Raw genomic sequence first — 69,360 nt, 5'->3', positions numbered from 1 at the left:
TGAAGAGGCCCCAATAAATGTCCATCAGTTATATTAAATATTAATTGTAGGACGTTCGGGGGTGCTACCAGAGACAAGTAATGTTATGCAGGAAAGGAGAAGAGAAAAGAATGTCTCTTTTGCTGGCGCACAAATGATGATTTAAAAATTAACTTTTAATAAATTTGTTAAAATTGTCTAAACACGAAATAAAGTACAATAAGTTTGTATAATGTAATTATCATATATAATAAATGGAAATACATTTATTAATATCAAGGTTCGCTACCTGTGTTGTGTCTTTATTATTGATCCAAATTGACTATATCAATTAGTCTGATACTGAATTACTGGACACTATGTAATATTAGTTGAATGTATATTAGTAATTCACTTGACAAATGTCAGAACTTGGCAATAGTTCTACATATCATACACTTACAGCACTCTTTCCACAATATTTTCCCTTTATTCCAGATCAAATGGTATAATCCCCCACAGTAATTATTCCTGTTATAGTATAGTACAGTATGGTTGCTGGGGACGTCTTTAATGAAAAGAGAGGGAACATCTAATGTGTCTCCTTATGGGTAAAATACTTGCAAGCTAAGTGCTATGAATAGCATCAGCATGTAGATAAATGCTGAGTGTTAGGTGAGTAATGCAGATAAATAGGGATATCTAATAATTCTATAGAATAGTGGGTGAATTATTAGATATCCCTATTTATCTGCACCTCTAAGCACACTATTTGACTGTCCACACCCTGCTGTGCCTATTACCCATCTCCTCCACCACCCTCAACACTGACCCACACATCATTCACCCACAAAGATACAATAAAGGTAGTTTGGATAAATTAGCTAAATGAAATGGATTTAACCAATTTATCTAAATGACCATTTTTGGATGTTTTCCAGTGTTTGGGAGCAAATGGTCAATTGTCATTTGCTGCCACATATTAGCATAATTTTGTTTCAACTAGAAAAAATAAATGGACAGATAATCTAAGTGTGGATCCAGTTTAATGCTGATTTCAGAGCCAACTATAGACTTGATTGAGGTACTGTGTCCTCGGTACCAAATACCAATTAAAATAATATTGTGAGGTGTGAGGTGTTCAAAAAAGACTGAAAATGAGTGGAAATTATGGTTATTGAGGTTAATAATACTATGGGATCAAAATGACCCCCAAATTCTATGATTTAAGCTGTTTTTTAGGGTTTTTTGAAAAAAACACCCGAATCCAAAACACACCCGAATCCGACAAAAAAATTTCGGTGAGGTTTTGCCAAAACGCGTCCGAACCCAAAACACGGCCGCGGAACCGAACCCAAAACCAAAACACAAAACCCGAAAAATTTCCGGTGCACATCACTACTTAATTAGAACTTCGGTCAATGTGAATTAACCATTGGACTCAACCATGGTTATCCTTAAAACCCAGGGGTCTATTTAAGATCGATCTTAATCGATGTTGGGCTTCCAGGTTGAAAAAAACACACATTTACTAACATTTTAAAATTTATATAAAAAATCATCTGTTCGTAAATGCAGTGCACATGGTTTTGCCCAACTGCTAACAAAAATCCTGCTGCGATCAACTCAGAATTACCCCCCATGTGCACTGCAGGGAAGGCAGATTTAACATGTGCAGAGAGAGGCCCTCATTCCGAGTTGATCGCTCGCAAGCTGCTTTTAGCATCATTGCACACGCTAAGCCGCCGCCTACTGGGAGTGAATCTTAGCATCTTAAAATTGCGAAAGAAAGATTCGCAATATTGCGAAAAGACATCTCTGTGCTGTTTCTGAATAGCTCGAGACTTACTCTGCCAGTGCGATCAGTTCAGTGCTTGTCGTTCCTGGTTTGACGTCACAAACACACCCAGCGTTCGCCCAGACACTCCTCCGTTTCTCCAGCCACTCCCGCGTTTTTCCCAGAAACGGTAGCGTTTTTTCCCACATGCCCATAAAATGACCAGTTTCCGCCCAGAAACACCCACTTCCTGTCAATCACACTCCGATCACCAGAACGAAGAAAAAACCTCGTAATGCCGTGAGTAAAATTCCTAACTGTATAGCAAATTTACTTGGCGCAGTCACAGTGCGAACATTGCGCATGCGCAATAATCGGAAAATCGCTGCGATGCGAAGAAAATTACCGAGCGAACAACTCGGAATGACCACCAGAGTTAGATTTGGGTGTGGTGTGTTCAATCTGCAATCTGATTTGCAGTGTAAAAATAAAGCAGTCAGTATTTACCATGCACAGAAACAAATTAACTCACCCAAATCTAACTCTTTCAGCACATGTTATATCTGCCTCCCCTGCAGTACACATGGTTTTGCCCAACTGCTAACAAAATTCCTGCTGCGATCAACTTGGAATTACCCCCATCGATTGATGTTTTCACACTGCTCGTTCCAACCGCAAAAACTATGAAGAGGATGGGGGCATATACGCAGGGTCCATCCTGTGCATGTGCCTACATTTTCTACGGGTGCCCCGCAGAAAATGCGAATGCCTCTGCCTGTCAATCAGTAGAGGGCGTACCTTCGCAGGTATATCGCGATCATGAGCCATGTCTCCCATTTTTGTCATTATAGGTGCTCTGTGAGCTGCTGACCATGCCCCAGCCCCTCTGTCTCCCGTGAATAGACATTGTGGCTTATTCAGACCAGATCGCTTCAATTTATTTTCACCCAGCGGGCAATCAGGTCTGCACTGCACATGCGTATGCGCCACAATGCGTAGGTGCGACGGTCCGGAGATCACAAGAAGATTGAGAAGAAGAGGGTGTTTGTGTGGGTGGCAACTGAATGTTTCTAGGGAGTGTCCGGAAAAACACTGGAGGGACCCGGCGTTTTGTGGGAGGATTTGTGACGTCACCTCAATGGCTGAGTAAGTGCTGAGCTGTGCAGCTCTTGTGCACATGTGATCACACACCTGCACAGCAAATTTTCCCTTCCGCTGTAGGCGTCAACTACCTGAGCACAGGGATGCAAAAAACACACCCTAGCGATCAGGTCTGAATTACCCACAATGTGCATATTTGCAGAGCAACAAGCTACAGGGAGCCTTCCACCCCCCCCTTCCCCATGACTATGGGACACTGGGGGGGGGGGGGTTGTTTGGGTTAGCTGGACATTCCCAAAAAAGTGACTGTCCTGCAAAAATTGGGTTAGTTGGGAGGTATGTGCAAATACATTTATTGTTTTGCATGCAGGGTAAATACTGGCTTCTTTGACATTTAGCCACAAATGCTGCACAGTTGAATTACAGTATTACACTGCAATTAACAGTTATGCTAGGACATTCCTTCTCCCAAAATCTACCTCTCTCTGCATGTTACATCTGTCCCACAGTGGCGTGCGGTGAGGTCAGTGGCTAGTGAGGCACTACAGCCATAATGTCCGCTGAATTCTGCCGATGACCCTTAGCCAATGCCCGCTACTGCCTCTGAGCCGATACCCACTGCCACCGCCAATGGCTTACAAACTCTCCCACAATCAACTGACCCAGCCCTCCACCACTAATTTCTATCTCAGTCCGATGCCGCCAATGCCCTGCTCATTGTTCTTGTGATATATTATAAATTTTTAAAGAAAAAAAAAATGAGTGTTTGGGACTGGGAAGGGTGAGGGAGGAGGACATGAATGCACTTTTGTTGTCCAGGGCTTCCATTAACTTAAAGGAGAAGGGTCTGAATGGGTTAAAAAAAAATGTGTGAGGTCCCCCCTCCTTAGTATAACCAGCCTCTTTGAGCCGGTCCTGGTTATTTAAATACTGGGGGGAAAAATGGACAGAGGTTCCCCGTATTTAGACAACCAGCACCGGGCTCTTAGACGGGTCCTGGTTCCAAAAATACGTGGGACAAAAGATGTAGGGGTCCCCCATATTTTTAAAACCAGCACCGGGCTCCACTAGCCAGAGAGATAATGCCACAGACGGGGGACACTTTTATGTAGGTCCCTGCGGCCCTGGCATTACCCCTCCAACTAGTCACCCCTGGCCGGGGTTCCCTGGAGGAGTGGGGACCCCTTAAATCAAGAGGTTCCTCCCCTCGAGGCACCCAAGGGCCAGGGGTGAAGCCCGAGGCTGTCCCCAGCACCCCTGGGTGGTGGGTGCCGGGCTGATAGCCATAAGTGTAAAAAAAGAACATTGTTTTTTTGTTGTGGAAGTACAAGGCCCAGCAAGCCTCCCCCACTTGCTGGTACTTGGAGAACCTCAAGTACCAGCAGGCGGGGAAATAACGGGCTCGCTGGTACCTGTAGTTCTACAACAACAAAAAAATACCCAAATAAAAACACAAACACACACACCGTGACAGTAAAATTATTGAGACAGGCTGTAGCATGTGGATGCATGTAACCCTATAAAAGTGATGGATTGGGTGACTATTACAATACCCACTGTTGCTGTCTGAAAAATGATGGATTTATAGATTGCTCTGCCGAGATATGTTTTTTTTCTAAAATGCACCACAGGTATGGATGGATAGTATACTTGATGACACAGAGGTAGGTAGAGCAGTGGCCTACTGTACCGTACTGCTATATATTATATTATTTATTATTATTATTATCCTTTATTTATATGGCGCCACAAGGGTTCCGCAGCACCCAATTACAGAGTACATAAACAAATAATCAAACAGGAAAACAGCAACTTACAGTTGATGACAATATAGGACAAGTACAGGGTAAATAAACATAGCTACATCAGCAGATGACACTGGAATAAGTATCAGGTGGCAGAAGACTGCTGGATTTGGTGCAGCTGAAGATTATTAAAGTAAGAAAAGAGTAAGCACATGAGGGAAGAGGGCCCTGCTCGTGAGAGCTTACATTCTAAAGGGGAGGGGTAGACAGACAGGGGTGAGACAGATGGGGTACATAGAGAGCGTGGAACAGAGGTTTAGGATGAGATTTGGCTGGGTTTGGTGAAGAAGTGGGTCTTGAGAGCCCATTTGAAGTTTTGTAGAGAGGTGGAGAGTCTGAGGGGGAGAGGTAGGGAATTCCAGAGAAGTGGTGCAGCACGTGAAAAATCTTGGAGGTAGGAGTGGGAGGAAGTAATCCGTAGGCAGGAGAGTCGGCGTGCATTAGCAGAGCGAAGAGGACGGGTGGGAGTGTAAAGCGAGATAAGATCAGAGATGTAGATGGGAGAGGAGTGGTTAGGGGCTTTGTAAGCAAGTGTGAGAAGCTTGAAATGGATTCTGAAAGGGAAGGGGAGCCAGGGAAGGACTAGTAAGAGAGGAGAGGTGGATGTAGTGCATTTGGTGAGGAAAATGAGCCGGGCAGCAGCATTGACGATATATTGGAGTGGAGAGAGGTATTTGTCAGGAATGCCAGTCAGGAGGAGATTACAGTAGTCCAGTCTGGAGATGACCAGTGAGTGGATAAGAGTCTTAGTAGCATCCTGGGTCAGAAAGGGTCTGATCCTGGAAATATTTTTTAGATGAAAACGGCAGGTTTGTAAGAGGTGCTGAATGTGTGGTTTGAAGGAGAGGGAGGAGTCAAGGATTACTCCAAGACAGCGCACTTGGGGGGTAGAGGAGATAGTAGTGCCATCAATAGATAATGAGATTGTAGGAGGTGAGGTTATGCGGGAGGGAGGGAAGATGATCAGCTCGATCTTAGACATGTTAAGTTTAAGAAAGCGCTGGGACATCCAGGAAGAGATAGCAGAGAGACAGTTGGAGATACGAGTGAGGAGAGTAGGGGAGAGGTCTGGAGAGGAAAGATAGATTTGAGTGTCATCAGCATAGAGATGATATTGGAAACCAAAAGAACTAATGAGCTTACCTAGTGAGGACGTATAGAGAGAGAAGAGGACCAAGGACAGAACCTTGGGGTACCCCTACAGTTAGTGGAAGTGAGGGGGAGGTGGAGTCATGAGAGGAGACAGAGAATGAACGGTCAGAAAGGTAGGACGACAACCAAGAGAGGGGAGTGTTACGCAGACCAATGGAGTGAAGGATTTGCAGTAGGAGAGGATGGTCCACAGTGTCAAAAGCAGCAGAGAGATCAAGTAGAATAAGTAGAGAGTAGTGTCCCTTAGATTTAGCAGCATGGAGGTCATTGCATACTTTTGTAAGGGCAGTTTCAGTGGAGTGGAGAGGACGGAAGCCAGACTGGAATGGGTCAAGCAGTGAGTGTGAGGAAAGAAAGGAAGTAAGGCGGTTGTAGACAATACGCTCAAGGAGTTTGGAGGCAAAAGGGAGAAGAGAGATGGGTCGGTAGTTGGAGAGAGTGTTTGGATCAAGGGTAGGTTTTTTAAGAATAGGAGAGATGAGAGCGTGGTTGAAGGCAGAGGGGACAGTGCCTGATGAGAGGGAGAGATTGAGAAGGTGGGAAAGATGGGAACAAGCAGAAGAAGAGATGTGGCAGAGGAGGCGGGAGGGGATAGGGTCAAGTGGGGAGGTGGTGAGGGGACAGGAACGAATGAGGGCCATGACTTCCTCTCCAGATGCATGGGAGAAAGATGACAGAGTTGGTGCGAGGGATGGGGAGGGTTGGTAAGGGATGGGAGAAGGCTGGTTACTGATAGTCTGGTGTGATGTGATGTCAGCTCTGGTAAAAGTCAGATTTCTTTGTCTCAGATCTTCCTCTAGCCTTGTTCTTATTTCGAGAGTTCCCTTGTGCTGCCTCAGTTGGATCTCCTTCACTTGACAGGGGGGTGCCCGAGCAGCGACCCTCCCCAGCTCTAGCCCAACTCCTACTAACCTGCCAGGTGAGATACTATAATCACGAAGGTGCTTCTCCCAGGGCAAGGCTCACCCATTGCACTCTGGGTGTGCTGCTCCTGCGATTTCCCCAAATGTGGGAAACTTGACTGCATAATTTGTGTTTCCCCTGGTCGGCTCTCGTATAATTCAGATCTCTTTGTCTCAGGTCTCTCTCCAGCCTAGTTTGCTGTCTGTTTCCACTTCTCTTTTCTTGAGCTGCTCCCTTCTATGCCCTTGCGCACTATCCTGACTTCTCCCGTCTGCTTACTTTGTGCCTTCCAACGCACAATGCGAACTACAGGTAGTGCTGCAGGTCCCACACCCTTTTATTTGCCTTACAGAGCAGCTCTGGAGCTGTTACAGTGCCCAGCTGCTGCAAGAAATCAGCTTGAATGCTTCGGGGCTGGGGCATAGCCAACATGAGCCCCACACCGAAGGAGGGTGGAGGTGTTTAATGCGAACTAGGGGTCATCCAAGCTCCGAAAAATGCTGCCATGCCCTGCACGCCCCTTTTCTCTTTTCATATGCAGACGAGGGTTGAAGCCAACTTTGACCCACTGCTTGGATGACATCACCATATGCAAATCCATCTGCTGCAGGCCTTCCCCCAGGAATGCTTGCACTAGTTGTTGCATTTGGTTTGTTGTTTGGGGGTGCTTCAGTATTAGGTAGCCTTCTGCCCTCCCATGTTCATCTGAAAATATGTGTTCTCCCTGCAGTTGTTGTCCCCAGATGAGAGTTCCCTTGTGCTGCCTCAGTTGAATCTCCTTTACTTGACAGAGATGTGCCTGAGCAGCGGCCCTCCCAAGCCCTATCCCAAATCATACTTATTTTGCATAGGAGATACCATGGTCATGAAGATTGTTCTCCCAGGGTGAGGTTCATTCATTGTATTCTGGGTATGCTGACCCGTATGATTTCCCCAAATGTGGGAAACTCGACTGCATTATTTGTGGTAGTGGGGGACTGTGTTTGTTCTTTCCTCTGGTCAGCTCTGGTAAAAGTCAGATTTATTTGTCTCAGATCTTCCTCTAGCCTTGTTCTTCTTTCGAGAGATTCCTTGTGCTGCCTCAGTTGGATCTCCTTCACTTGACAGGGGGGTGCCCGAGCAGCGACCCTCCCCAGCTCTAGCCCAACTCCTACTTACCTGCCAGGTGATATACTATGATCATGAAGGTGCTTCTCCCAGGGCAAGGCTCACTCATTGCACTCTGGGTGTGCTGCTCCTGTGATTTTTCCAAATGTGGGAAACTTGACTGCATAATTTGTTTTTCCCCTGGTCGGCTCTCGTATAATTCAGATCTCTTTGTCTCAGGTCTCTCTCCAGCCTAGTTTGCTGTCTGTTTCCACTTCTCTTTTCTTGAGCCGCTCCCTTCTATGCCCTTGCGCACTATCCTGACTTCTCCCGTCTGCTTAATTTGACTACAACCACCAATATATTCTGCTGCACTATATATATATGCAAAGCTAATTCTGCTGGGTAATTACAACTGACTAAAACCACCAATATATTCTGCTGCACTATATCTATATTTGCAAAGCTAATTCTGCTGGGTAATTACAATTGACTACAACCACCAATATATTCTGCTGCACTATATCTATATATGCAAAGCTAATTCTGCTGAGTAATTACAATTGACTACAACCACCAATATATTCTGCTGCACTATATCTATATATGCAAAGCTAATTCTGCTGGGTAATGCAAATTGAAACATTATTGCATAGTATGTGATTTTGAAGTACTTTTTTAAAGTTTTGAATGATATAGACCCAGTTTAATCTTTGTGGAATGCCTGGTTGTTGTTTTTAAGGTAATTTATTGCCTGGCATTTGAGGGGGTGGGGTGTGGTTACAGATTTCAATTATTGGTTTCACTTGTAATAGTCTTCTACTTAAGTCCAATGGTGTAGGCTGTGCAAAGCCGTTTGGCTGTGCATTTATTGATCTAAGCATGCATTTTTATCAAAGCGTGATAAAATTGACACATAACAGCAGTGTTCAATCAGCATTAATTTATCTTCAGCTGATATCGATTGTGAATTGACGTTTCTTCTCTTCTTGTCACCTACAGGTAATTACAATTGACTACAACCACCAATATATTCTGCTGCACTATATCTATATATGCAAAGCTAATTCTGCTGGGTAATGCAAATTGAAACATTATTGCATAGTATGTGATTTTGAAGTACTTTTTTAAAGTTTTGAATGATATAGACCCAGTTTAGTCTTTGTGGAATGCCTGGTTGTTGTTTTTAAGGTAATTTATTGCCTGGCATTTGAGGGGGTGGGGTGTGGTTACAGATTTCAATTATTGGTTTCACTTGTAATAGTCTTCTACTTAAGTCCAATGGTGTAGGCTGTGCAAAGCCATTTGGCTGTGCATTTATTGATCTAAGCGTGCATTTTTATCAAACCGTGATAAAATTGACACATAACAGCAGTGTTCAATCAGCGTTCAATCGAAGTGAAAAAGAAGGAAAACAGAAGCACACCAATCTAACAAAACAAAGAAAACTGAAGAACTAATAACAAATGTGAGTCACTTACTCCTCAGATCACTCACCTCCTGATTGTTGCATCTGATTACATAGCACAGAACTACCTTACTTGGACATTTCATAAACCATCCATTTCACCTACAAATGCCTGTATCTGTATTATTGTAATTTTGTTTTTTAAGCACAGCTGCACCAATGCAATTTTACCTGCAAACACTTAAAACATCTAACATAATTACCATTGCTTCTTAAACCTCTCACAATCCTTTCATTTCTTACACTCCAAATACTTTTCTGCACCCACTTTATCTACGCTTTTGACTCATTTCATACTAAATCTACACCCCTTGAGCCTACACAGCTTTTCTCACCTGCATTTCTGCAATTCTTCTGCTCGGATTGCCTTACAGTCTCCTCTCCTACTTCCACTTTCCCTCAACCTATTTACCTACTTAACACTATGTCAAGGTTTTCTTATACTCCCCACATCACTAAGTGTCTACCTAATAATGTATCTTTAGCCTTCCCCCCTAGTCTCCTCCACCTCCTCCTCTCTCCCCTCCTCTGTCTCCCCTCCATCCCTCTGTTTCCTTCCCCCACCTTTCCTGTTACCCCACTTTCATTCACCTCTGCCCCATGGTCCTGCTACCCCACAACTCAGCCCTGCTCCCTCTCTCCCTTCCCTGTCACCTCCCCACACCCCCATCCACATCACACTGACCTCCCTCCCTGCCCACCTCCTGCAGTTTCCCCTCCTAGCTCAGGCACCCGTACCATCACTACTCTCTCATCATCCCTGCCCTCAAAGTTAATCCCACCTCATCGCTACAGCAACCCTGAAAATCTAATTCACATCTCTCCCACAAACTCATACCCCCTATCCTGTGCCCTCTGGAATGCCAGATCTGTTTATAACAAACTGGTCCCCACTCATGACCTTTTCATTTCCAACTCCCTACACCTACTAGCCATTACTGAAACTTGGATTACGCCCTCTGACACTACTTCTGCTGCTGCTCTCTCTGCTGGGGGCCTTACATTCACACACACACCCCGACCTGGGGGTCGCCATGGGGGTGGTGTTGGGGTCCTTTTACCTTCTAGTTACTCCTACCAACTCATACCACCAGAACCATCCCTTATATTCTTTACATTTGAGGTCCACGCCATATGCCTCTTCCAACCAGTTTATCTTAGAGTAGCTGTCATTTACCGCCCCCCTGGCACTGCTTCCAAATTAATCGACAACTTTGCTTCCTGGCTTCCTCACTTCCTCTCTTCTGACATTCCCACCATTATCCTAGGCGATTTCAACATCCCTATTGACATCCCCACACAATCCCCTGCCTCTAAACTCCTTAACCTCACCTCTTCACTTGGTCTCTCCCAGTGGACCTCCTCACCCTCCCATGTGAATGGGAGCTCACTGGATCTGGTCTTCACTCACCGCTGTGATATTTCTGATTTTTCCAACTCCCCATTTCCCCTCTCTGACCACCACCTGCTCTCCTTCAACCTATCTCTCTCGACTTCCCCATCTCTACCTCCTAAGGCTACCATCACTAAGCGTAACATTGAAGCTATTGACACCACATTCCTTTCCTCCCTGTTTGACTCACTTCTCTCTCCTATTCTCTCTCTCTCATGCCCTGAACAAGCCACTTCCACATACAATGCTTCCCTTACTTCTGCTCTTGACTCTGTTGCTCCACCAACCACTATTCACCCTCACAAATTAACACCTCAACCCTGGCACACCAAATGCACCAGATATCTGCAAAAATGCTCACGTACGGCTGAGCGACACTGGAGGAAATCACGCTCTAAGGCAGACTTCCTCCATTTCAAACTTATGCTCTCATCCTTCAGTGCTGCCCTTTCTCTTGCTAAACAGTCATACTTCAAGAACCTCATCTCCTCCCAGTCTTCCAACCCCCGGCGCCTCTTTGCCACTCTCAACTCACTCCTCTGCCCACCTCCACCTCGTCTCCCTTCCTCACTCTCTGCTCTTGACTTTGCCACTTACTTCACATCCAAAATTGACTCCATACGTCAGGACATCACATCACACCAGACTATCAGTAACCAGCCTTCTCCCAACCCTTACCAACCCTCCCCATCCCTCGCACCAACTCTGTCATCTTTCTCCCATGCATCTGGAGAGGAAGTCATGGCCCTCATTCGTTCCTGTCCCCTCACCACCTCCCCACTTGACCCAATCCCCTCCCACCTCCTTTGCCACCTCTCTTCTTCTGCTTTTTCCCATCTTTCCCACCTTCTCAATCTCTCCCTCTCATCAGGCACTGTCCCCTCTGCCTTCAAGCACGCTCTCATCTCTCCTATTCTTAAAAAACCTACCCTTGATCCAAACACTCTCTCCAACTACCGACCCATCTCTCTCCTCCCTTTTGCCTCCAAACTCCTTGAGCGTATTGTCTACAACCGCCTTACTTCCTTTCTTTCCTCACACTCACTGCTTGACCCATTCCAGTCTGGCTTCCGTCCTCTCCACTCCACTGAAACTGCCCTTACAAAAGTATGCAATGACCTCCATGCTGCTAAATCTAAGGGACACTACTCTCTACTTATTCTACTTGATCTCTCTGCTGCTTTTGACACTGTGGACCATCCTCTCCTACTGCAAATCCTTCACTCCATTGGTCTGCGTAACACAGCCCTCTCTTGGTTGTCGTCCTAACTTTCTGACCGTTCATTCTCTGTCTCCTCTCATGACTCCACCTCCCCCTCACTTCCACTAACTGTAGGGGTACCCCAAGGTTCTGTCCTTGGTCCTCTTCTCTTTTCTCTCTATACGTCCTCACTAGGTAAGCTCATTAGTTCTTTTGGTTTCCAATATCATCTCTATGCTGATGACACTCAAATCTATCTTTCCTCTCCAGACCTCTCCCCTACTCTCCTCACTCGTATCTCCAACTGTCTCTCTGCTATCTCTTCCTGGATGTCCCAGCGCTTTCTTAAACTTAACATGTCTAAGACCGAGCTGATCATCCTACCTCCCTCCCGCATAACCTCACCTCCTACAATCTCATTATCTATTGATGGCACTACTATCTCCTCTACCCCCCAAGTGCGCTGTCTTGGAGTAATCCTTGACTCCTCCCTCTCCTTCAAACCACACATTCAGCACCTCTCACAAACCTGCCGTTTTCATCTAAAAAATATTTCCAGGATCAGACCCTTTCTGACCCAGGATGCTACTAAGACTCTTATCCACTCACTGGTCATCTCCAGACTGGACTGCTGTAATCTCTTCCTGACTGGCATTCCTGACAAATACCTCTCTCCACTCCAATCTATCCTCAATGCTGCTTCCCGGCTCATTTTCCTCACCAAACGCACTACGTCCACCTCTCCTCTCTTACTAGTTCTTCACTGGCTCCCCTTCCCTTTCAGAATCCATTTCAAGCTTCTCACACTTGCTTACAAAGCCCTCACCCACTCCTCTCCCATCTACATCTCTGATCTTATCTCGCTTTACACTCCCACCCGCCCTCTTCGCTCTGCTAATGCACACCGACTCCTGCCTACGGATTACTTCCTCCCACTCCTACCTCCAAGATTTTTCACGTGCTGCACCACTTCTCTGGAATTCCCTATCTCTCCCCCTCAGACTCTCCACCTCTCTACAAAACTTCAAACGGGCTCTCAAGACCCACTTCTTCACCAAACCCAGCCAAATCTCATCCTAAACCTCTGTTCCACGCTCTCTATGTACCCCATCTGTCTCACCCCTGTCTGTCTACCCCTCCCTTTTAGAATGTAAGCTCTCACGAGCAGGGCCCTCTTCCCTCATGTGCTTACTCTTTTCTTACTTTAATAATCTTCAGCTGCACCAAATCCAGCAGTCTTCTGCCACCTGATACTTATTCCAGTGTCATCTGCTGATGTAGCTATGTTTATTTACCCTGTACTTGTCCTATATTGTTGTCAACTGTAAATTGCTGTTTTCCTGTTTGATTATTTGTTTATGTACTCTGTAATTGGGCACTGCGGAACCCTTGTGGCGCCATATAAATAAAGGATAATAATAATAATAATAATAAATAATATAATATATAGCAGTACGGTACAGTAGGCCACTGCTCTACCTACCTCTGTGTCGTCAAGTATACTATCCATCCATACCTGTGGTGCATTTTAGAAAAAAACATGTCTCGGCAGAGCAATCTATAAATCCATAATTTTTCAGACAGCAACAGTGGGTATTGTAATAGTCACCCAATCCATCACTTTTATAGGGTTACATGCACCCACATGCTACAGCCTGTCTCAATAATTTTACTGTCACGGTGTGTGTGTTTGTGTTTTTATTTGGGTATTTTTTGTTGTTGTAGAACTACAGGTACCAGCAAGCCCGTTATTTCCCCGCCTGCTGGTACTTGAGGTTCTCCAAGTACCAGCAAGCGGGGGAGGCTTGCTGGGCCTTGTAGTTCCACAACAACAAAAACAATATTCTTTTTTTACACACATGGCTATCAGCCCGGCACCCACCACCCAGGGGTGCTGGGGACAGCCTCGGGCTTCACCTCTGGCCCTTGGGTGCCTCGAGGGGAGGAACCTCTTGATTTAAGGGGTCCCCACTCCTCCAGGGAACCCCGGCCAGGGGTGACTAGTTGGAGGGGTAATGCCAGGGCCGCAGGGACCTACATAAAAGTGTCCCCCGTCTGTGGCATTATCTCTCTGGCTAGTGGAGCCCGGTGCTGGTTTTAAAAATATGGGGGACCCCTACATCTTTTGTCCCACGTATTTTTGGAACCTGGACCGTTCTAAGAGCCCGGTGCTGGTTGTCTAAATACGGGGAACCCCTGTCCAATTTTCCCCCCAGTATTTAAATAACCAGGACCAGCTCAAAGAGCCCGAGGCTGGTTATACTAAGGAGGGGGGACCTCACGCATTTTTTTTAACCCATTCAGACCCTTCTCCTTTAAGTTAATGGAAGCCCTGGACAACAAAAGTGCATTCATGTCCTCCTCCCTCACCCTTCCCAGTCCCAAACACTCATTTTTTTTTCTTTAAAAATGTATAATATATAACAAGAACAATGAGCAGGCAGGCAGCGGGCATTGGCGGCATCGGACTGAGATAGAAATTAGTGGTGGAGGGCTGGGTCAGTTGATTGTGGGAGAGTTTGTAAGCCATTGACGGTGGCAGCGGGTATCGGCTCAGAGGCAGTAGCGGGCATTGGCTAAGGGTCATCGGCAGGATTCGGCGGAAATTATGGCTGTAGTGCCTCACTAGCCACTGACCTCACCGCACGCCACTGTGGGACAGATGTAACATGCAGAGAGAGGTAGATTTGGGAGGGGGAATGTCCTAGCATAACTGTTAATTGCAGTGTAATACTGTAATTCAGCTGTGCAGCATTTGTGGCTAAATGTCAAAGAAGCCAGTATTTACCCCGCATGCAAAACAATAAATGTATTTGAACATACCTCCCAACTATACCAATTTTTGCAGGACAGTCACTTTTTTTGGGAATGTCCAGCTAACAACCCCCCCCCCCCTGTGGGGGCCGCAGTGTCCCATAGTCATGGGGAAGGGGGGGGGGGGTGGAAGGCTCCCTGTAGCTTTTTGCTCTGCAAATATGCACATTGTGGGTAATTCAGACCTGATCGCTAGGGTGTGTTTTTTGCATCCCTGTAATCAGGTAGTTGCCGCCTACAGCGGAAGGGAAAATTTGCTGTGCAGGTGTGTGATCACATGTGCACAAGAGCTGCACAGCTCAGCACTTACTCAGCCATTGAGGTGACGTCACAAATCCTCCCACAAAACGCCGGGTCCCTCCAGTGTTTTTCCGGACACTCCCTAGAAACATTCAGTTGCAACCCACACAAACACCCTCTTCTTGTCAATCTTCTTGTGATCTCCGGACCGTCGCACTTACGCATTGTGGCGCATACGCTTGTGCAGTGCAGACCTGATTGCCCGTTGGGTGAAAATAAATTGAAGCGATCTGGTCTGAATAAGCCTCAATGTCTATTCACGGGAGACAGAGGGGCTGGGGCATGGCCAGCAGCTCACAGAGCACCTATAATGACAAAAATGGGAGACATGGCTCATGATCGCGATATACCTGCGAAGGTACGCCCTCTACTGATTGACAGGCAGAGGCATTTGCATTTTCTGCGGGGCACCCGGAGAAAATGTAGGCACACGCACAGGATGGACCCTGCGTATATGCCCCAATCCTCTTCATAGTTTTTGCGGTTGGAACGCGTATTACGATCCAAACTGAATTAGGCCCTATGTCTTATATACACGAGCAGTGTGAAAATGGGGGTAATTCGATGGGGGTAATTCCAAGTTGATCGCAGCAGGAATTTTGTTAGCAGTTGGGCAAAACCATGTGTACTGCAGGGGAGGCAGATATAACATGTGCAGAAAGAGTTAGATTTGGGTGAGTTATTTTGTTTCTGTGCAGGGTAAATACTGACTGCTTTATTTTTACACTGCAAATTAGATTGCAGATTGAACACACCACACCCAAATCTAACTCTCTCTGCACATGTTAAATCTGCCTTCCCTGCAGTGCACATAGGTGGTCATTCAGAGTTGTTCGCTCGGTAATTTTCTTCGCATCGCAGCGATTTTCCGCTTAATGCGCATGCGCAATGTTCGCACTGCGACTGCGCCAAGTAAATTTGCTATGCAGTTAGGAATATTACTCACGGTTTTTTCATCGTTCTGGTGATCGTAATGTGATTGACAGGAAGTGGGTGTTTCTGGGCGGAAACAGACCGTTTTAGGGGCGTGTGGGAAAAAATGCTACCGTTTCTGGGAAAAACGCGGTAATGGCTGGAGAAACGGAGGAGTGTCTGGGCGAACGCTGGGTGTGTTTGTGACGTCAAACCAGGAACGACAAGCACTGAACTGATCGCACTGGCAGAGTAAGTCTCGAGCTACTCAGAAACTGCACAGAGATGTCTTATCGCAATAGTGCAAATCTTTCGTTCGCAATTTTAAGATGCTAAGATTCACTCCCAGTAGGCGGCGGCTTAGCGTGTGCAATGCTGCTAAAAGCAGCTTGCGAGCGAACAACTCGGAATGAGGGCCATGGGGGGTAATTCTGAGTTGATCGCAGCAGGATTTTTGTTAGCAGTTGGGCAAAACCATGTGCACTGCATTTACGAACAGATGATTTTTTATATAAATTTTAAAATGTTAGTAAATGTGTGTTTTTTTTTCAACCTGGAAGCCCAACATCGATTAAGATCGATCTTAAATAGACCCCTGGGTTTTAAGGATAACCATGGTTGAGTCCAATGGTTAATTCACATTGACCGAAGTTCTAATTAAGTCACCCGTGCTCAAGCATGATATCCTTAAAATCTGGATTGCAATGACAGCATTTGGGAACTATGCCTAAGGGTTTAATTTTTACATTTATCCACTGACAATAAATCTACCTACAATATCCCTGTAACTGTTATGATTACAGTATTTCACTAAATAATTTAATTTGCTGAACCCTCTGTAAAAAGAAATATTAAGATGCTGTAATTCCCAGATGCAGCAAATTTGTTAGCTAGTGGGCAAAACCATGTGCACTGCAGGGATGGGGGGGGGGGGGGGCAGATATAACATTTGCAGAGAGATTTAGGTGGGTTATATTGTTTGTGTGCAGGGTAAATACTGGCTGTTTTGTTTTTACACTGCAATGTAGATTTCAGTTTGAACACACCGCACCAAAATCTAACTCTCTCTGCACATATTATACACCCCCCCCCCTGCAGTGTACATGGTTTTAGCTAATAAATTTGCTGCTGTGATCAGATCTGAGTTAAGCCCTATGTATTTGGCACTGGCAAAGGGTTAGAGCCTTGCTGTAGAACTCACACCTTTCTTATCATGCATTGTAATATTTCCTATGTCCTGATGTTGTGCTCTCTGCTCCATCCAAGTAAACAGCAATGTAGCGTGACTATCAAAGAGCGTGAAGATTGCAGATTTCCTGGGATTAATGCTAAAGAATGCTATTATAGAGGCTGCTGCTTTAATTCAAGTGTCACTGGGGTTAAATGGTGTTTTTACCTTAAAAACACAGGTAGAGTATACAGTACAGTGGTAGAGTGGGAGCATGTAGTGCTATTGATTACAGATTTGATGGAGCTTAAACATGGATAAGGTCAATAGCTATAAGAGTTTATCTTGTGTATCCTTTATTCTTAGTCACGGTCAGATAAGATTAGAAAATACCATTTAAGTGGAAATTTCCTGTTAGCTGTTTTTCAGTTTGCTCAACTGTCTGATTAACTGGTCCTAAAAAAGGACCAAAGGAGCTAAATTGCCCTGTGATCTAGCTAAATTGCACCAGTTAAAAAAAAAAAAAAAACTAAGCTGCTGTAATTCCTGGATGTTTCCTTACTGCATCAACAGGAAGTGACAAGAAACAATGTAATGTGGAACCGTACAGCAGAAGGGATTGCGGCTACCCCACAATAAGTGCAGCGGAATGTAAGAAGAGGAATTGTTGCTTTGACTGCAGCATTCCCGGGGTTAACTGGTGTTTCTTCAAGTCACAAGGTATGGAGCTGCTGTATAGTTACTCGCAAGTCAGTAGTTGTATGATGCTCACACCTGTTAAGCTGGATACACACAGAATGCCCTACACAGGGGGTGAAATGAGCGCCCCCCCACCCCCCGTACGCTCAGCACACATCACGCTGTGCTGAGCGGGGGGAGAGATGTGTGCTGAGCAGTTCGCTCAGCACACATCTCTCCCCAAAATCGGTCCGTGAATACGGACCTTTAAACTGGATCCACACTTAGATTATCTGTCCATTTTTTTTTTCTAGTTGAAACAAAATTATGCTAATATGTGGCAGCAAATGACAATTGACCATTTGCTCACAAACACTGGAAAACATCCAAAAATGGTCATTTAGATAAATTGGTTAAATCCATTTCATTTAGCTAATTTATCCAAACTACCTTTATTGTATCTTTGTGGGTGAATGATGTGTGGGTCAGTGTTGAGGGTGGTGGAGGAGATGGGTAATAGGCACAGCAGGGTGTGGACAGTCAAATAGTGTGCTTAGAGGTTCAGAGTCATTGTATGAGACTCTGGCAACAGTGAATTGATGAGTCTGGTGTCCATAGGGTGGGACGCACTAACCTTTTTATGCTATTGAAATAGTTCTCCTCCTGACCGACGCAGTTCCTTGCTCCGAGGTTGGTGTATTGTCCTGTTGCAGCGCCTCTCCACTGTGGTCACAGTGAGCTGTGTGGTGTTGCTGGCGCATGTCAATCTCCCCCCAACCTCCCTCTGGCATTTCAGACCTACGTACGCATGATGGGATCTTGTATGATATGCGCGTGTGCTGTAGAGATGAAAGTGGCGGTGAGGAGGCAGATCGTGAGATGGGGAAACTTTGTGGACTGTTAGCGAAGGGGAGCACTGGGCAATCTGAGTTGCAAAGAGGGCAGCAGAAGAGGTTATTGCATGTGCACTGGTGACAGGTCCATCCTTGGTGGCTAGCCTCAGTGGTAAAGGGGTACATGAGCTAGTGTCCCTTGGTCAGCCATGTACCATGGCCACCTCCCTACCTCCTATATATTCTCCCAAATCTGTCACTTTGTTACGGTCTGCTGCTGGCACTGGTGTATCGTCCTGCAGATGCCGTCTCCGCCCATTGCTGTGACTTCCCCCAGAGTTAGCCACACAGAGTGACAGATCTGGGAAAATATATAGGAGATCATTACTTTCACTTGCAGCCTACCTTATTTTTTGCAGCCTAGCATGCTCCTGACCCCTTCTCTCACTAATACTTATACAACATTCATGAACTCATCTTAAGGTTTCTTTATTATTCAGTCACACTGTCTTGGATCCAAACCATTTCCTGTGGCATTGCAGTCAAACAATTGAGCTATTTACCCTTGCATAGAAAGGTATAATCTAAGCTAGAGAATTCTATTTGGAGCTCACCTTGTACTTTGTGAAGAAATAATCAGCATTGTGGCTGAGCAGATATATGGAGTGTGTGGCTGCACACTGCATTGATCTGCTGAGTTGCAATGCTAATAATTTTTTTTTGCAAAGTACCAATAGCTTCATATAATGTTCACAATTTTTATGCAGGATCAAGTAGCTCAATGGGTAGGGTGTTTGATTAGAATTCAACAGGTTATAGGTTTGAATCCTGGGTATGGTAGTTTGAGGTGTTATTTAATAAAGTGTGTTTATATATTAGTCACACATGGCTTACTTGTACAAATGGCATGTCACCAGTTAGTGCTGACTGCTGATATGCCATTTGCACAAGCAAGCCATGTGTGACTGTATATGCATTTAAGGAGGGCCCCCCGGCAATACCACAAACCATTGAGTGTCAAGTATACTAGATATATCTTCATATCTCATGTGCTTTCTCTGAGACCAATCTTGTTATGCCCCTTCCCCACGAGGCATGCGCCTTTTGTCCATATTGCAAAAATAGTGTGGGGGGGGGGGCATATAATTCTCTGTCACAGGGCACTAAAAAGTCTAGTTATGGCTCTGGTATGCATTATGTAATCTGGCAGACCATCTCTCCAACACTGGCTGATTGGAATAGAAATCCGGTTATCTATGTGAGCAAATGACCATCAACGATTTACTCTCAAACACTAGAAAATGGACAAAAATGGTCCCCTAAACAAATTGGTTAAATTTTGGGTTTAACCAATTTGTGTAATGACCATTTTTGACCACTTTTCTAGTGTTTGGGAGCAAATGGTTAATTGACATTTGCTCCTATACATTACCAGATTTTTATTCCATCCATCCAGACTGGATAGATAGCCTGACAGATAATTGTGTAGTGTACGCCCAGGATAACTGTCAGTTATGCTTTCTTTTATGATGGCACACAAATGGGTGGGCAGATCCAGGGCAAGCACTGCCCACTCATGCATAGTTGTCAACTGATGTGAAGTTCCAGGGGGCAATCTCAGTTATAAATAAAAGTATCTGGAAATTGTCCCTAGTTTAATAAAAAAAAAAAAAATTGATCAACTCCATTTATTTAGTATGATATCCCAGGTGATAGGATGCCGACATCTCAAACTACAATACCAAGGATTCAAACCTATAACCTGTTGAATTCTAATCAAACACCCTACCCATTGAGCTATTTGATCCTGCATAAAAATTGTGAACATTATATGAAGCTATTGGTACTTTGAAAAAAAAAGTATCAGCATTGCAACGCAGCAGATCCATGCAGTTTGCAGCCACACACTACATGTATCTGCTCAGCCACAATGCTGATTATTTCTTCACAAAGTACAAGGTGAGCTCCAAATAGAATTCTCTATCTTAGAATTATACCTTTCTATGCCAAACTTAGAAGTCGGGCCCCCCACCCTGGGATCCCCCAGAGGGAGGCCCGCCCCGTCATGCGGCAGGCTTGTCCGTTTTGGAAGCAGGCTGACGGGCAGCCCAGGCTTGCTTCAGTCTGGGCTTGGCAGGTCTGGAAGCATGAGCTTGCTTTGGGTATGCCTGACCATGGGTACGCTTTACCTGGAGGATGAAAGGGCCAAGGAAAAGTACTTTTAGCCTTCTACGTGGTAGGAGTCATACTAGGTAGGCAAGTTGTTTTAGCAGTAGCCAGATCAGCTACAATCTTATTGAGGTCTTCTCCAAAGAGAGTGTCTCCCTTGATAGGAAGCACCTCCAGGGTTTTCTTGGAATCCATATCCACCGACCAGGATCTCAACCAGCTGTATAAAGTATTACCTTGGAACTGGCTCTCCACTCCCCATTATCTGGTTATCATGACTTCCTCCGCCAGTTTCCAGACTCGCTTGCTGAAGCTCGGCCACTTCTTCCTAGCAGCAGGCTCCTGGATCACTGGGCAGCAGAGGTGCTTGGGAGCCGGATGGGGGAGGAGCAATAAGGCAGGCAGCCTTTGGCGCACACACACACACACACACACACACCAAAAAAGAACATATCCCAGTTTAACATAACGCTATGTGGTGCAAGGTATGGAGCTGGTCACTTGTATCAGACCTCTGACATTTGCCTTTTCACCCATATTGCATACTTTTTCTTGCAGGTTGTGTCTTAATTCAAGAAGTGTTCTAAGTACTTCAGCTTAGTATCTTTACTGACCCCTCTTTACCCCACACTACATAACTGACCCCTCTATACCCTACACTACATCACTGACCTTTCTATAACCATCACTGCATTACTGACCCCTCTTTACAGTACACTGACCTCTATATACCTGCTAGTACATCCCTGATGCCTATATTCCCTACGCTACATCCCTGACACCTCTATTCCCTACGCCACATCCCTGATGCCTCTATTCCCTACGCCACATCCCTGACGCCTCTATTCCCTACGCCACATCCCTGACGCCTCTATTCCCTACGCCACATCCCTGACGCCTCTATTTCCTACGCTACATCCCTGACGCCTCTATTCCCTACGCCACATCCATGACGCCTCTATTCCCTACGCCACATCCCTGACGCCTCTATTCCCTACGCCACATCCCTGACGCCTCTATTCCCTACGCTACATCCCTGACGCCTCTATTCCCTACGCTACATCCCTGACGCCTCTATACAGTACAATGCATTACTGATCCCTCTAGACCATACATCCTCATTACATCAGAGAGTTAGTGAAACACTGGAAAAAATAAGGGTATAAGTGGACTACAGAAACTGATGCTCTAAACAAAGGAGAGAAAGAGAGAGAGAGAGAGTAAAGCACAAGGGAAAGTGGGCAATTGGAACACCATAGAGAGAGGAGAGATAGAAATGCCTGAAAAAGTAAAGGGGGTTGGGTATGGCATCCGGCGCTCGGGATTCCAGAGGTCACATGATCCCCAATCCTAATACTAACCCTCTGGGGGGGTGGCGGATAGGGCTAACCCTCAGGGGGTGGCAGCTAGGGCTACCCCCCCCCCCCTCCTAGTGCCTTCCCTTACACCACCTCCCCTGGTCCGACTCCTAACCCTCCCTCCAATACTCACCTTCGGGATGTTGGCTGTCTGTGTGCCGGCACCAGTCTCCCAAGTGGTGTCAGGATTCCAACATCGGTCAAATGACCGCCGGTATACCATCTGCCGGGATGGTAAATGTATCCTGAGGACAGGTAGTGAGTGTGGAGGGATAGGTGGTTCAGTAAAATGTAACGGCTCAAACTGCGATCATTCACTGATAAATTGATTTATAGCTCTCCCTTTTTAACCATTGCAATTATAAAAGCAATGTTTTTTTAAACTTTTAAATAAAGCTTGTTAGCATCCCCAGCACACTGTATATGCTGGGAGATGTAGTTCTCAATATGAAAACATTTAATTACTGTATGAACTCTAATCCCACAACTGAAACCTGGATGGTGCTCCTGGCAAGTGACATCCTGGCCAAGGGGTAGATACGCCCCTGAGGGTCAGGGCCAGCAACAGAAATCTTGGGCCCCAGTACACTGATATCTCTGGGGCCCCCTTAAGCCCCCCTTAACTTGGCAGAGGGATCTTTAAAAAAAAATGGAGCCTTTGACTCGGACCGTCAGTGAGGCCGGCAGGTGGTTTTCATACTGGGCTATCCAGCTCTTCGGTGGCGGTGGCAGGGACATTCAGAAAAGGGCCAGCACAGCAACATGCATAATAATGGCAATACAGTATGGACAACAGGGACTGGACAAAGTGATGGGGTAAAAGGAGGGGGGAGGGTTTAGTTGGCCTGTTGACACTGCAGCATACTTACGACTGCAAGGGATATAGGACTCTTGAGTTCACGGGCCAATTTCATGGCAGTCTCGGATAGGAGGGCATTGTGGATTCACCAAGGGAATGCTGATGCTGACTCCAAGAAGAAAGGGAGTCTCTTCCCTATGAAGGTGAAGCCTTGTTTGGCGACGGCCTAGTTAATTTGATCTCGGCAGCTCCCGCAGGTAAGCCAACCTTCTTGCCCTATGTTCCCTCTCAACGGATGAAGACGCATCATTATCTACCGCAGTCATTTTGGCCCAATAGATATGCAAGAAGTTAAGATTCCCCTTTCTTTGCAGGTAGAGGAAGGAGAAGGAAGAGGTCTGTAGCCTCTTCAAGATCGCAGGAGCAGAGATTGTCCTCTGCTTCTGCCAAATCCACTGCGTGACGCTGGGGCTTTCTTGCAGGAGCCCACACCAGTGGGGGCACGTCTAAAACTCTTCAGTCAGTTCTGGATTCATTCGGACCTGGACTCGTGGGTTTTACAAATAGTGTCCCAAGGGTACAAACTGGGGTTTCAAGACGTTCCCCCTCACCGATTGTTCAAATCGGCCTTAGTCAGCAGGGAGAAGGTTTTTATTCAAGCCTCTTCGTGGTCCCGAAGCCGGACGGCTCAGTCAGACCAATCTAAATTCTGAAATCCCTCAATTTCTTCCTAAAGAAATTCAATTTCAAGATGGAATCTCTCAGGGTAGTGATCTCCAGTCCGGAGGAAAGAGATTTCATGGTTTTGGTAGACATAAAGGATGCCTACTTACATGTTCCCATTTAGCCACTGCATCAAGCTACCTAAGGTTTGCAATTCAGGATTGTCATTACCAATTTCAGACATTGCCGTTTGGTCTGTCCACGGCTCCGAGGATTTTCACCAGGGTGATGGCGGAAATGATGGTTCTCCTTCGCAAGCAAGGAGTCACAATTATCCCGTACTTGGATGATCTCCTGATAAAGGTGAGATCCAGGGACCAGTTGGTGCAAAACATTGCACTCTCCCTGACAGTTCTTCAACAACATGGTTGGCTCCTACACTTGCCAAAATCGCAGTTGGTCCCAATGACGCGGTAGTTGTTTTTGGGAGTCATACTGGACACAGAAGAGGTTTTCTTCCAGGGGAAAGGCTATGGAGATCCAGAGTCTGGTCAAACAAATTCTGAAACCAGCAAGAGTGTTAATCCATCAATGCATTCGGTTGCTGGGGAAGATGGTTGTGGCCTACGAGGCCATTCAGTTTGGCAGGTTCCATGCTAGAGTGTTCCAGTGGGACCTGTTGGACAAGTGGTCCGGATCCCACCTACACATGCACCGGAGGATAATCCTGTCTTCCAAGACCAGAATCTCACTCCATTGGTGGCTGCACAGTTCTCACCTCCTAGAGGGGCGATGGTTCGGGATCCAGCACTGGATCCTACGGACCACAGATGCAACCCTCCGAGGCTGGGGAGCAGTCACACAGGGGGAAAACGTCCAAGGAAGATGGTCAAGTCAGGAAAGTTGTCTCCACATAAATGTTCTGGAGTTAAGGGCCATTTAATAACTGCAGACACAGTACGCACTGGGACGGGTGCCCAGCATCCTCTACAGACTAAGAGAAAAGGATTTACCGGTAGGTATTAAAATCCTAGTTTCTCTAACGTCCTAGAGGATGCTGGGGACTCCGTAAGGACCATGGGGATAGACGGGCTCCGCAGAGTTCATGATCTTCACTGAGGTAACGCACAGCACTGCAGCTGTGCGCCATTGCTCCCATACACCTCACATACTCCGGTCACTGTAAGGGTGCAGGGCGCAGGGGGGGCACCCTGGGCAGCAATATAAACCTCTTTTTGGCAAAAATATAACATATATACAGCTGGGCACTGTATATATGTATGAGCCCCCGCCAATTTTACAGTTTAAGCGGGACAGAAGCCCGCCGCCGAGGGGGCGGGGCTTCTCCCTCAGCACTCACCAGAGCCATTTTTTCTCCAGAGCACCGCTGAGAGGAAGCTCCCCGGACTCTCCCCTGCTTATACCACAGTAGAGAAGAGGGTTGAAAAGAGGGGGGGGCACAAAATTCGGCGCAAATTACATACAGCAGCGCTACTGGACAAACATTAAGTTATTGTGTTATTCCTGGGTTATATAGCACTGGGGTGTGTGCTGGCATACTCTCTCTCTGTCTCTCCAAAGGGCCTTGTGGGGAAACTGTCTTCAGAAAAAGCATTCCCTGTGTGTGTGGTGTGTCGGTACACGTGTATCGACATGTCTGAGGAAGAAGGCTATATTAGAGAGGAGCGGGAGCAAATGAATGTGGTGTCTCCGCTGACACCTGATTGGATGGATATGTGGAATGCTTTAAATGCTAGTGTAAACTCATTGTACAAAAGATTAGACAAGGCTGAAGCTTTGGGACAGTCAGGGTCTCAACCCATGCCTGATCCTATGTTGCAGGGACTGTCAGGGTCTCATAAGCGCCCACTATCCCAGATTGTTGACACAGATACCGACATGGATTCTGACTCCAGTGTCGATTACGATGATGCAAAGTTACAGCCAAAATTGGCAAAATCCATTCGATATATGATTATGGCAATAAAAGATGTTTTGCACATCACAGAGGAACCCCCTGTCCCTGACAAGAGGGTACATATGTACAAGGGAAAGAAGCCTGAGGTAACCTTTGAGGGGGTCACACGAGCTGAACGAGTTATGTGAAAAAGCTTGGGAATCTCCAGATAAAAGACTGCAGATTTCCAAAAGGATTCTTATGGCGTATCCTTTTCCATCAACGGATAGGTTACGATGGAAATCCTCCCCTAGGATGGACAAAGCATTAACACGCACAGCTACAGTTGGAAAATCAAATTTTTTACCTTATGTTCCCTCAAAGCATAAGAAAGCTCCGCATTATCAAATGCAGTCCTTTCGGTCACAAAGAAACAAGAAAGTGCGAGGTGCGTCCTTTCTTGCCAGAGGTAGGGGCAGAGGAATAAAGCTGCACAACACAGCTAGTTTCCAGGAACAGAAGTCCTCCCCGGCCTCTACAAAATCTACCTCATGACGCTGGGGCTCCACTGGCAGAGTCCGGCCCATGTGATGTCATGCAGCTGCTCTGACCACACCTCCTGTTTCTCCGTTGCCGACCCCATTTTGAAACCATGCCCCCGCACCGCTCCATCTCCGACTTGGAAATGGAGTGTTGTTGACCCCCCTCCCACCCCCCCCTTCACCGATTCACAGACAGAGGCGATCGCATTATCTGCGGGGTGTCGCAGAAAATGCAGGCGGATGCGTATGCTCTTAGCAGTTTTTGCAGTTGGATTGCGATCCAACCTGAATCAGGCCCCATTACCTATCACAATGCACTGCGGGTAGTACAAAATGGGGTTAATATAGGAGAAAAAACCCCAACCTTAACTGTCCCTGGTGGCTAGTGGAGCGGCTGCCCAGTAATCAGTGTCCACGCCAGTGCGCACACGGCCCGCCCCCATCAGCGGCCTCGTGATCCCGGAGGGCGGTGTGTGTGTGTGACTGACCTTAGGAAGAAACCGGAGCCTCCGCTGCAGTGACCCAGCAACCGGGGCACGGGAGTATACTGCGCCATTGGGAGTGATGGAGCTGCAGTAAAGAAGTCTATTAGACCTAGCCTGCTGCAGCCCTTGTAGATTCTTATAAAAAAAGTTCTTCTTTTCTTGCCAAAATTAATAGCTAAGAATAGGCTGCCTGAGGCATCCCCCTGTTAAGTGGCCTGCTACTGAAGGCACCAACTACAAACTGAGCTCCCTGTTCATGGAAGCGAGGTTATAGAGGAGGGGGCGCTGAGCATCTTGGGAACAGTCAAAAGCTTTGAGCCTGTTGGTGCCTCAGATCAAGATCCTACTCTACACCCCAATGTGAATCCTTGTGGAGTCCAGTGTACCCCACAGAAGAAATTAATGTGTCACACCCATTGGCAGCAACATTAGAATAGCTGCTGATGGGCACAATTGAGAAAGGAAGGGGGGAAAACATTTGAATCCAGCACATATATGTAATTTGAATATGTAATTTGTACCTTCCTACTTTAAAATGTAATGGATGAACCTCACCCTGTGAGAACTATCTTCATGATCAAGAGACCTCATATGCAAGATAAGTATGTGTTGGGATAGGGCTGTGGAGGGCGGCTGCTCGGGCACACCCCTGTCAAGTTAAGGAGATTCAACAGAGGCAGCACAAGGGAACTCTCATCTGGGGACAACAACTGCAGGGAGAACACATTTTCAGACGAATGTGGGAGGGCAGAAGGCTGCCTAATACTGAAGCACCCCCAAACAACAAACCAAATGCAGCAACTAGTGCAAGCATTCCTGGGGGAAGGCCTGCAGCAGATGGATTTGAATATGGTGATGTCATCCAAGCAGTGGGCATAGTTGGCTGCAACCCTTGTCTGCATATGAAAAGAGAAAAGGGTCACGCAGGGCATGGCGGCCTTTGTGGGGTTGCGCTTGGATGACGCCTAAATCGCTTTATACACCCCCACCCCCCATCAGTGTGGGCTCATGTTGGCCATGCCCCAGCCCCTGAAGCATTCAAGCTGATTTCTTGCAGCAGCTGGACCCAGTAACAGCTCCAGAGTTGCTCTACAAGACAAGTAAAAGGGTGTGAGCCCTGCAGCACCACCTGTAGTTTGCATACACACATATATAGGACAGCATCTCTTATATGCCCCAGGGTCAATAAAATAGTATCCTTATCTAGGGTATCCATCCCCTCAGATAAGGTATCCGTCCATGCCGCTACAGCACTACACACCCAGGCCGACGCAATTGCCGGTCTGAGTAAGGTACCTGAATGTGTATAAATGGACTTCAGGGTAATCTCCTGTTTGCGGTCAGCAGACTCTTTGAGGGTAGCCGTATACTGGGACGGGAGGGCTACCTTCTTGGATAAGCGTGTTAATGCTTTGTCCACCCTAGGGGAGGATTCCCATCGTAACCTATCCATTGATAGGAAAGGATACGCCATAAGAATCCTTTTGGAAATCTGCAGTCTTTTATCTGGAGATTCCCAAGCTTTTTCACATAACTCGTTCAGCTCGTGTGACCCCCTCAAAGGTTACCTCAGGCTTTTTTCCCTTGTACATATGTACCCTCTTGTCAGGGACAGGGGATTCCTCTCTGATGTGCAAAACATCTTTTATTGCCATAATCATATATCGAATGGATTTTGCCAATTTTGGCTGTAACTTTGCATCATCGTAATCGACACTGGAGTCAGAATCCGTGTCGGTATCTGTGTCAACAATCTGGGATAGTGGGCGCTTATGAGACCCTGACAGTCCCTGCAACATAGGATCAGGCATGGGTTGAGACCCTGACTGTCCCAAAGCTTCAGCCTTGTCTAATCTTTTGTGCAATGAGTTTACACTAGCATTTAAAACATTCCACATATCCATCCAATCAGCTGTCGGTGGAGACACCACATTCATTTGCTCCTGCTCCTCTCTAATATAGCCTTCTTCCTCAGACATGTCGACACACGTGTACCGACACACCACACACACAGGGAATGCTTTTTCTGAAGACAGTTTCCCCACAAGGCCCTTTGGAGAGACAGAGAGAGAGTATGCCAGCACACACCCCAGCGCTATATAACCCAGGAATACACAGTAACTTAATGTTTGCCCAGTAGTACTGCTGTATGTAATTTGCGCCGAATTATGTGCCCCCCCCCCCCCTCTTTTCAACTCTCTTGTCTACTATGGTATAAGCAGGGGAGAGTCCGGGGAGCTTCCTCTCAGCGGTGCTGTGAAGAAAAAATGGCGCTGGTGAGTGCTGAGGGAGAAGCCCCGCACCCTCGGCGGCGGGCTTCTGTCCCGCTTAAACTGTAAAATTGGTGGGGGCTCATACATATATATAGTGCCCAGCTGTATATGTGTTATATTTTTGCCAAAAAGAGGTTATATTGCTGCCCAGGTGCCCCCCCCCCCCCCCCCCCTGCGCCCTGCACCCTGCAGTGACTGGAGTGTGTGAGCTGTATGGGAGCAATGGCGCACAGCTGCAGTGCTGTGCGTTACTTCAGTGAAGATCATGAAGTCTTCTGCCACCTCTGAAGTCTTCTTTTCTTCTCATACTCACCCGGCTTCTATCCTCCGGCTCTGCAAGGGGGACGGAGGCGCGGCTCTGGGACGGACGGCGATGGTGAGATCCTGCGTACCAATCCCTCTGGAGCTAATGGTGTCCAGTAGCCTAAGAAGCAGGACCTTGCAACTCAGAGTAGGGCTGCTTCTCTCCCCTCAGTCCCTCGATGAGGGAATCTGTTGCCAGCAGTGCTCCCTGAAAATTAAAAACCTAACAAAATACTTTGTCAGAAAGCTCAGGAGAGCTCCTGAAAGCATCCAGTCTCCACTGGGCACAGTATCAAACTGAGGTCTGGAGGAGGGGCATAGAGGGAGGAGCCAGTGTACACCAAGAACTAAAGTCTTTCTTAAAGTACCCATGTCTCCTGCGGAGCCTGTCTATCCCCATGGTCCTTACGGAGTCCCCAGCATCCTCTAGGACGTTAGAGAAAATAGGATTTTAATACCTACCGGTAAATCCTTTTCTCTTAGTCCGTAGAGGATGCTGGGCACCCGTCCCAGTGCGTACTGTGTCTGCAGTTATTAAATGGCCCTTAACTCCAGAATATTTATGTGGAGACAACTTTCCTGACTTGACCATCTTCCTTGGATGTTTTCCCCTGTGTGACTGCTCCCCAGCCTCGGAGGGTTGCATCCGTGGTCCCTAGGATCCAGTCCTGGATCCCGAACCATCGCCCCTCTAGGAGGTGAGAACTGTGCAGCCACCAATGGAGTGAGATTCTGGTCTTGGAAGACAGGATTATCCTCCGGTGCATGTGTAGGTGGGATCCGGACCACTTGTCCAACAGGTCCCACTGGAACACTCTGGCATGGAACCTGCCAAACTGAATGGCCTCGTAGGCCGCAACCATCTTTCCAAGCAACAGAATGCATTGATGGATTAACACTCTTGCTGGTTTTAGAATTTGTTTGACCAGACTCTGGATCTCCATAGCCTTTCCACTGGAAGAAAGCCTCTTCTGTGTCCAGTATGACTCCCAAAAACAACAACCGCGTCATTGGGACCAACTGCGATTTTGAATAGAACCTCACCCTGGGAGAACAATCTTCATGACCATGGTATCTCCTATGCAAAATAAGTATGATTTGGGATAGGGCTGGGGAGGGCCGCTGCTCAGGCACATCTCTGTCAAGTAAAGGAGATTCAACTGAGGCAGCACAAGGGAACTCACATCTGGGGACAACAACTGCAGGGAGAACACATATTTTCAGATGAACATGGGAGGGCAGAAGGCTGCCTAATACTGAAGCACCCCCAAACAACAAACCAAATGCAACAACTAGTGCAAGCATTCCTGGGGGAAGGCCTGCAGCAGATGGATTTGCATATGGTTGTGTCATCCAAGTAGTGGGTCAAAGTTGGCTTCAACCCTCGTCTGCATATGAAAAGAGAAAAGGGGCGTGCAGGGCATGGCGGCCTTTTGCGGCGCTTGGATGACCCCTAGTTCACATTAAACACCCCCACCCTCCTTCGGTGTGGGGCTCATGTTGGCAATGCCCCAGCCCCTGAAGCATTCAAGCTGATTTCTTGCAGCAGCTTGGCACTGTAACAGCTCCAGAGCTGCTCTGTAAGGCAAGTAAAAGGGTGTGGGCCCTGCAGCACTACCTGTAGTTCGCATTGTGCGTTGGAAGGCACAAAGTAAGCAGACAGGAGGAGAAGTCAGGATAGTGCACAAGGGTATAGAAGGGAGGGGCTCAAAAAAAAAGAAGTGGAAACAGACAGCAAACTAGGCTGGAGAGAGACCTGAGACAAAGAGATCTGAATTATATGAAAGCCGACCAGTGGAAACACAAATTATGCAGTCAAGTGTCCCACATTTGGGGAAATCGCAGGAGCAGCACACCCAGAGTGCAATGGGTGAGCCTTGCCCTGGGAGAAGCACCTTCCTGATCATAGTATCTCACCTGGCAGGTAAGTAGGAGTTGGGCTAGAGCTGGGGAGGGTCGCTGCTCGGGCACCCCCCTGTCAAGTGAAGGAGATCCAACTGAGGCAGCACAAGGGAACTCTCGAAAGAAGAACAAGGCTAGAGGAAGATCTGAGACAAAGAAATCTGACTTTTACCAGAGCTGACCAGAGGAAAGCACAAACACAGTCCCCCACTACCACAAATAATGCAGTCGAGTTTCCCACATTTGGGGAAATCACAGGGGTCAGCATACCCAGAATGCAATGAATGAACCTCACCCTGGGAGAAGAATCTTCATGACCATGGTATCTCCTATGCAAAATAAGTATGATTTGGGATAGGGCTGGGGAGGGCCGCTGCTCAGGCATATCTCTGTCAAGTAAAGGAGATTCAACTGAGGCAGCACAAGGGAACTCTCATCTGGGGACAACAACTGCTGGGAGAACACATATTTTCAGATGAACATGGGAGGGCAGAAGGCTGCCTAATACTAAAGCACCCCCAAACAACAAACCAAATGCAACAACTAGTACAAGCATTCCTGGGGGAAGGTTTGCAGAAGACGCATTTGCATACAGTGATGTCATCCAAGCAGTGGGCCAAAGTTGGCTGGAACCCTCATCTGCATATGAAAAGAGAAAAGGGGTATGCAGGGCATGGCGGCCTTTTGCGGCGCTTGGATGACCCTTAGTTCGCATTAAATACCCCCACCCTCCTTTGGTGTGGGGCTCATGTTGGCAATGCCCCTGCCCCTGAAGCATTCAAGCTGATTTCTTGCAGCAGCTTGGCACTGTAACAGCTCCAGAGCTGCTCTGTAAGGCAAGTAAAAGGGTGTGGGCCCTGCAGCACTACCTGTAGTTCGCATTGTGTGTTGGAAGGCACAAAGTAAGCAGACGGGAGAAGTCAGGATAGTGCGCAAGGGCATAGAAGGGAGCGGCTCAAGAAAAGAGAAGTGGAAACAGACAGCAAACTAGGCTGGAGAGAAACCTGAGAAAAAGAGATCTGAATTATACGAGAGCCGACCAGGGGAAACACAAATTATGCAGTCAAGTGTCCCACATTTGGGGAAATCGCAGGAGCAGCACACCCAGAGTGCAATGGGTGAGCCTTGCCCTGGGAGAAGCACATTCATGATCATAGTATCTCACCTGGCAGGTAAGTAGGAGTTGGGCTAGAGCTGGGGAGGGTCGCTGCTCAAGCACCCCCCTGTCAAGTGAAGGAGATCCAACTGAGGCAGCACAAAGGAACTCTCGAAAGAAGAATAAGGCTAGAGGAAGAAATGAGACAAAGAAATCTGACTTTTACCAGAGCTGACCAGAGGAAAGCACAAACACAGTTCCCCACTACCACAAATAATGCAGTCAAGTTTCCCACATTTGGGGAAATCACAGGGGTCAGCATACCTAGAATGCAATGAATGAACCTCACCCTGGGAGAACAATCTTCATGACCATGGTATCTCCTATGCAAAATAAGTATGATTTGGGATAGGGCTGGGGAGGGCCGCTGCTCAGGCACATCTCTGTCAAGTAAAGGAGATTCAACTGAGGCAGCACAAGGGAACTCTCATCTGGGGACAACAACTGCAGGGAGAACACATATTTTCAGATGAACATGGGAGGGCAGAAGGCTGCCTAATACTGAAGCACCCCCAAACAACAAACCAAATGCAACAACTAGTGCAAGCATTCCTGGGGGAAGGCCTGCAGCAGATTGATTTGCATATGGTTATGTCATCCAAGCAGTGGGTCAAAGTTGGCTTCAACCCTCGTCTGCATATGAAAAGAGAAAAGGGGCGTGCAGGGCATGGCGGCCTTTTGCGGCGCTTGGATGACCCCTAGTTCGTATTAAACACCTCCACCCTCCTTCGGTGTGGGGCTCATGTTGGCTATGCCCCAGCCCCTTAAGCATTCAAGCTGATTTCTTGCAGCAGCTGGGCACTGTAACAGCTCCAGAGCTGCTTTGTAAGGCAAGTAAAAGGGTGTGGGCCCTGCAGGACTACCTGTAGTTTGCATTGTGCATTGGAAGGCACAAAGTAAGCAGACGGGAGAAGTCAGGATAGTGCGCAAGGGCATAGAAGGGAGCGGCTCAAGAAAAGAGAAGTGGAAACAGACAGCAAACTAGGCTGGTGAGAGACCTGAGACAAAGAGATCTGAATTATACGAGAGCCGACCAAGGGAAACAAAAATTATGCAGTCAAGTTTCCCACATTTGGGTAAATCGCAGGAGCAGCACACCCAGAGTGCAATGGGTGAGCCTTGCCCTGGGAGAAGCACCTTCATGATCATAGTATCTCACCTGGCAGGTAAGTAGGAGTTGGGCTAGAGCTGGGGAGGGTCGCTGCTCGGGCACCCCCCTGTCAAGTGAAGGAGATCCAACTGAGGCAGCGCAAGGGAACGCTCGAAAGAAGAACAAGGCTAGAGGAAGATCTGAGACAAAGAAATCTGACTTTTACCAGAGCTGACCAGAGGAAAGCACAAACACAGTCCCCCACTACCACAAATAATGCAGTCGAGTTTCCCACATTTGGGGAAATCACAGGGGTCAGCATACATAGAATGCAATGAATGAACCTCACCCTGGGAGAACAATCTTCATGACCATGGTATCTCCTATGCAAAATAAGTATGATTTGGGATAGGGCTGGGGAGGGCCGCTGCTCAGGCACATCTCTGTCAAGTAAAGGAGATTCAACTGAGGCAGCACAAGGGAACTCTCATCTGGGGACAACAACTGCAGGGAGAACACATATTTTCAGATGAACATGGGAGGGCAGAAGGCTGCCTAATACTGAAGCACCCCCAAACAACAAACCAAATGCAACAACTAGTACAAGCATTCCTGGGGGAAGGCCTGCAGCAGATGGATTTGCATATGGTGATGTCATCCAAGCAGTGGGTCAAAGTTGGCTTCAACCCTCGTCTGCATATGAAAAGAGAAAAGGGGTGTGCAGGGCATGGCGGCCTTTTGCGGCGCTTGGATGACCCCTAGTTCGCATTAAACACCTCCACCCTCCTTCGGTGTGGGGCTCATGAGTGCTATGCCCCAGCCCCTTAAGCATTCAAGCTGATTTCTTGCAGCAGCTGGGCACTGTAACAGCTCCAGAGCTCCTCTGTAAGGCAAGTAAAAGGGTGTGGGCCCTGCAGCACTACCTGTAGTTCGCATTGTGCGTTGGAATGCACAAAGTAAGCAGACGGGAAAAGTCAGGATAGTGCGCAAGGGCATAGAAGGGAGCGGCTCAAGAAAAGAGAAGTGGAAACAGACAGCAAACTAGGCTGGAGAGAGACCTGAGACAAAGAGATCTGAATTATACGAGAGCCGACCAGGGGAAACACAAATTATGCAGTCAAGTGTCCCACATTTGGGGAAATCGCAGGAGCAACACACCCAGAGTGCAATGGGTAAGCCTTGCCCTGGGAGAAGCACCTTCATGATCATAGTATCTCACTTGGCAGGTAAGTAGGAGTTGGGCTAGAGCTGGGGAGGGTCGCTGCTCGGGCACCCCCCTGTCAAGTGAAGGAGATCCAACTGAGACAGCACAAGAGAACTCTCAAAAGAAGAACAAGGCTAGAGGAAGATCTGAGGCAAAGAAATCTGACTTTTACCAGAGCTGACCAGAGAAAAGCACAAACACAGTCCCCCACTACCACAAATAATGCAGTCGAGTTTCCCACATTTGGGGAAATCACAGGGGTCAGCATACCCAGAATGCAATGAATGAACCTCACCCTGGGAGAACAATCTTCATGACCATGGTATCTATTATGCAAAATAAGTATGATTTGGGATAGGGCTGGGGAGGGCCGCTGCTCAGGCATATCTCTGTCAAGTAAAGGAGATTCAACTGAGGCAGCACAAGGGAACTCTCATCTGGGGACAACAACTGCAGGGAGAACACATATTTTCAGATGAACATGGGAGGGCAGAAGGCTGCGTAATACTGAAGCACCCCCAAACAACAAACCAAATGCAACAACTAGTGCAAGCATTCCTGGGGGAGGGCCTGCAGCAGATGGATTTGCATATGGTGATGTCATCCAAGCAGTGGGTCAAAGTTGGCTTCAACCCTCGTCTGCATATGAAAAGAGAAAAGGGGCGTGCCGGGCATGGCGGCCTTTTGCGGCGCTTGGATGACCCCTAGTTCGCATTAAACACCTCCACCCTCCTTCGGTGTGGGGCTCATGTTGGCTATGCCCCAGCCCCTTAAGCATTCAAGCTGATTTCTTGCAGCAGCTGGGCACTGTAACAGCTCCAGAGCTGCTTTGTAAGGCAAGTAAAAGGGTGTGGGCCCTGCAGCACTACCTGTAGTTTGCATTGTGCATTGGAAGGCACAAAGTAAGCAGACGGGAGACGTCAGGATAGTGCGCAAGGGCATAGAAGGGAGCGGCTCAAGAAAAGAGAAGTGGAAACAGACAGCAAACTAGGCTGGAGAGAGACCTGAGACAAAGAGATCTGAATTATACGAGAGCCGACCAAGGGAAACAAAAATTATGCAGTCAAGTTTCCCACATTTGGGGAAATCGCAGGAGCAGCACACCCAGAGTGCAATGGGTGAGCTTTGCCCTGGGAGAAGCACCTTCATGATCATAGTATCTCACCTGGCAGGTAAGTAGGAGTTGGGCTAGAGCTGGGGAGGGTCACTGCTCGGGCACCCCCCTGTCAAGTGAAGGAGATCCAACTGAGGCAGCGCAAGGGAACTCTCGAAAGAAGAACAAGGCTAGAGGAAGATCTGAGACAAAGAAATCTGACTTTTACCAGAGCTGACCAGAGGAAAGCACAAACACAGTCCCCCACTACCACAAATAATGCAGTCGAGTTTCCCACATTTGGGGAAATCACAGGGGTCAGCATACCCAGAATGCAATGAATGAACCTCACCCTGGGAGAACAATCTTCATGACCATGGTATCTCCTATGCAAAATAAGTATGATTTGGGATAGGGCTGGGGAGGGCCGCTGCTCAGGCACATCTCTGTCAAGTAAAGGAGATTCAACTGAGGCAGCACAAGGGAACTCTCATCTGGGGACAACAACTGCAGGGAGAACACATATTTTCAGATGAACATGGGAGGGCAGAAGGCTGCCTAATACTGAAGCACCCCCAAACAACAAACCAAATGCAACAACTAGTGCAAGCATTCCTGGGGGAAGGCCTGCAGCAGATGGATTTGCATATGGTTCTGTCATCCAAGCAGTGGGTCAAAGTTGGCTTCAACCCTCGTCTGCATATGAAAAGAGAAAAGGGGCGTGCAGGGCATGGCGGCCTTTTGCGGCGCTTGGATGACCCCTAGTTCGCATTAAACACCTCCACCCTCCTTCGGTGTGGGGCTCATGTTGGCTATGCCCCAGCCCCTTAAGCATTCAAGCTGATTTCTTGCAGCAGCTGGGCACTGTAACAGCTCCAGAGCTGCTCTGTAAGGCAAGTAAAAGGGTGTGGGCCCTGCAGCACTACCTGTAGTTCGCATTGTGCGTTGGAATGCACAAAGTAAGCAGACGGGAGAAGTCAGGATAGTGCGCAAGGGCATAGAAGGGAGCGGCTCAAGAAAAGAGAAGTGGAAACAGACAGCAAACTAGGCTGGAGAGAGACCTGAGACAAAGAGATCTGAATTATACGAGAGCCGACCAGGGGAAACACAAATTATGCAGTCAAGTGTCCCACATTTGGGGAAATCGCAGGAGCAACACACCCAGAGTGCAATGGGTAAGCCTTGCCCTGGGAGAAGCACCTTCATGATCATAGTATCTCACTTGGCAGGTAAGTAGGAGTTGGGCTAGAGCTGGGGAGGGTCGCTGCTCGGGCACCCCCCTGTCAAGTGAAGGAGATCCAACTGAGACAGCACAAGAGAACTCTCAAAAGAAGAACAAGGCTAGAGGAAGATCTGAGGCAAAGAAATCTGACTTTTACCAGAGCTGACCAGAGAAAAGCACAAACACAGTCCCCCACTACCACAAATAATGCAGTCGAGTTTCCCACATTTGGGGAAATCACAGGGGTCAGCATACCCAGAATGCAATGAATGAACCTCACCCTGGGAGAACAATCTTCATGACCATGGTATCTATTATGCAAAATAAGTATGATTTGGGATAGGGCTGGGGAGGGCCGCTGCTCAGGCACATCTCTGTCAAGTAAAGGAGATTCAACTGAGGCAGCACAAGGGAACTCTCATCTGGGGACAACAACTGCAGGGAGAACACATATTTTCAGATGAACATGGGAGGGCAGAAGGCTGCGTAATACTGAAGCACCCCCAAACAACAAACCAAATGCAACAACTAGTGCAAGCATTCCTGGGGGAGGGCCTGCAGCAGATGGATTTGCATATGGTGATGTCATCCAAGCAGTGGGTCAAAGTTGGCTTCAACCCTCGTCTGCATATGAAAAGAGAAAAGGGGCGTGCAGGGCATGGCGGCCTTTTGCGGCGCTTGGATGACCCCTAGTTCGCATTAAACACCTCCACCCTCCTTCGGTGTGGGGCTCATGTTGGCTATGCCCCAGCCCCTTAAGCATTCAAGCTGATTTCTTACAGCAGCTGGGCACTGTAACAGCTCCAGAGCTGCTTTGTAAGGCAAGTAAAAGGGTGTGGGCCCTGCAGCACTACCTGTAGTTTGCATTGTGCATTGGAAGGCACAAAGTAAGCAGACGGGAGACGTCAGGATAGTGCGCAAGGGCATAGAAGGGAGCGGCTCAAGAAAAGAGAAGTGGAAACAGACAGCAAACTAGGCTGGAGAGAGACCTGAGACAAAGAGATCTGAATTATACGAGAGCCGACCAAGGGAAACAAAAATTATGCAGTCAAGTTTCCCACATTTGGGGAAATCGCAGGAGCAGCACACCCAGAGTGCAATGGGTGAGCTTTGCCCTGGGAGAAGCACCTTCATGATCATAGTATCTCACCTGGCAGGTAAGTAGGAGTTGGGCTAGAGCTGGGGAGGGTCACTGCTCAGGCACCCCCCTGTCAAGTGAAGGAGATCCAACTGAGGCAGCGCAAGGGAACTCTCGAAAGAAGAACAAGGCTAGAGGAAGATCTGAGACAAAGAAATCTGACTTTTACCAGAGCTGACCAGAGGAAAGCACAAACACAGTCCCCCACTACCACAAATAATGCAGTCGAGTTTCCCACATTTGGGGAAATCACAGGGGTCAGCATACCCAGAATGCAATGAATGAACCTCACCCTGGGAGAACAATCTTCATGACCATGGTATCTCCTATGCAAAATAAGTATGATTTGGGATAGGGCTGGGGAGGGCCGCTGCTCAGGCACATCTCTGTCAAGTAAAGGAGATTCAACTGAGGCAGCACAAGGGAACTCTCATCTGGGGACAACAACTGCAGGGAGAACACATATTTTCAGATGAACATGGGAGGGCAGAAGGCTGCCTAATACTGAAGCACCCCCAAACAACAAACCAAATGCAACAACTAGTGCAAGCATTCCTGGGGGAAGGCCTGCAGCAGATGGATTTGCATATGGTTCTGTCATCCAAGCAGTGGGTCAAAGTTGGCTTCAACCCTCGTCTGCATATGAAAAGAGAAAAGGGGCGTGCAGGGCATGGCGGCCTTTTGCGGCGCTTGGATGACCCCTAGTTCGCATTAAACACCTCCACCCTCCTTCGGTGTGGGGCTCATGTTGGCTATGCCCCAGCCCCTTAAGCATTCAAGCTGATTTCTTGCAGCAGCTGGGCACTGTAACAGCTCCAGAGCTGCTCTGTAAGGCAAGTAAAAGGGTGTGGGCCCTGCAGCACTACCTGTAGTTCGCATTGTGCGTTGGAATGCACAAAGTAAGCAGACGGGAGAAGTCAGGATAGTGCGCAAGGGCATAGAAGGGAGCGGCTCAAGAAAAGAGAAGTGGAAACAGACAGCAAACTAGGCTGGAGAGAGACCTGAGACAAAGAGATCTGAATTATACGAGAGCCGACCAGGGGAAACACAAATTATGCAGTCAAGTGTCCCACATTTGGGGAAATCGCAGGAGCAACACACCCAGAGTGCAATGGGTAAGCCTTGCCCTGGGAGAAGCACCTTCATGATCATAGTATCTCACTTGGCAGGTAAGTAGGAGTTGGGCTAGAGCTGGGGAGGGTCGCTGCTCGGGCACCCCCCTGTCAAGTGAAGGAGATCCAACTGAGACAGCACAAGAGAACTCTCAAAAGAAGAACAAGGCTAGAGGAAGATCTGAGGCAAAGAAATCTGACTTTTACCAGAGCTGACCAGAGAAAAGCACAAACACAGTCCCCCACTACCACAAATAATGCAGTCGAGTTTCCCACATTTGGGGAAATCACAGGGGTCAGCATACCCAGAATGCAATGAATGAACCTCACCCTGGGAGAACAATCTTCATGACCATGGTATCTATTATGCAAAATAAGTATGATTTGGGATAGGGCTGGGGAGGGCCGCTGCTCAGGCACATCTCTGTCAAGTAAAGGAGATTCAACTGAGGCAGCACAAGGGAACTCTCATCTGGGGACAACAACTGCAGGGAGAACACATATTTTCAGATGAACATGGGAGGGCAGAAGGCTGCGTAATACTGAAGCACCCCCAAACAACAAACCAAATGCAACAACTAGTGCAAGCATTCCTGGGGGAGGGCCTGCAGCAGATGGATTTGCATATGGTGATGTCATCCAAGCAGTGGGTCAAAGTTGGCTTCAACCCTCGTCTGCATATGAAAAGAGAAAAGGGGCGTGCAGGGCATGGCGGCCTTTTGCGGCGCTTGGATGACCCCTAGTTCGCATTAAACACCTCCACCCTCCTTCGGTGTGGGGCTCATGTTGGCTATGCCCCAGCCCCTTAAGCATTCAAGCTGATTTCTTGCAGCAGCTGGGCACTGTAACAGCTCCAGAGCTGCTTTGTAAGGCAAGTAAAAGGGTGTGGGCCCTGCAGCACTACCTGTAGTTTGCATTGTGCATTGGAAGGCACAAAGTAAGCAGACGGGAGACGTCAGGATAGTGCGCAAGGGCATAGAAGGGAGCGGCTCAAGAAAAGAGAAGTGGAAACAGACAGCAAACTAGGCTGGAGAGAGACCTGAGACAAAGAGATCTGAATTATACGAGAGCCGACCAAGGGAAACAAAAATTATGCAGTCAAGTTTCCCACATTTGGGGAAATCGCAGGAGCAGCACACCCAGAGTGCAATGGGTGAGCTTTGCCCTGGGAGAAGCACCTTCATGATCATAGTATCTCACCTGGCAGGTAAGTAGGAGTTGGGCTAGAGCTGGGGAGGGTCACTGCTCGGGCACCCCCCTGTCAAGTGAAGGAGATCCAACTGAGGCAGCGCAAGGGAACTCTCGAAAGAAGAACAAGGCTAGAGGAAGATCTGAGACAAAGAAATCTGACTTTTACCAGAGCTGACCAGAGGAAAGCACAAACACAGTCCCCCACTACCACAAATAATGCAGTCGAGTTTCCCACATTTGGGGAAATCACAGGGGTCAGCATACCCAGAATGCAATGAATGAACCTCACCCTGGGAGAACAATCTTCATGACCATGGTATCTCCTATGCAAAATAAGTATGATTTGGGATAGGGCTGGGGAGGGCCGCTGCTCAGGCACATCTCTGTCAAGTAAAGGAGATTCAACTGAGGCAGCACAAGGGAACTCTCATCTGGGGACAACAACTGCAGGGAGAACACATATTTTCAGATGAACATGGGAGGGCAGAAGGCTGCCTAATACTGAAGCACCCCCAAACAACAAACCAAATGCAACAACTAGTGCAAGCATTCCTGGGGGAAGGCCTGCAGCAGATGGATTTGCATATGGTTCTGTCATCCAAGCAGTGGGTCAAAGTTGGCTTCAACCCTCGTCTGCATATGAAAAGAGAAAAGGGGCGTGCAGGGCATGGCGGCCTTTTGCGGCGCTTGGATGACCCCTAGTTCGCATTAAACACCTCCACCCTCCTTCGGTGTGGGGCTCATGTTGGCTATGCCCCAGCCCCTTAAGCATTCAAGCTGATTTCTTGCAGCAGCTGGGCACTGTAACAGCTCCAGAGCTGCTCTGTAAGGCAAGTAAAAGGGTGTGGGCCCTGCAGCACTACCTGTAGTTCGCATTGTGCGTTGGAATGCACAAAGTAAGCAGACGGGAGAAGTCAGGATAGTGCGCAAGGGCATAGAAGGGAGCGGCTCAAGAAAAGAGAAGTGGAAACAGACAGCAAACTAGGCTGGAGAGAGACCTGAGACAAAGAGATCTGAATTATACGAGAGCCGACCAGGGGAAACACAAATTATGCAGTCAAGTGTCCCACATTTGGGGAAATCGCAGGAGCAACACACCCAGAGAGCAATGGGTGAGCCTTGCCCTGGGAGAAGCACCTTCATGATCATAGTATTTAACCTGGCAGGTAAGTAGGAGTTGGGCTAGAACTGGGGAGGGTCGCTGCTCGGGCACCCCCCTGTCAAGTGAAGGAGATCCAACTGAGACAGCACAAGAGAACTCTCAAAAGAAGAACAAGGCTAGAGGAATATCTGAGACAAAGAAATCTGACTTTTACCAGAGCTGACCAGAGGAAAGCACAAACACAGTCCCCCACTACCACAAATAATGCAGTCGAGTTTCCCACATTTGGGGAAATCACAGGGGTCAGCATACCCAGAATGCAATGAATGAACCTCACCCTGGGAGAACAATCTTCATGACCATGGTATCTCCTATGCAAAATAAGTATGATTTGGGATAGGGCTGGGGAGGGCCGCTGCTCAGGCACATCTCTGTCAAGTAAAGGAGATTCAACTGAGGCAGCACAAGGGAACTCTCATCTGGGGACAACAACTGCAGGGAGAACACATATTTTCAGATGAACATGGGAGGGCAGAAGGCTGCCTAATACTGAAGCACCCCCAAACAACAAACCAAATGCAACAACTAGTACAAGCATTCCTGGGGGAAGGTCTGCAGAAGACGCATTTGCATACAGTGATGTCATCCAAGCAGTGGGCCAAAGTTGGCTGGAACCCTCATCTGCATATGAAAAGAGAAAAGGGGTATGCAGGGCATGGCGGCCTTTTGCGGCGCTTGGATGACCCTTAGTTCGCATTAAACACCCCCACCCTCCTTCGGTGTGGGGCTCATGTTGGCTATGCCCCAGCCCCTTAAGCATTCAAGCTGATTTCTTGCAGCAGCTGGGCACTGTAACAGCTCCAGAGCTGCTTTGTAAGGCAAGTAAAAGGGTGTGGGCCCTGCAGCACTACCTGTAGTTTGCATTGTGCATTGGAAGGCACAAAGTAAGCAGACGGGAAAAGTCAGGATAATGCGCAAGGGCATAGAAGGGAGCGGCTCAAGAAAAGAGAAGTGGAAACAGACAGCAAACTAGGCTGGAGAGAGACCTGAGACAAAGAGATCTGAATTATACAAGAGTCGACCAAGGGAAACAAAAATTATGCAGTCATGTTTCCCACATTTGGGGAAATCGCAGGAGCAGCACACCCAGAGTGCAATGGGTGAGCCTTGCCCTGGGAGAAGCACCTTCATGATCATAGTATCTCACCTGGCATGTAAGTAGGAGTTGGGCTAGAGCTGGGGAGGGTCGCTGCTCGGGCACCCCCATGTCAAGTGAAGGAGATCCAACTGAGGCAGCGCAAGGGAACTCTCGAAAGAAGAACAAGGCTAGAGGAAGATCTGAGACAAAGAAATCTGACTTTTACCAGAGCTGACCAGAGGAAAGCACAAACACAGTCCCCCACTACCACAAATAATGCAGTCGAGTTTCCCACATTTGGGGAAATCACAGGGGTCAGCATACCCAGAATGCAATGAATGAACCTCACCCTGGGAGAACAATCTTCATGACCATGGTATCTCCTATGCAAAATAAGTATGATTTGGGATAGGGCTGGGGAGGGCCGCTGCTCAGGAACATCTCTGTCAAGTAAAGGAGATTCAACTGAGGCAGCACAAGGGAACTCTCATCTGGGGACAACAACTGCAGGGAGAACACATATTTTCAGATGAACATGGGAGGGCAGAAGGCTGCCTAATACTGAAGCACCCCCAAACAACAAACCAAATGCAACAACTAGTACAAGCATTCCTGGGGGAAGGCCTGCAGCAGATGGATTTGCATATGGTGATGTCATCCAAGCAGTGGGTCAAAGTTGGCTTCAACCCTCGTCTGCATATGAAAAGAGAAAAGGGGTGTGCAGGGCATGGCGGCCTTTTGCGGCGCTTGGATGACCCCTAGTTCGCATTAAACACCTCCACCCTCCTTCGGTGTGGTGCTCATGAGTGCTATGCCCCAGCCCCTTAAGCATTCAAGCTGATTTCTTGCAGCAGCTTGGGCACTGTAACAGCTCCAGAGCTCCTCTGTAAGGCAAGTAAAAGGGTGTGGGCCCTGCAGCACTACCTGTAGTTCGCATTGTGCGTTGGAATGCACAAAGTAAGCAGACGGGAAAAGTCAGGATAGTGCGCAAGGGTATAGAAGGGAGCGGCTCAAGAAAAGAGAAGTGGAAACAGAGAGCAAACTAGGCTGGAGAGAGACCTGAGACAAAGAGATCTGAATTATCTCAGAGCCGACCAGGGGAAACACAAATTATGCAGTCAAGTGTCCCACATTTGGGGAAATCGCAGGAGCAACACACCCAGAGTGCAATGGGTAAGCCTTGCCCTGGGAGAAGCACCTTCATGATCATAGTATCTCACTTGGCAGGTAAGTAGGAGTTGGGCTAGAGCTGGGGAGGGTCGCTGCTCGGGCACCCCCCTGTCAAGTGAAGGAGATCCAACTGAGACAGCACAAGAGAACTCTCAAAAGAAGAACAAGGCTAGAGGAAGATCTGAGGCAAAGAAATCTGACTTTTACCAGAGCTGACCAGAGAAAAGCACAAACACAGTCCCCCACTACCACAAATAATGCAGTCGAGTTTCCCACATTTGGGGAAATCACAGGGGTCAGCATACCCAGAATGCAATGAATGAACCTCACCCTGGGAGAACAATCTTCATGACCATGGTATCTCCTATGCAAAATAAGTATGATTTGGGATAGGGCTGGGGAGGGCCGCTGCTCAGGCACATCTCTGTCAAGTAAAGGAGATTCAACTGAGGCAGCACAAGGGAACTCTCATCTGGGGACAACAACTGCAGGGAGAACACATATTTTCAGATGAACATGGGAGGGCAGAAGGCTGCCTAATACTGAAGCACCCCCAAACAACAAACCAAATGCAACAACTAGTACAAGCATTCCTGGGGGAAGGCCTGCAGCAGATGGATTTGCATATGGTGATGTCATCCAAGCAGTGGGCCAAAGTTGGCTGGAACCCTCATCTGCACATGAAAAGAGAAAAGGGGTATGCAGGGCATGGCGGCCTTTTGCATTGTGCGTTGGAATGCACAAAGTAAGCAGACGAGAGAAGTCAGGATAGTGCGCAAGGGCATAGAAGGGAGCGGCTCAAGAAAAGAGAAGTGGAAACAGACAGCAAACTAGGCTGGAGAGAGACCTGAGACAAAGAGATCTGAATTATACGAGAGCCGACCAAGTTCAATCCCACCCAGGAACGTAATTGACCTTGTTATCAGATTTTGGTGATCTTTAAGTAGACAAGTCAAAATTTCAAACCCCCTCTTATGGTGTAGGGTACCTGGCCTTCTCTGATGTAATCAGAGTTAGATTTGATTCAGTGATTTTATAAAAACAGCTAGGAAGCACAATTTAGCAGTGGGTTGCAGAGAAAAAGAAATATGCTGGCAAAAAAATCCAATTGAGTGATTAAACAGCTCTTCATTTTCTGGCTTTATTTTTATGCTAACAAATTTGTTCTCCTGAAAAGTGTCCACAAAGCCAAGTCTCTGATTAACACCTTTGTAAGGATGGTTTTTCACCTATTACTAAATTAAACTTGCTTCATTGGAAAGGCAGCAAGATGCATCCTCATTTCAATGTCTACTGAAATAATACGGGTTGACACCAGGAAACATTAACGCCACTGCATCCTTGCTGCTTTCTCATGTGGAAGTCTGTTTAATGTGAAAACAAGGTGATATCTAATTAGCACACAGGTAAGGAATTAAGAAAATCTTTATTTAAGGGTGAAGATGTTGCTAACAAAATCGTTGCCCCAATGCATCATTGAAATTCAAGCTGAAAAGATGATTTTAATATATCACTTGTACATTTTGTATTGCTCTTCTGGTGACAATGTAGTTTGTTTTTGTCAATTACCATTTTAATAATAGGGTAAAGAAAATTAAGTGGATTTTTGAAAGAAAACAATACTGTCAATATACTATTAAAACAAATTAAAATGGTAAAAGTTATTGTACTTTAAGTAAAAATAAAAGAACCAAAATATCAATCCCAGTTTTGGATTACTTTAATTAACAAAAAAAAAATGCATATAGCAAAGGATAGTTTCAATCTGCCTACCTCTGGGTTATGGGCCCAGCATGCTTCCATTGCAGTACTCTGCTGCACATGTAAGTGCAAGAGAACCTGAAGCACTCACTCATCATGGAAAAGTACCAATGTGTTTCTTCGTTGGTTGGTGGAAGAAACATCTTACAAAAACTCTCCAGATTATTGACTTTTTAAAGTTTTTCTAGGAAACGTTCTAGATAAATGCTTATTAGCCTTTGTCAGTATGTACTTTTTGCAAAGTGTCTCTGTGGCGCAATCGGTTAGTGTGTTCGGCTATTAACCAAAAGGTTGGTGGTTCAATCCCACCCAGGGACGTAATTGACCTTTTGATCAGATTTTGGTGATCTTTAAGTAGACAAGTCAAAATTTCAAACCCCCTGTTATGGTGTAGGGTACCTGGCCTTCTCTGATGTAATCAGAGTTAGATTTGATTCAGTGATTTTATAAAAACAGCTAGGAAGCACAATTTAGCAGTGGGTTGCAGAGAAAAAGAAATATGCTGGCAAAAAAATCCAATTGAGTGACTAATAGAGATGAGCGGGTTCGGTTCCTCGGAATCCGAACCCGCCCGAACTTCAGCTTTTTTTACACGGATCCGAGCGACTCGGATCTTCCCGCCTTGCTCGGTTAACCCGAGCGCGCCCGAACGTCATCATGACGCTGTCGGATTCTCGCGAGGCTCGGATTCTATCGCGAGACTCGGATTCTATATAAGGAGCCGCGCGTCGCCGCCATTTTCACACGTGCATTTAGATTGATAGGGAGAGGACGTGGCTGGCGTCCTCTCCATTTAGATTAGAAGAGAGAGAGTGAGATTGAGACAGAGACACTTGATTTACTGGAGCTTAGGAGTACTAGAGAGTGCAGAGTTTACTAGTGACTGACCACTGACCAGTGACCACCAGTGCAGTTTTATTTAATATAATCCGTTCTCTGCCTGAAAAAAAACGATACACAGTGACTCAGTCACATACCATATCTGTGCTCAGCCCAGTGTGCTGCATCATCTATGTATAATATCTGACTGTGCTCACACAGCTTAATTGTGGGGGAGACTGGGGAGCAGTTATAGGTTATAGCAGGAGCCAGGAGTACATACATATTATTAAAATTAAACAGTGCACACTTTTGCTGCAGGCAGGAGTGCCACTGCCAGTGTGACTGACCAGTGACCTGACCACACTGACCACCAGTATAGTATACTATATTGTGATTGCCTGAAAAAGTTAAACACTCGTCGTGTGACTTGTGTGGTGTTTTTTTATTCTATAAAAAACTCATTCTGCTGACAGACAGTGTCCAGCAGGTCCGTCATTATATAATATATACCTGTCCGGCTGCAGTAGTGATATATATATATTTTTTATATCATTATTTATCATCCAGTCGCAGCAGACACAGTACGGTAGTTCACGGCTGTAGCTACCTCTGTGTCGGCACTCGGCAGTCCATCCATAATTGTATACCACCTACCCGTGGTTTTTTTTTTCTTCTTTATACATACTACATCTCATTATCATCCAGTCTATATTAGCAGCAGACACAGTACAGTACGGTAGTCCACGGCTGTAGCTACCTCTGTGTCGGCACTCGGCAGTCCATCCATAATTGTATACCACCTACCCGTGGTTTTTTTTTCTTTCTTCTTTATACATACTACATCTCATTATCAACCAGTCTATATTAGCAGCAGACACAGTACAGTACGGTAGTCCACGGCTGTAGCTACCTCTGTGTCGGCACTCGGCAGTCCGTCCATAATTGTATACCACCTACCCGTGGTTTTTTTTTCTTTCTTCTTTATACATACTACATCTCATTATCAACCAGTCTATATTAGCAGCAGACACAGTACAGTACGGTAGTCCACGGCTGTAGCTACCTCTGTGTCGGCACTCGGCAGTCCATCCATAATTGTATACCACCTACCCATGGTTTTTTTTTCTTTCTTCTTTATACATACTACATCTCATTATCATCCAGTCTATATTAGCAGCAGACACAGTACAGTACGGTAGTCCACGGCTGTAGCTACCTCTGTGTCGGCACTCGGCAGTCCATCCATAATTGTATACCACCTACCCGTGGTTTTTTTTTTCTTCTTTATACATACTACATCTCATTATCATCCAGTCTATATTAGCAGCAGACACAGTACAGTACGGTATTCCACGGCTGTAGCTACCTCTGTGTCGGCACTCGGCACTCCATCCATAATTGTATACCACCTACCCGTGGTTTTTTTTTCTTTCTTCTTTATACATACTACATCTCATTATCAACCAGTCTATATTAGCAGCAGACACAGTACAGTACGGTAGTCCACGGCTGTAGCTACCTCTGTGTCGGCACTCGGCAGTCCGTCCATAATTGTATACCACCTACCCGTGGTTTTTTTTTCTTTCTTCTTTATACATACTACATCTCATTATCATCCAGTCTATATTAGCAGCAGACACAGTACAGTACGGTAGTCCACGGCTGTAGCTACCTCTGTGTCGGAACTCGGCAGTCCGTCCATAATTGTATACCACCTACCCGTGTTTTTTTTTTCTTTCTTCTTTATACATACTACATCTCATTATCAACCAGTCTATATTAGCAGCAGACACAGTACAGTACGGTAGTCCACGGCTGTAGCTACCTCTGTGTCGGCACTCGGCAGTCCATCCATAATTGTATACCACCTACCCGTGGTTTTTTTTTCTTTCTTCTTTATACATACTACATCTCATTATCAACCAGTCTATATTAGCAGCAGACACAGTACAGTACGGTAGTCCACGGCTGTAGCTACCTCTGTGTCGGCACTCGGCAGTCCATCCATAATTGTATACCACCTACCCGTGGTTTTTTTTTCTTTCTTCTTTATACATACTACATCTCATTATCAACCAGTCTATATTAGCAGCAGACACAGTACAGTACGGTAGTCCACGGCTGTAGCTACCTCTGTGTCGGCACTCGGCAGTCCATCCATAATTGTATACTAGTATCCATCCATCTCCATTGTTTACCTGAGGTGCCTTTTAGTTGTGCCTATTAAAATATGGAGAACAAAAATGTTGAGGTTCCAAAATTAGGGAAAGATCAAGATCCACTTCCACCTCGTGCTGAAGCTGCTGCCACTAGTCATGGCCGAGACGATGAAATGCCAGCAACGTCGTCTGCCAAGGCCGATGCCCAATGTCATAGTACAGAGCATGTCAAATCCAAAACACCAAATATCAGTAAAAAAAGGACTCCAAAACCTAAAATAAAATTGTCGGAGGAGAAGCGTAAACTTGCCAATATGCCATTTACCACACGGAGTGGCAAGGAACGGCTGAGGCCCTGGCCTATGTTCATGGCTAGTGGTTCAGCTTCACATGAGGATGGAAGCACTCAGCCTCTCGCTAGAAAACTGAAAAGACTCAAGCTGGCAAAAGCACCGCAAAGAACTGTGCGTTCTTCGAAATCCCAAATCCACAAGGAGAGTCCAATTGTGTCGGTTGCGATGCCTGACCTTCCCAACACTGGACGTGAAGATCATGCGCCTTCCACCATTTGCACGCCCCCTGCAAGTGCTGGAAGGAGCACCCGCAGTCCAGCTCCTGATAGTCAGATTGAAGATGTCAGTGTTGAAGTACACCAGGATGAGGAGGATATGGGTGTTGCTGGCGCTGGGGAGGAAATTGACAAGGAGGATTCTGATGGTGAGGTGGTTTGTTTAAGTCAGGCACCCGGGGAGACACCTGTTGTCCGTGGGAGGAATATGGCCGTTGACATGCCTGGTGAAAATACCCAAAAAATCAGCTCTTCGGTGTGGAAGTATTTCACCAGAAATGCGGACAACATTTGTCAAGCCGTGTGTTCCCTTTGTCAAGCTGTAATAAGTAGGGGTAAGGACGTTAACCACCTCGGAACATCCTCCCTTATACGTCACCTGCAGCGCATTCATAATAAGTCAGTGACAAGTTCAAAAACTTTGGCCGACAGCGGAACCAGTCCACTGACCAGTAAATCCCTTCCTCTTGTAACCAAGCTCACGCAAACCACCCCACCAACTCCCTCAGTGTCAATTTCCTCCTTCCCCAGGAATGCCAATAGTCCTGCAGGCCATGTCACTGGCAATTCTGACGAGTCCTCTCCTGCCTGGGATTCCTCCGATGCATCCTTGCGTGTAACGCCTACTGCTGCTGGCGCTGCTGTTGTTGCTGCTGGGAGTCGATGGTCATCCCAGAGGGGAAGTTGTAAGCCCACTTGTACTACTTCCAGTAAGCAATTGACTGTCCAACAGTTCTTTGCGAGGAAGATGAAATATCACAGCAGTCATCCTGCTGCAAAGCGGATAACTGAGGCCTTGACAACTATGTTGGTGTTAGACGTGCGTCCGGTATCCGCCGTTAGTTCACAGGGAACTAGACAATTTATTGAGGCAGTGTGCCCCCGTTACCAAATACCATCTAGGTTCCACTTCTCTAGGCAGGCGATACCGAGAATGTACACGGACGTCAGAAAAAGACTCACCAGTGTCCTAAAAAATGCAGTTGTACCCAATGTCCACTTAACCACGGACATGTGGACAAGTGGAGCAGGGCAGGGTCAGGACTATATGACTGTGACAGCCCACTGGGTAGATGTATGGACTCCCGCCGCAAGAACAGCAGCGGCGGCACCAGTAGCAGCATCTCGCAAACGCCAACTCTTTCCTAGGCAGGCTACGCTTTGTATCACCGCTTTCCAGAATACGCACACAGCTGAAAACCTCTTACGGCAACTGAGGAAGATCATCGCGGAATGGCTTACCCCAATTGGACTCTCCTGTGGATTTGTGGCATCGGACAACGCCAGCAATATTGTGTGTGCATTAAATATGGGCAAATTCCAGCACGTCCCATGTTTTGCACATACCTTGAATTTGGTGGTGCAGAATTTTTTAAAAAACGACAGGGGCGTGCAAGAGATGCTGTCGGTGGCCAGAAGAATTGCGGGACACTTTCGGCGTATAGGCACCACGTACAGAAGACTGGAGCACCACCAAAAACTACTGAACCTGCCCTGCCATCATCTGAAGCAAGAAGTGGTAACGAGGTGGAATTCAACCCTCTATATGCTTCAGAGGTTGGAGGAGCAGCAAAAGGCCATTCAAGCCTATACAATTGAGCACGATATAGGAGGTGGAATGCACCTGTCTCAAGTGCAGTGGAGAATGATTTCAACGTTGTGCAAGGTTCTGATGCCCTTTGAACTTGCCACACGTGAAGTCAGTTCAGACACTGCCAGCCTGAGTCAGGTCATTCCCCTCATCAGGCTTTTGCAGAAGAAGCTGGAGACATTGAAGGAGGAGCTAACACGGAGCGATTCCGCTAGGCATGTGGGACTTGTGGATGGAGCCCTTAATTCGCTTAACAAGGATTCACGGGTGGTCAATCTGTTGAAATCAGAGCACTACATTTTGGCCACCGTGCTCGATCCTAGATTTAAAACCTACCTTGGATCTCTCTTTCCGGCAGACACAAGTCTGCTGGGGTTGAAAGACCTGCTGGTGAGAAAATTGTCAAGTCAAGCGGAACGCGACCTGTCAACATCTCCTCCTTCACATTCTCCCGCAACTGGGGGTGCGAGGAAAAGGCTCAGAATTCCGAGCCCACCCGCTGGCGGTGATGCAGGGCAGTCTGGAGCGACTGCTGATGCTGACATCTGGTCCGGACTGAAGGACCTGACAACGATTACGGACATGTTGTCTACTGTCACTGCATATGATTCTCTCAACATTGAAAGAATGGTGGAGGATTATATGAGTGACCGCATCCAAGTAGGCACGTCACACAGTCCGTACTTATACTGGCAGGAAAAAGAGGCAATTTGGAGGCCCTTGCACAAACTGGCTTTATTCTACCTAAGTTGCCCTCCCACAAGTGTGTACTCCGAAAGAGTGTTTAGTGCCGCCGCTCACCTTGTCAGCAATCGGCGTACGAGGTTACATCCAGAAAATGTGGAGAAGATGATGTTCATTAAAATGAATTATAATCAATTCCTCCGGGGAGACATTGACCAGCAGCAATTGCCTCCACAAAGTACACAGGGAGCTGAGATGGTGGATTCCAGTGGGGACGAATTGATAATCTGTGAGGAGGGGGATGTACACGGTGATATATCGGAGGATGATGATGAGGTGGACATCTTGCCTCTGTAGAGCCAGTTTGTGCAAAGAGAGATTAATTGCTTCTTTTTTGGGGGGGGTCCAAACCAACCCGTCATATCAGTCACAGTCGTGTGGCAGACCCTGTCACTGAAATGATGGGTTGGTTAAAGTGTGCATGTCCTGTTTTGTTTATACAACATAAGGGTGGGTGGGAGGGCCCAAGGACAATTCCATCTTGCACCTCTTTTTTCTTTTATTTTTCTTTGCGTCATGTGCTGTTTGGGGAGGGTTTTTTGGAAGGGACATCCTGCGTGACACTGCAGTGCCACTCCTAGATGGGCCCGGTGTTTGTGTCGGCCACTAGGGTCGCTTATCTTACTCACACAGTCAGCTACCTCATTGCGCCTCTTTTTTTCTTTGCGTCATGTGCTGTTTGGGGAGGGTTTTTTGGAAGGGACATCCTGCGTGACACTGCAGTGACACTCCTAGATGGGCCCGGTGTTTGTGTCGGCCACTAGGGTCGCTTATCTTACTCACACAGTCAGCTACCTCATTGCGCCTCTTTTTTTCTTTGCGTCATGTGTTGTTTGGGGAGGGTTTTTTGGAAGGGACATCCTGCGTGACACTGCAGTGCCACTCCTAGATGGGCCCGGTGTTTGTGTCGGCCACTAGGGTCGCTTATCTTACTCACACAGCGACCTCGGTGCAAATTTTAGGACTAAAAATAATATTGTGAGGTGTGAGGTATTCAGAATAGACTGAAAATGAGTGGAAATTATGGTTTTTGAGGTTAATAATACTTTGGGATCAAAATGACCCCCAAATTCTATGATTTAAGCTGTTTTGTAGGGTTTTTTGAAAAAAACACCCGAATCCAAAACACACCCGAATCCGACAAAAAAAATTCGGTGAGGTTTTGCCAAAACGCGGTCGAACCCAAAACACGGCCGCGGAACTGAACCCAAAACCAAAACACAAAACCCGAAAAATTTCCGGCGCTCATCTCTAGTGATTAAACAGCTCTTCATTTTCTGGCTTTACTTTTATGCTAACAAAGTTGTTCTCTGAAAAAAGTGTCCACAAAGCCAAGTCTCTGATTAACACCTTTGTAGGGATGGTTTTTCACCTATTACTAAATTAAACTTGCTTCATTGGAAAGGCAGCAAGAAACACTAGACTAATTGGAGGTGCGCCCTAAAGCAAATTACAATGTTAGGATTAGGGGGTTCGGAAAGACCTCTAGTGTATACTGTCACGATCCGGGTATCTGGACGCCATAACTTACCTTTCAGATGCCTCCTAAGGCTGGCTCAGCGCTCCAGGACCGGATCCCATCTGTTATTCTGATGTCCCCATTCCTGCCTCCTCTCCTGTCACTCTGAGACGCTGTCACAGCGGCGCCATGTTACATCTTGAATGGCATCTCCCGCGGCCTCCGCCGCCGTCCCTGAGTTTCTGCATGCAGGATGTCAGAGTGGCGCTTATGTCAGCCGCGGCCTCCGCTGTTGCCCGCGTGGTTCAAATGTGCACTCATCAGTCTGGCGTCTCCTGTTTACTGTGGCCGGCGCCGCCATTGCTGTTAAAGTTCCCACATGGATTATCAAACCAATCTTCCCTCCAAGTGTCTGCATGGGCGCAGCCATGTTGGATTCTGTCACCTGTTCATTTCCACCAATCCGATGTTTCCATTGTAATCTGCATAATTGCCTAGCCAATCCCTTCCTTGCTGCAGGTATAAGTATTCTGTGCCTGAGCAAGGAAGGCGTCAGTGATTTGGTTGTCAAACCTAGTTCCAGTTTGTCTCTCTCCCGTGGTTGTTTTCCAGGTTCCAGTTACCATCTCCAAACCTCCACTAAAGAGACCCGCTCTAGTCTACCACCTGCGGTGCAGCCTGACTCTCCAGTCCTCTGGGACTCATCTGTTTCCAGTTACAGATTTACCTGCTTCCAGCCTAGCTTCCAGCAGAGATCAGCTCTTCTTAAAGTGCCGGTATCATTTCCGCAGATTACCACTCACCACCGGCACTATTATTTCACCGCTCTCAAACTCCATATATCAATCATATTTCATCGCTCTCAAGCTTCATTTATTATTTGGCTGGTTCCATCCAGCAATCCACTCCGTGCTTACATCAGTCTGGTTTCAGCCAGTACCCACAGCAGCCATTTTATCCACAGCAGCCCAGCTTTTCCTGGAACACCAGCTAGTATGATCCTGGGCTATCTCCATTGCTACAGTCGGGCCTAGTAAGGACTTTCCAACTAGAAGATAATAAGAACTGTCTCATACTACCAGAGCCCTGTGGTCCTTGCCCTCCTGTAGTACCCAGGAACTGTATTATTTCTCTGCTGATTTTATGTTTCTCTTTTATTACTGCTGTGATGCATGGAGTTTGTCAAAATAAACATCATTGACTTTTATCCTGGTTGTCGTGGGCACGCCTTCGGGCAATTCTTCTACATTTAACTTACATGTCCAGGGGTCTGATACAACCTCCCAGGTTCCACTACACCTCAGCCCCTACAACTGAGGCTGCCTCCAGTCAGCTCAGGCCCTCAGTTGTGACATATACACTGTATATACATTTTAAGATAGGAAGGTACAAATTACATATTCACATTGCATCTATGGGCTGGATTCAAATGTCCCTTTCCTCCCTCAATCGTGCCCGTCAGCAGCTATTCTATTCTATATAAGGAGCCACGCGTCGCCGCCATTTTCACTTGTGCATTGGAGATGATAGGGAGAGGACGTGCAGCGTTTTCTCAGTTTCTGTGTTCAGTGTGCTGCAAATATCTGTGCTCAGTGTGCTTGCAAATATCTGTGCTCAGTGTGCTTGCAAATATCTGTGCTCAGTGTGCTGAAAATATCTACGTTCTCTGCCTGAAAAATGCTCCATATCTGTGCTGCATTGTATTATATAGTATGAGGACAGGGCAGAATTTTGCTGACCACCAGTATATAATAATTAGCAGTACGGTACAGTAGGCCACTGCTCTACCTACCTCTGTGTCGTCAAGTATACTATCCATCCATACCTGTGGTGTATTTTAGTAGTTGTGCGCAGTATATATAGTAGGAGGACAGGGCAGAATTTTGCTGACCACCAGTATATAATATATAGCAATACGGTACAGTAGGCCACTGCTCTACCTACCTCTGTGTCGTCAAGTATACTATCCATCCATACCTGTGGTGTATTTTAGTAGTTGTGCGCACTATATATAGTAGGAGGACAGTGCAAAATTTTGCTGACCACCAGACTTCTACTTAAGTCCAATGGTGTAGGATGTGCAAAGCTGTTTGGCTGTGCATTTATTGATCTAAGCATGCATTTTTATCAAAGCGTGATAAAATTGACACATAACGCAGCGTTCAATCAGCGTTAATTTATCTTCAGCTGATATCGATTGTGAATTGACGTTTCTTCTCTTCTTGTCACCTACAGGTAATTACAATTGACTACAACCACCAATCTATTCTGCTGCACTATATCTATATATGCAAAGCTAATTCTGCTGGGTAATTACAATTGACTACAACCACCAATCTATTCTGCTGCACTATATCTATATATGCAAAGCTAATTCTGCTGGGTAATGCAAATTGAAACATTATTGCATAGTATGTGATTTTGAAGTACTTTTTTAAAGTTTTGAATGATATAGACCCAGTTTAATCTTTGTGGAATGCCTGGTTGTTGTTTTTAAGGTAATTTATTGCCTGGCATTTGAGGGGGTGGGGTGTGGTTACAGATTTCAATTATTGGTTTCACTTGTAATAGTCTTCTACTAAAGTCCAATGGTGTAGGCTGTGCAAAGCCATTTGGCTGTGCATTTATTGATCTAAGCGTGCATTTTTATAAAAGCGTGATAAAATTGACACATAACAGCAGTGTTCAATTAGCGTTCAATCGAAGTGAAAAAGAAGGAAAACAGAAGCACACCAATCTAACAAAACAAAGAAAACTGAAGAACTAATAACAAATGTGAGTCACTTACTCCTCAGATCACTCACCTCCTGATTGTTGCATCTGATTACATAGCACAGAACTACCTTACTTGGACATTTCATAAACCATCCATTTCACCTACAAATGCCTGTATCTGTATTATTGTAATTTTGTTTTTTAAGCACAGCTGCACCAATGCAATTTTACCTGCAAACACTTAAAACATCTAACATAATTACCATTGCTTCTTAAACCTCACACAATCCTTTCATTTCTTACACTCCAAATACATTTCTGCACCCACTTTATCTACGCTTTTGACTCATTTCATACTAAATCTACACCCCTTGAGCCTACACTGCTTTTCTCACCTGCATTTCTACAATTCTTCTGCTCGGATTCCCTTACAGTCTCCTCTCCTACTTCCACTTTCCCTCAACCTATTTACCTACTTAACACTATGTCAATGCTTTCTTATACTCCCCACATCACTCAGTGTCTACCTAATAATGTATCTTTATCCTTCCCCCCTAGTCTCCTCCACTGTCTCCCCTCCATCCCTCTGTTTCCTTCCCCCACCTTTCCTGTTACCCCACTTTCATTCACCTCTGCCCCATGGTCCTGCTACCCCACAACTCAGCCCTGCTCCCTCTCTCCCTTCCCTGTCACCTCCCCACACCCCCATTCACATCACACTGACCTCCCTCCCTGCCCACCTCCTGCAGTTTCCCCTCCTATCTCAGGCACCCGTACCATCACTACTCTCTCATCCCTGCCCTCAAAGTTAATCCCACCTCATCGCTACAGCAACCCTGAAAATCTAATTCACATCTCTCCCACAAACTCATACCCCCTATCCTGTGCCCTCTGGAATGCCAGATCCGTTTGTAACAAACTGGTCCCCACTCATGACCTTTTCATTTCCAACTCCCTACACCTACTAGCCATTACTGAAACTTGGATTACGCCCTCTGACACTACTTCTGCTGCTGCTCTCTCTGCTGGGGGCCTTACATTCACACACACACCCCCCGACCTGGGGGTCGCCATGGGGGTGGTGTTGGAGTCCTTATACCTTCTAGTTACTCCTACCAACTCATACCACCAGAACCATCCCTTATATTATCTACATTTGAGGTCCACTCCATATGTCTCTTCCAACCAGTCCATCTTAGAGTAGCTGTCATTTACCGCCCCCCTGGCACTGCTTCCAAATTCATCGACAACTTTGCTTCCTGGCTTCCTCACTTCCTCTCTTCTGACATTCCCACCATTATCCTAGGCGATTTCAACATCCCTATTGACATCCCCACACAATCCCCTGCCTCTAAACTCCTTAACCTCACCTCTTCACTTGGTCTCTCCCAGTGGACCTCCTCACCCTCCCATGTGAATGGGAGCTCACTGGATCTGGTCTTCACTCACCGCTGTGATATTTCTGATTTTTCCAACTCCCCATTTCCCCTCTCTGACCACCACCTGCTCTCCTTCAACCTATCTCTCTCGACTTCCCCATCTCAACCTCCTAAGGCTACCATCACTAAGCGTAACATTGAAGCTATTGACACCACATTCCTTTCCTCCCTGTTTGACTCACTTCTCTCTCCTATTCTCTCTCTCTCTCATGCCCTGAACAAGCCACTTCCTCATACAATGCTTCCCTTACTTCTGCTCTTGACTCTGTTGCTCCACCAACCACTGTTCACCCTCGCAAATTAACACCTCAACCCTGGCACACCAAATGCACCAGATATCTGCAAAAATGCTCACGTACTGCTGAGCGACACTGGAGGAAATCACGCTCTAAGGCAGACTTCCTCCATTTCAAACTTATGCTCTCATCCTTCAGTGCTGCCCTTTCTCTTGCTAAACAGTCATACTTCAAGAACCTCATCTCCTCCCAGTCTTCCAACCCCCGGCGCCTCTTTGCCACTCTCAACTCACTCCTCTGCCCACCTCCACCTCGTCTCCCTTCCTCACTCTCTGCTCTTGACTTTGCCACTTACTTCACATCCAAAATTGACTCCATACGTCAGGACATCACATCACACCAGACTATCAGTAACCAGCCTTCTCCCATCCCTTACCAACCCTCCCCATCCCTCGCACCAACTCTGTCATCTTTCTCCCATGCATCTGGAGAGGAAGTCATGGCCCTCATTCGTTCCTGTCCCCTCACCACCTCCCCACTTGACCCTATCCCCTCCCGCCTCCTCTGCCACATCTCTTCTTCTGCTTGTTCCCATCTTTCCCACCTTCTCAATCTCTCCCTCTCATCAGGCACTGTCCCCTCTGCCTTCAAGCACGCTCTCATCTCTCCTATTCTTAAAAAACCTAACCTTGATCCAAACACTCTCTCCAACTACCGACCCATCTCTCTTCTCCCTTTTGCCTCCAAACTCCTTGAGCGAATTGTCTACAACCGCCTTACTTCCTTTCTTTCCTCACACTCACTGCTTGACCCATTCCAGTCTGGCTTCCGTCCTCTCCACTCCACTGAAACTGCCCTTACAAAAGTATGCAATGACCTCCATGCTGCTAAATCTAAGGGACACTACTCTCTACTTATTCTACTTGATCTCTCTGCTGCTTTTGACACTGTGGACCATCCTCTCCTACTGCAAATCCTTCACTCCATTGGTCTGCGTAACACTGCCCTCTCTTGGTTGTCGTCCTACCTTTCTGACCGTCATTCTCTGTCTCCTCTCATGACTCCACCTCCCCCTCACTTCCACTAACTGTAGGGGTACCCCAAGGTTCTGTCCTTGGTCCTCTTCTCTCTCTATACGTCCTCACTAGGTAAGCTCATTAGTTCTTTTGGTTTCCAATATCATCTCTATGCTGATGACACTCAAATCTATCTTTCCTCTCCAGACCTCTCCCCTACTCTCCTCACTCGTATCTCCAACTGTCTCTCTGCTATCTCTTCCTGGATGTCCCAGCGCTTTCTTAAACTTAACATGTCTAAGACCGAGCTGATCATCTTCCCTCCCTCCCGCATAACCTCACCTCCTACAATCTCATTATCTATTGATGGCACTACTATCTCCTCTACCCCCCAAGTGCGCTGTCTTGGAGTAATCCTTGACTCCTCCCTCTCCTTCAAACCACACATTCAGCACCTCTCACAAACCTGCCGTTTTCATCTAAAAAATATTTCCAGGATCAGACCCTTTCTGACCCAGGATGCTACTAAGACTCTTATCCACTCACTGGTCATCTCCAGACTGGACTACTGTAATCTCCTCCTGACTGGCATTTCTGACAAATACCTCTCTCCACTCCAATCTATCCTCAATGCTGCTGCCCGGCTCATTTTCCTCACCAAATGCACTACGTCCACCTCTCCTCTCTTACTAGTCCTTCACTGGCTCCCCTTCCCATTCAGAATCCATTTCAAGCTTCTCACACTTGCTTACAAAACCCTCACCCACTCCTCTCCCATCTACATCTCTGATCTTATCTCGCTTTACACTCCCACCCGTCCTCTTCGCTCTGCTAATGCACGCCGACTCTCCTGCCTACGGATTACTTCCTCCCACTCCTACCTCCAAGATTTTTCATGCGCTGCACCACTTCTCTGGAATTCCCTACCTCTCCCCCTCAGACTCTCCACCTCTCTACAAAACTTCAAATGGGCTCTCAAGACCCACTTCTTCACCAAACCCAGCCAAATCTCATCCTAAACCTCTGTTCCACACTCTCTATGTACCCCATCTGTCTCACCCCTGTCTTTCTACCCCTCCCCTTTAGAATGTAAGCTCTCATGAGCAGGGCCCTCTTCCCTCATGTGCTTACTCTTTTCTTACTTTAATAATCTTCAGCAGCACCAAATCCAGCAGTCTTCTGCCACCTGATACTTATTCCAGTGTCATCTGCTGATGTAGCTATGTTTATTTACCCTGTACTTGACCTATATTGTCATCAACTGTAAGTTGCTGTTTTCCTGTTTGATTATTTGTTTATGTACTCTGTAATTTGGTGCTGCGGAACCCTTGTGGCGCCATATAAATAAAGGATAATAATAATAAATAATATAATATATAGCAGTACGGTACAGTAGGCCACTGCTCTACCTACCTCTGTGTCGTCAAGTATACTATCCATCCATACCTGTGGTGCATTTTAGAAAAAAAACATATCTCGGCAGAGCAATCTATAAATCCATCATTTTTCAGACAGCAACAGTGGGTATTGTAATAGTCACCCAATCCATCACTTTTATAGGGTTACATGCATCCACATGCTACAGCCTGTCTCAATAATTTTACTGTCACGGTGTGTGTGTTTGTGTTTTTATTTGGGTATTTTTTGTTGTTGTAGAACTACAGGTACCAGCGAGCCCGTTATTTCCCCGCCTGCTGGTACTTGAGGTTCTCCAAGTACCAGCAAGCGGGGGAGGCTTGCTGGGCCTTGTAGTTCCACAACAAAAAAACAATATTCTTTTTTTACACATATGGCTATCAGCCCGTCGCCCACCACCCAGGGGTGCTGGGGACAGCCTCGGGCTTCACCCCTGGCCCTTGGGTGCCTCGAGGGGAGGAACCTCTTGATTAAAGGGGTCCCCACTCCTCCAGGGAACCCCGGCCAGGGGTGACTAGTTGGAGGGGTAATGCCAGGGCCGCAGGGACCTACATAAAAGTGTCCCCTGGCTGTGGCATTATCTCTCTGGCTAGTGGAGCCCGGTGCTGGTTTTAAAAATATGGGGGACCCCTACATCTTTTGTCCCACGTATTTTTGGAACCAGGACCCGTCTAAGAGCCCGGTGCTGGTTGTCTAAATACGGGGAACCTCTGTCCAATTTTTCCCCCAGTATTTAAATAACCAGGACCGGCTCAAAGAGGCTGGTTATACTAAGGAGGGGGGACCTCACACATTTTTTTTAACCCATTCAGACCCTTCTCCTTTAAGTTAATGGAAGCCCTGGACAACAAAATTGCATTCATGTCCTCCTCCCTCACCCTTCCCAGTCCCAAACACTCATTTTTTTTCTTTAAAAATTTATAATATATCACATGAGCAGGCAGGCAGCGGGCATTGGCGGCATCGGACTGAGATAGAAATTAGTGGTGGAGGGCTGGGTCAGTTGATTGTGGGAGAGTTTGTAAGCCATTGGCGGTGGCAGTGGGTATCGGCTCAGAGGCAGTAGCGGGCATTGGCTAAGGGTCATCGGCAGGATTCGGCGGACATTATGGCTGTAGTGCCTCACTAGCCACTGACCTCACCGCACGCCACTGTGGGACAGATGTAACATGCAGAGAGAGGTAGATTTTGGGAGAAGGAATGTCCTAGCATAACTGTTAATTGCAGTGTAATACTGTAATTCAACTGTGCAGCATTTGTGGCTAAATGTCAAAGAAGCCAGTATTTACCCTGCATGCAAAACAATAAATGTATTTGCACATACCTCCCAACTAACCCAATTTTTGCAGGACAGTCACTGTTTTTGGGAATGTCCAGCTAACCCAAACAACCCCCCCCCCCCCAGTGTCCCATAGTCATGGGGAAGGGGGGGGGGTGGAAGGCTCCCTGTAGCTTGCACATTGTGGGTAATTCAGACCTGATCGCTAGGGTGTGTTTTTTGCATCCCTGTGATCAGGTGGTTGCCGCCTACAGCGGAAGGGAAAATTTGCTGTGCAGGTGTGTGATCACATGTGCACAAGAGCTGCACAGCTCAGCACTTACTCAGCCATTGAGGTGACGTCACAAATCCTCCCACAAAACGCCGGGTCCCTCCAGTGTTATTCCGGACACTCCCTAGAAACATTCAGTTGCCACCCACACAAACACCCTCTTCTTGTCAATCTTCTTGTGATCTCCGGACCGTCGCACCTACGCATTGTGGCGCATACGCATGTGCAGTGCAGACCTGATTGCCCGCTGGGTGAAAATAAATTGAAGCGATCTGGTCTGAATAAGCCCCAATGTCTATTCACGGGAGACAGAGGGGCTGGGGCATGGTCAGCAGCTCACAGAGCACCTATAATGACAAAAATGGGAGACATGGCTCATGATCGCGATATACCTGCGAAGGTACGCCCTCTACTGATTGACAGGCAGAGGCATTCGCATTTTCTGCGGGGCACCCGTAGAAAATGTAGGCACATGCACAGGATGGACCCTGCGTATATGCCCCCATCCTCTTCATAGTTTTTGGGGTTGAAACCAAAGTGGAAACAGACAGCAAACTAGGCTGGAGAGAGACCTGAGACAAAGAGATCTGAATTATACGAGAGCCGACCAGGGGAAAAACAAATTATGCAGTCAAGTTTCTGCCGTTATGTGTAAAAAGTGTACGCTGTCTGCCGCTATGTTTAACAAGGGCAGGCTGTCTGCCGTTATGTGAAAAAAAATGTACGCTGTCTGCCGCTATGTGTAACAAGGGCACGCTGTCTGCCGTTGTGTAAAAAAGGGGGATGCTGTCTGCCGTAATGTGTAAAAAGGGGACGCTGTCTGCTGTAATGTGTAAAAAGAGGACGCTGTCTGCTGTAATGTGTAAAAAGAGGAATCTGTCCGCCGTGAGGTGTAAAAGGGTCTCTACCTGGTGTAGTGGTGCTACTGTGCGGCGTAATTTGAATAATGGAGACTACTGTGCACCGTTTTATGAATTGGTATTATTTTGTGGCCACACCCCTTAACCACGAAGCCACGCCACTATGTTTTTTTGCGCGCGCCTACAGCGCGCACTGCCCCTGTTTTGCATGCAGGGGTGGGGCTCCAATGCAGTTTCTTGCACACACTGCTAAAATGTCTAGTTACGGCACTGTTGCTAGGTATCCACTTCCCTGAGCAGGCCCCCCTCACCAGATCCTCTCCAGGGGTGAGGGGGTGGACTTGGATGGGAAGGGATGGGGGGGGGGGCCCAAGCCATTTTGTCGCACATGGGCCCACTGCTCGCTAGTTCCACCACTGGGGGGCACGTCTAAAACTCTTCAGTCAGTTCTGGATTCATTCGGACCTGGACTCGTGGGTTTTACAAATAGTGTCCCAAGGGTACAAACTGGGGTTTCAAGAAGTTCCCCCTCACCGATTGTTCAAATCAGCCTTAGTCAGCAGGGAGAAGGTTTTTATTCAAGCCTCTTCGTGGTCCCGAAGCCGGACGGCTCAGTCAGACCAATCTTAAATCTGAAATCCCTTAATTTCTACCTAAAGAAATTCAATTTCAAGATGGAATCTCTCAGGGTAGTGATCTCCAGTCCGGGGGATAAAGGAGATTTCCTGGTTTTGGTAGACATAAAGGATGCCTACTTACATGTTCCCATTTAGCCACTGCATCAAGCTACCTGAGGTTTGCAATTCAGGATTGTCATTACCAATTTCAGACGTTGCCGTTTGGTCTGTCCACGGCTCCGAGGATTTTCACCAGGGTGATGGCGGAAATGATGGTTCTCCTTCGCAAGCAAGGAGTCACAATTATCCCGTACTTGGATGATCTCCTGATAAAGGCGAGATCCAGGTACCAGTTGGTGCAAAACATCTACTCTCCCTGACAGTTCTTTAACAACATGGTTGGCTCCTAAACTTGCCAAAATCGCAGTTGGTCCTAATGACGCGGTTGTTGTTTTTGGGAGTGATACTGGACACAGAAGAGGTTTTCTTCTAGTGGAATGGCTCTGGAGATCCAGAGTCTGGTCAAACAAATTCTGAAACCAGCAAGAGTGTTAATCCATCAAGGCATTCGGTTGCTGGGGAAGATGGTTGCGGCCTACGAGGCCATTCAGTTTGGCAGGCTCCATGCCAGAGTGTTCCAGTGGGACCTGTTGGACAAGTGGTCCGGATCCCACCTACACATGCACCGGAGGATAATCCTGTCTTCCAAGACCAGAATCTCACTCCATTGGTGGCTGCACAGTTCTCACCACCTAGAGGGGCGATGGTTTGGGATCCAGGACGGGATCCTAGGGACCACGGATGCAACCCTCCGAGGCTGGGGAGCAGTCACACAGGGGGAAAACATCCAAGGAAGATGGTCAAGTCAGGAAAGTTGTCTCCACATAAATGTTCTGGAGTTAAGGGCCATTTAATAACTGCAGACACAGTACGCACTGGGACGGGTGCCCAGCATCCTCTACGGACTAAGAGAAAAGGATTTACCAGTAGGTATTAAAATCCTATTTTCTCTAAAGTCCTAGAGGATGCTGGGGACTCCGTAAGGACCATGGGGATAGACGGGCTCCGCAGGAGACATGGGCACTTTAAGAAAGACTTTAGTTCTGGGTGTGCACTGGCTCCTCCCTCTATGCCCCTCCTCCAGACCTCAGTTTGATACTGTGCCCAGTGGAGACTGGGTGCTTTTCATGAGCTCTCCTGAGCTTTCTGACAGAAAGTATTTTGTTAGGTTTTTAATTTTCAGGGAGCACTGCTGGCAACAGACTCCCTCATCGAGGGACTGAGGGGAGAGAAGCAGCCCTACTCTCTGAGTTGCAAGGTCCTGCTTCTTAGGCTACTGGACACCATTAGCTCCAGAGGGATTGGTACGCAGGATCTCACCCTCGCCGTCCGTCCCAGAGCCGCGCCTCCGTCCCCCTCGCAGAGCCGGAAGATAGAAGCCGGGTGAGTATGAGAAGAAAAGAAGACTTCAGAGGCGGCAGAAGACTTCATGATCTTCACTGAGGTAACGCACAGCACTGCAGCTGTGTGCCTTTGCTCCCATACACCTCACATACTCCGGTCACTGTAAGGGTGCAGGGCGCAGGGGGGGCGCCCTGGGCAGCAATATAAACCTATTTCGCAAAAATATAACATATATACAGCTGGGCACTGTATATATGTATGAGCCCCCACCAATTTTACAGTTTAAGCGGGACAGAAGCCCGCCTCTGAGGGGGCGGGGCTTCTCCCTCAGCACTCACCAGCGCCATTTTTTCTCCACAGCACCGCTGAGAGGAAGCTCCCCGGACTCTACCCTGCTTATACCACGTTAGACAAGAGGGTTGAAAAGAGGGGGGGGGGCACATAATTCGCAAATTACATACAGCAGCACTACTGGGCAAACATTAAGTTACTGTTTTATTCCTGGGTTATATAGCGCTGGGGTGTGTGCTGGCATACTCCCTCTCTGTCTCTCCAAAGGGCCTTGTGGGGAAACTGTCTTCAGAAAAAGCATTCCCTGTGTGTGTGGTGTGTCGGTACACGTGTGTCGACATGTCTGAGGAAGAAGGCTATATTAGAGAGGAGCGGGAGCAAATGAATGTGGTGTCTCCGCCGACAGCTGATTGGATGGATATGTGGAATGTTTTAAATGCTAGTGTAAACTCATTGCACAAAAGATTAGACAAGGCAGAAGCTTTGGGACAGTCAGGGTCTCAACCCATGCCTGATCCTATGTTGCAGGGACTGTCAGGGTCTCATAAGCGCCCACTATCCCAGTTTGTTGACACAGATACCGACACGGATTCTGACTCCAGTGTCGATTACGATGATGCAAAGTTACAGCCAAAATTGGCAAAATCCATTCGATTTATGATTATGGCAATAAAAAAGGTTTTGCACATCACAGAGTAACCCCCTGTCGCTGACAAGAGGGTACATATGTACAAGGGAAAGAAGCCTGAGGTAACCTTTCCCCCCTCACACGAGCTGAACGAGTTATGTGAAAAAGCTTGGAAATCTCCAGATAAAAGACTGCAGATTTCCAAAAGGATTCTTATGGCGTATCCTTTCCCATCAACGGATAGGTTACGATGGGAATCCTCCCCTAGGGTGGACAAAGCATTAACACGCTTATCCAAGAAGGTAGCCCTCCCGTCCCAGGATACGGCTACCCTCAAAGAGTGTGCTGACCGCAAACAGGAGATTACCCTGAAGTCCATTTATACACATTCAGGTACCTTACTCAGACCGGCAATTGCGTCGACCAGGGTGTGTAGTGCTGTAGCGGCATGGACAAATGCCTTATCTGAGGGGATGGATAGCCTAGACAAGGATACTATTTTATTGACCCTGAGGCATATAAGAGATGCTGTCCTATATATGTGTGTATGCAAACTACCGGTGGTGCTGCAGGGCCCACACCCTTTTACTTGTCTTGTAGAGCAGCTCTGAAGCTGTTACAGTGCCCAGCTGCTGCAAGAAATCAGCTTGAATGCTTCAGGGGCTTGGGCATGGCCAACATGAGCCCCACACCGAAGGAGGGTGGGGGTGTTTAATGCAAACTTGGGGTTATCCAAGCGCCGCAAAGACCGCCATGCCCCGCATGCCCCTTTTCTCTTTTCATATACAGATGAGGGTTCCAGCCAACTTTGGCCCACTGCTTGGATGACATCACCGAATGCAAATCCGTCTGCTGCAGACCTTCCCCCAGGAATGCTTGCAATAGTTGTTGCATATGGTTTAATGTCTGAGGGTGCTTCAGTATTAGGCAGCCTTCCGCCCTCCCATGTTCATCTGAAAAGATGTGGTCTCCCTGCAGTTGTTGTCCCCAGACGAGAGTTCCCTTGTGCTTCCTCAGTTAAATCTCCTTAACTTGACGAGGGTGTGCCCGAGCAGCCGCCCTCCCCAGCCCTTTCCCAACACATACTTATCTTGCATATGAGATCTCTTGATCATGAAGATAGTTCTCACAGGTTGAGGTTCATCCTGGCCCCGCTCCCCGCTGGAGAGCGCTGATGGGGACAGCAGCGGGGCTTCAGCAGCAGGGTGAGTATGTGTGGCCAGAGACCTCCCTTCCCATGTGCAGGCCTGCAGAGTGTGCCGCGCAGGATGGGGCATGTGACACTCTCCCTCCCTGGGGCTCTTCCAGATGTAGCTCCTCAGCAGTATTTTTCCCGGGCTGCACGGCGCTCTCCCCGACTGGCATCCGCCCTGGAACACTGCCTTCCTCAACGCAACATCAGCAGGGGGCCCGGGCCTCATCACCATCCCAGGTCTTTCTCATGTATGTATCATGTATGTGTGTGTGATATATGTATGAATCATATATGTTTGTGATAGATACATATATATATATATATATATATATATGTACACAGGGGGGTGGGGGATATAGCGACCGTCGGTGTCTAAAAAATAGTTCAGAAATTGTGGAGTTAAAATCGTATCTAAAATGAGTAACCAGATCTAGAAATTATTTAAAAAAGGGGGGTGATGTTTATTTAAACACTAAAACAGACAAATTAATTACATACAATCTCTAAAATTTAAGCAGCAACAATTCTTAAAAAATGGGATAAAAACAATAAACACAATGCTATAAATACCAGTTAAAAGATATAAAACAATTTTAACTTAACTTGGTATGAGGTCGCTACCTGGCAGTGACCTCATACCAAGTTAAGTTAAAATTGTTTTATATCTTTTAACTGGTATTTATAGCATTGTGTTTATTGTTTTTATCCCATTTTTTAAGAATTGTTGCTGCTTAAATTTTAGAGATTGTATGTAATTAATTTGTCTGTTTTAGTGTTTAAATAAACATCACCCCCCTTTTTTAAATAATTTCTAGATCTGGTTACTCATTTTAGATACGATTTTAACTCCACAATTTCTGAACTATTTTTAAGACACCGACGGTCGCTATATCCCCCACCCCCCTGTGTGCATTACTCGTTGTTTCAGGGAACTACCATCCCTGTGTTTTCTGGGGGACAGCTGACGCCCTGTGCTAATTCCTAGGGAGTGTCGTTAATTCTTACGTGGACTCTAGATTATTTGGTGTTGTACACAAGTGGCGCAATAAACTCTCCCCTATTTTTTGATATATATATATGTATCTATCTATCTATCTATCTATCGTATGTGTGTGTATATATGTATCTATCATGTATGTATGTATGTATCTATCTTGTAGGTATGTGTTCTATCTATCTATCTATCTATCTATCGTGTGTGTGATATATGTATGTATCTATCATGTATGTGTTATATGTATGTATCACACCTTCCTCTATACATATACATACATACATACATACATACACACACACACCTATATCTGTACGTACACTGACATACACACACCAACATCTATACATAAACACGCTGACCCCTAAACGTACACCAACGTACCCACATGTGAATCTATACATACATGTGCTGACACCTGGACATACACTGATGTACCCACACCTAACATCTATACATACACATGCTAACAACTGGACGTATACAGACGTACCCACATTTGCATCCATGCATATATAGATGTAGGTGTGTGTACGTCAGTGTACGTCCAGGTGTCAACGCGTGTATGTATAGATGCAGGTGTGGGTACGTCTGTGTATGTCCAGGTGTCAGAATGTGTATGTATAGATGCAGGTGTGGGAACGTCAGTGTAGGTTCAGGTGTCAGCGCGTGTATGTATAGATGCAGGTGCTTGTATGTCCAGATGTCAGTGCATATATGTATAGATGCAAGTGTGGGTACGTCGGTGTATGTCCATTTGTCAGCGCGTGTATATATAGATGCAGGTGCTTGTATGTTGGTGTATGTCCAGGTGTCAGCATGTGTATGTATAGATGCAGGTGTGGGAATGTTGGTGTATGTCCAGGTGTCAGGGCGTGTATGTATGGATATTAGGTGTGGGTACATCAGTGTATGTCCAGGTGTTAGCGCATGTATGTATAGATGCAGGATAATAATCGCACAGCGTGCCCCCCGCCAACCACAAACCTCCCCCACCCCCCTGTATGACATAAACACCGCTATTCCACTTACACACAATCATTTCAGTTTGCGACCAGGAGCCGGCAATGTATGTGCACCCAAATGAAGCCACTGTACATGCCCTGCAGGCTGCTATGTACTGCACAGGTGCAACAAATTTAAATGCCCTATCTTTAAAATGGGGCATATTTTACTAAATTAAAAAAACCTGTAACTTTCTGTAAAACCTTAACCCCAAAAGGCACTACACTAACATCGGGGTGTAGAGTTGGATGTTGATCCAAGGCACCAACAGGCTAAAGCTTTGACTGTTCCCAGGATGCCTTGCACCGCCTCCTCTATAACCCTGCCCAGTGGCGTAACAAGACCTTTGTGGGCCCCATAGCAAAATTCTGAATGGGCCCACCAGCACTCAACAAGAATGAGTGGCGTTTGGGGTCAGAAAAGTAGAGGGGAAGGGGTCTGACAGAGTAGGGGGCAGGACATGAATGAATAGAAACTGAGGTGTCCATTATATAAAGAAATACAGTATGTGTGTCTATGTGTATATCACACACACACATATAAGGGAAATTCAAATGCCCTCAATTATTGCGCCCATTACACTCTGGTTTAGGTGCACAAAGCACCTAAACCTGAATAAAGTAATGGGCGCGATCGTGAAAAGACACCGTTTGGTTGCCCAAATGGGTCTCTTTGCACACATTTCAGCTTGTTTCCCCTGGGGGTAGCGAGCTGAAATAAACATGTCGCACCCGTTGGCAGCAACATTAGAATAGCTGCTGACGGGCACGATTGAGGGAGGAAAGGGACATTTGAATCCAGCCCATAGATGCAATGTGAATATGTAATTTGTACCTTCCTATCTTAAAATGTATATAGTAGTGTATACACTAGAGGTCTTTCCGAACCCCCTAATCCTAACATTGTAATTTGCTTTAGGGCGCACCTCCAATTAGTCTAGTGTTTCGTATTTTCACATTAAATACTTTCTTGCATTGGTTGGTTAAAGATTAGATCGTATATTTTTCTAGATATAGCTGTGCATAGTCTACAAGGCTACATGCTTCTCCCCTAACTAGAGATGTGCAGCGGGCATTTTTCGTGTTTCATGTTTTGGTTTTGGTTTCGGATCCGCAGTTGTGTTTTGGATACGGACGCGTTTTGGCAAAACCACACTTTCGGGTTTTGGATTCGGGTGATTTTTTTTTAAAACCTCAAACAGCTAAAATCATAGAATTTGGGGGTAATTTTGATCCTATAGTATTAAGCTCAATAACCAATTTCTACTCCTTTCCAGTCTATTCTGAACACCTCACACCTCCCAATATTATTTTTAGTCCTAAAATTTGCACCAA

General features: G+C 47.2%; 26 non-coding genes and 1 pseudogene across 26 annotated transcripts; 3 read left to right on the top strand and 24 right to left on the bottom strand.

Annotated features, from left to right (window-relative positions):
- Positions 1-6,697: 6,697 nt before the first annotated feature.
- LOC134899408 (U1 spliceosomal RNA) lies at positions 6,698-6,860 on the top strand. The gene has a single exon (XR_010173084.1). It is a non-coding gene; the product is annotated as a U1 spliceosomal RNA (small nuclear RNA).
- Positions 6,861-7,530: 670 nt separating this feature from the next.
- Positions 7,531-7,694, top strand: LOC134899028 (U1 spliceosomal RNA). The gene has a single exon (XR_010172714.1). It is a non-coding gene; the product is annotated as a U1 spliceosomal RNA (small nuclear RNA).
- Positions 7,695-7,846: 152 nt separating this feature from the next.
- LOC134899630 (U1 spliceosomal RNA) lies at positions 7,847-8,009 on the top strand. Its single transcript, XR_010173282.1, has one exon. It is a non-coding gene; the product is annotated as a U1 spliceosomal RNA (small nuclear RNA).
- Positions 8,010-30,807: 22,798 nt separating this feature from the next.
- LOC134899349 (U1 spliceosomal RNA) lies at positions 30,808-30,970 on the bottom strand. The gene has a single exon (XR_010173028.1). It is a non-coding gene; the product is annotated as a U1 spliceosomal RNA (small nuclear RNA).
- Positions 30,971-31,122: 152 nt separating this feature from the next.
- On the bottom strand, positions 31,123-31,286 carry LOC134898838 (U1 spliceosomal RNA). The gene has a single exon (XR_010172528.1). It is a non-coding gene; the product is annotated as a U1 spliceosomal RNA (small nuclear RNA).
- A 671-nt stretch (positions 31,287-31,957) lies between these two features.
- LOC134899369 (U1 spliceosomal RNA) lies at positions 31,958-32,120 on the bottom strand. The gene has a single exon (XR_010173046.1). It is a non-coding gene; the product is annotated as a U1 spliceosomal RNA (small nuclear RNA).
- A 152-nt stretch (positions 32,121-32,272) lies between these two features.
- On the bottom strand, positions 32,273-32,436 carry LOC134899006 (U1 spliceosomal RNA). Its single transcript, XR_010172693.1, has one exon. It is a non-coding gene; the product is annotated as a U1 spliceosomal RNA (small nuclear RNA).
- Positions 32,437-33,107: 671 nt separating this feature from the next.
- On the bottom strand, positions 33,108-33,270 carry LOC134899221 (U1 spliceosomal RNA). The gene has a single exon (XR_010172902.1). It is a non-coding gene; the product is annotated as a U1 spliceosomal RNA (small nuclear RNA).
- Positions 33,271-33,422: 152 nt separating this feature from the next.
- LOC134898883 (U1 spliceosomal RNA) lies at positions 33,423-33,586 on the bottom strand. The gene has a single exon (XR_010172571.1). It is a non-coding gene; the product is annotated as a U1 spliceosomal RNA (small nuclear RNA).
- A 671-nt stretch (positions 33,587-34,257) lies between these two features.
- Positions 34,258-34,420, bottom strand: LOC134899511 (U1 spliceosomal RNA). Its single transcript, XR_010173183.1, has one exon. It is a non-coding gene; the product is annotated as a U1 spliceosomal RNA (small nuclear RNA).
- A 152-nt stretch (positions 34,421-34,572) lies between these two features.
- On the bottom strand, positions 34,573-34,736 carry LOC134899079 (U1 spliceosomal RNA). The gene has a single exon (XR_010172764.1). It is a non-coding gene; the product is annotated as a U1 spliceosomal RNA (small nuclear RNA).
- Positions 34,737-35,407: 671 nt separating this feature from the next.
- LOC134899245 (U1 spliceosomal RNA) lies at positions 35,408-35,570 on the bottom strand. The gene has a single exon (XR_010172926.1). It is a non-coding gene; the product is annotated as a U1 spliceosomal RNA (small nuclear RNA).
- Positions 35,571-35,722: 152 nt separating this feature from the next.
- On the bottom strand, positions 35,723-35,886 carry LOC134898755 (U1 spliceosomal RNA). Its single transcript, XR_010172445.1, has one exon. It is a non-coding gene; the product is annotated as a U1 spliceosomal RNA (small nuclear RNA).
- Positions 35,887-36,557: 671 nt separating this feature from the next.
- Positions 36,558-36,720, bottom strand: LOC134899510 (U1 spliceosomal RNA). The gene has a single exon (XR_010173182.1). It is a non-coding gene; the product is annotated as a U1 spliceosomal RNA (small nuclear RNA).
- A 152-nt stretch (positions 36,721-36,872) lies between these two features.
- Positions 36,873-37,036, bottom strand: LOC134899078 (U1 spliceosomal RNA). Its single transcript, XR_010172763.1, has one exon. It is a non-coding gene; the product is annotated as a U1 spliceosomal RNA (small nuclear RNA).
- Positions 37,037-37,707: 671 nt separating this feature from the next.
- On the bottom strand, positions 37,708-37,870 carry LOC134899244 (U1 spliceosomal RNA). Its single transcript, XR_010172925.1, has one exon. It is a non-coding gene; the product is annotated as a U1 spliceosomal RNA (small nuclear RNA).
- A 152-nt stretch (positions 37,871-38,022) lies between these two features.
- Positions 38,023-38,186, bottom strand: LOC134898754 (U1 spliceosomal RNA). Its single transcript, XR_010172444.1, has one exon. It is a non-coding gene; the product is annotated as a U1 spliceosomal RNA (small nuclear RNA).
- Positions 38,187-38,857: 671 nt separating this feature from the next.
- Positions 38,858-39,020, bottom strand: LOC134899509 (U1 spliceosomal RNA). Its single transcript, XR_010173181.1, has one exon. It is a non-coding gene; the product is annotated as a U1 spliceosomal RNA (small nuclear RNA).
- Positions 39,021-39,172: 152 nt separating this feature from the next.
- LOC134899077 (U1 spliceosomal RNA) lies at positions 39,173-39,336 on the bottom strand. The gene has a single exon (XR_010172762.1). It is a non-coding gene; the product is annotated as a U1 spliceosomal RNA (small nuclear RNA).
- Positions 39,337-40,007: 671 nt separating this feature from the next.
- Positions 40,008-40,170, bottom strand: LOC134899243 (U1 spliceosomal RNA). Its single transcript, XR_010172924.1, has one exon. It is a non-coding gene; the product is annotated as a U1 spliceosomal RNA (small nuclear RNA).
- A 152-nt stretch (positions 40,171-40,322) lies between these two features.
- On the bottom strand, positions 40,323-40,486 carry LOC134898753 (U1 spliceosomal RNA). The gene has a single exon (XR_010172443.1). It is a non-coding gene; the product is annotated as a U1 spliceosomal RNA (small nuclear RNA).
- A 671-nt stretch (positions 40,487-41,157) lies between these two features.
- LOC134899647 (U1 spliceosomal RNA) lies at positions 41,158-41,320 on the bottom strand. Its single transcript, XR_010173298.1, has one exon. It is a non-coding gene; the product is annotated as a U1 spliceosomal RNA (small nuclear RNA).
- A 152-nt stretch (positions 41,321-41,472) lies between these two features.
- Positions 41,473-41,636, bottom strand: LOC134898751 (U1 spliceosomal RNA). The gene has a single exon (XR_010172441.1). It is a non-coding gene; the product is annotated as a U1 spliceosomal RNA (small nuclear RNA).
- A 671-nt stretch (positions 41,637-42,307) lies between these two features.
- On the bottom strand, positions 42,308-42,470 carry LOC134899461 (U1 spliceosomal RNA). The gene has a single exon (XR_010173138.1). It is a non-coding gene; the product is annotated as a U1 spliceosomal RNA (small nuclear RNA).
- A 152-nt stretch (positions 42,471-42,622) lies between these two features.
- Positions 42,623-42,786, bottom strand: LOC134898750 (U1 spliceosomal RNA). The gene has a single exon (XR_010172440.1). It is a non-coding gene; the product is annotated as a U1 spliceosomal RNA (small nuclear RNA).
- A 693-nt stretch (positions 42,787-43,479) lies between these two features.
- On the bottom strand, positions 43,480-43,621 carry LOC134899564 (U1 spliceosomal RNA; annotated as a pseudogene).
- Positions 43,622-43,773: 152 nt separating this feature from the next.
- LOC134898793 (U1 spliceosomal RNA) lies at positions 43,774-43,937 on the bottom strand. Its single transcript, XR_010172483.1, has one exon. It is a non-coding gene; the product is annotated as a U1 spliceosomal RNA (small nuclear RNA).
- Positions 43,938-69,360: the final 25,423 nt, after the last annotated feature.

This window comes from Pseudophryne corroboree, chromosome 3, assembly GCF_028390025.1.
Source record: "Pseudophryne corroboree isolate aPseCor3 chromosome 3, aPseCor3.hap2, whole genome shotgun sequence".
NCBI classification, from domain to species: Eukaryota; Metazoa; Chordata; class Amphibia; order Anura; family Myobatrachidae; genus Pseudophryne; species Pseudophryne corroboree.
This window is presented reverse-complemented; position numbering and strand designations above follow the sequence as displayed.